The following is a 72,089-nucleotide window of genomic DNA, read 5'->3' as shown; positions in this document are numbered from 1 at the left end:
TACAGAATATGCTCTGAAGAGAAAGTTCAGGATATACAACTTAACATACTCAACCACCTTCACCAGACAAGGACCCTACACCAGAGAAGTAGATTACATCATGGATGGGCCACCCAAATACCCTCAGAGAACCTGCTTCAATACAGAAATAAAACCCTTACTGACTGCGCACCTCTTGTTGTCACCTACCACCTCACATTGGAACCCATATGGGGTATCCTCAAACTACTCCAATGGGGACCCCATCTTGAAAGAAATCTTTTCTGAACCCCCACTTCTAGCCTTAAAACTACCCCCGAGTCTCTCCAATTTCATCATCAGAAGCAAGCTCCCTACAAACCAGGACACACCAACTCAAAGCAGCACCAGACCCTGCCAGAACAACAGATGCAAAACCTGCAGACATATCTCCACTGCTACAATGATCAACACACCTTTCAAGATCCATGTGTCCCACACATGCCTGTCACATGCATGAACCTCATCCTGTGCACTAAATGCCCCAATAGCAACTATGGGGGTGAAACGAGATAACCACTACTCTCTTGAATGAACTCTCACAGGAAAATGATAAAAGACAAAAACACCAAATCACCTGTCAGTGAACACTTTTCACAAAGAGGCCAGTTATAGATTATCAATCAGCCTTCATCCTCAAAGGAAACCTGCACACACTTTCAAAAGACAAACCTGGAAGCTTAACTTTGCTAGACACTAAAAATCATGGACTAAATAGAGACACACTCAATTTATGGCTTATTACAATTTCTATAACTCACTTTCTTTCCTCCCTGTGACTCGAGGGGTGTTAATGGCCCACTTCACTTTGAATGGTCCCTTGAAATATATATTAACTACTAAACAATCTGCTCCATCTGGTATTTAGCTGTGAGGCTCTAAGTAAGTTTCCCAGACCTGAAGAAGAACTCTGTGTAAGCTTGAAAGCTTCTCTCTCACCAATAGAAGTTAGTCCAATAAAAAAATATTACCTCACCCACCTTGTGTCTCTAATGGAAACAAGTGAAAGTTTCACTGAATTATTTTATGCAAGCTTCTCATCTCAACAAGCTTTTATGCAAGCTTCTCATCTCAACAAGCTTTTATGTAAGCTTCTCATCTCCGGACAGGGTCTAATATTGAAGTAGGGTTTTGAAGTTCTGGTGTGGAAAAACTCATATGAACTCAACAAAAGAGCTAGCAACAGTCTACATCAGTGTTTCTCAAACTGGGGTCTGTGGACCCCTGGGGGTCCATGAGGGTACTCCATGGGGTCCACTGGCCCTCCTGATCAACTCCTCCATCTCCTTCCAGCGCCTCCTGCATGCCCGGGAACAGTTGTTCATCAGCATGCAGGAGGTACTGTGAGGGAAGGGAAGAAGTGGGGATGGGGCACACTCAGGGGAGGGAGTGGAAAGAGGTGGGGAAGAGGAGGGGCCGGGGTGGGAAGGGGTGGGGCCTGGGGCTGAGCAGGGGATTTGGGGGTCCATGAAAAATCTTAAATCAAAATGGGGGTCCTTGGGTTGCTAAAGTTTTGAGACCCACTGGGCTACATAATAATTTTCTCCAAGAGTCAAAGTTCTTCTATTTCCTGTAGAGGAAAGATAAACTGATTTATTTTAATGGCCTACTGGGCCAACTATTTTTGATTTTCACAGGGCTTGTTTACACTTGGAATGCTATAGCGGCACGGCTATATACTGTAGTGCTTCAGTGTAGACATTACTTATGCCCACAGAAAGGATTCTCCCACAGGTAATCCCCTCTCCAAGAGATGGTAGCTAGGTCGACGAAAGAATTCTTCTGTTGACCTAGCACTGTCTATGTGGGGACTTGGGTTGGCTTAACTATGGTGCTTAGGGTTGTGGATTTTTCACAACTCTGACCGATGTATTTAAACTGACCTAATTTTCTAATGTAGAAAAGGTCACACATAAGTACATGTTTGTCTACCGTATTTATAAGGCTCAGATACTATGCTCTGATGGGCATCTCCCACCTGTAATAGAAAGAATGGTATCTCTCCCTTTTAACTCCTTCAGTCTGTGTGAGAAATAGTTTGGTTTGTTTGTAGGGAGTGTGTATGAAGATCTTAATGAGAGAAAGAAAAGATGAAGTGAATTTCACATTTTAGCTCTGATTGTGGTGTCATCTTTTTCTCATTGGAGAGTAAATTTCATAGTCTAGGAACAGCTGTCAAAGTTCTGTCTTTTGTGCTCACAAGCCATCATCCCTTGCTGGCTGACAGCTTCATTGTTCCAGTGCAACACAGCTGCTGTAGCAGATCATGGGGACAGAGGAAGAGGTGATCGGTCGGGTACACTGAGCTGATCCCACGGAAGGCTTTGAACACCAGGACATGAGCTGGACTCTGTATTCAGTGGAAAGCCAGTACAAAATGGGGAGTATGAGGGTAATGTGTTCATGGTGACCTGGCTGGGTATGTGGGGCTTTATTCCTAAATATGAGTTGGAGATCACGGGACACCAATTGTCTGATAGGAAAGGGTACAATCCTCTGGCCAACCACAAATGGAAATAAGCATCTTTTTTTCTCTGTTAGCTATTTGTTAAATCAAGCCCCAGGCTTGGAATTCTCCTGGGACATACAATATGAGGTCAGGTTTTGTCAGGAGGACTTCCATTGTATCAAATTTGAACAGTTGCTGGCAATACATCTAATAGATTTTGGAGCATGTCTGCAGTGAATAAAGAACTGACAGAAACAATATTGTTTAAGTTGGTGTCTTCCTCAATTATATCCTCCTCTTCAGTACGCACCTCACTGTAGCTTTGAATAGTAGGCTATATCTATAGCTGTGAATAATCTGACGTTGTCTCAGTTGCTTTGCTGGGACTCAGCACTTGAGCTGAACATATTCTATTTATGCTCTGTGACTGAAGCAGCAAGTCTCCCTCATCAAGAGAACAAACACAAAGCTGAACTGAAATTACTCATGGCTTGCTGCATTTACATTCAGCAGGAGTGCCTATGCATGGAGACCGCTCATGCTGCTGAATCACCAATTGTGGTTTGTCTCGGCACAATAGTGAAAGGTGATGGATATGAATAATGCTAAAATCTATCCTGTGTGTAAATCTTATTCTCACGGATATGCAGACATGTGGGACCTTGCCATGTCAACAGTAATTCCACCCCCTACCTTTCTTCCCCTACAGTCAATTCTAAAGCAATTTGCATGTGAATCCCCATGGGTTCCCCTTGCAACACTGGGTCTGACCTGCTAAAAGCAGGTCTCCAAGCCTTTCAATCATCTTATTACACAAAACAGCTAAATAATCCTGCCTGCCTGAATATAAATGATTTGCAGACGGAAAGAAAGGGCAGATGGAGCGCCTTGTGCAGAGCTTCTGCTAGGCAGCCGTATTGGCTGCATTCTGAAATGGAGTGATGGATTTCACAGAAAGTGGAGAAGCCAGGGAAACACTCTCAACATCCTGAAATACGCAGAGGGCCCTAGAAATTACTCTAAATTCCCCAGTGAATGTAGTAGACAGCTAATGTGTCAAGACAGGGATTCCTGTATCTGTCTCAGGAGATTCCTCTACAGGACACTTTCCTAACACGTAGACACATCTTCGTTGGCACCCCTGATTGTTTGTTTGTTTTTAATTGAATCAATTTTTCACACTAATCATTAGACTTCTCATTATGTGTTGGACATTAGATAACACCGCTCAGCTTAATTACATTAAAATATGGATGCACAGACCTTGCCTGAAGGCTCAACTGGTAGCACAGCATGCTGTGGTGTGGGAGATTACATTTCAGACAGCAGACTTATCAGAAAGTTTCATGCTACAGGCTGTCGGGGGCTTGGGGCTTAATGCTTCTATTTTGCAGAGACTAGGATTCAGTCCACCATGTATCACTTGTATTCTACAGCAGATGGCTATAATAGGCCAATATCACAGCCTTTGTAACTGCTGTCTTGTTAGCTTTGGGGCTAGTCTATTCAAAGAAGAATATCTAGGCCCATCATTTAATCGTCTACTTACACTACAGCACTTGTAGTTACATAATGAGCAGGCTATTTTTTTTTAACATAGGGATTCTCATAATGAAGTATCAAACGCCACATCTGTAGCAAAAAAATTCAGTTAGATAATAAACCGTAACAAAGAGCAAACTAGATAAGAATGAGCTGATGTTTTTTTATACAGCATCCTTCACAAGTATTGTAGGGCATTTAATAATACAATTCAGTTAATACTATCCAATAGTTATAGTTGCTGCTGGCAGCTGCTTATGGGGCTTGAAGGCTGCCTGGAAATTCTTCTAAGTAGGGTAAACTCAGAGTTTATTGCACCTGTGCTCTCCAGTGTCTGCTGTTGCATAGGAAAATGTAAGTTGCTGGTCATGATCTGGACTGTAGCTATCTCAGAAGCTACCTTTCTGCTCACCGGTATTAAATTTGGAAGGAACTTTCTGGCTAGATAGCCATGTAGGTTGAGGGTGTTGGGACCACAGCATTTTTACGGCTTGGCTATATGGCTAATTGGAGCCTGCTAAGCTCGGGTATAAATCTACAGTTCTCCAGTGTGCCATGCCCTAACTGTCTGTGTAGACCCTGCTGCTGCACACTAAACGTTCCATTGAAACAGTAGGTCAAAGCGCGCGATGGAACTTTTAGTGCACAGAAACGGCTTATACAGACAGTGTGCAGCACACTGGAACACTAGCTTTATACCCCAGCTAGCTGTGCACTAACTTGTCTTATAGACCCTCCTCTAGTAGTAGGCTCTTGCCTCTGGACTTTAATCTACTGGAAATACATCTGAATCTCACCTGAGCATATTCAAAGTGAGAAACAAGATGCATGTTTGTCTGAGTTTTTCGCTAAAAGCAGGCACTAGAAAATCAGGAGATAGTTGAAGTGTCCCATCTCTCCCCTCTTGTATTCTAATTTCAGTACTAGTGCAATGTCTGTTTTAAACTGCACCAATTAAAAGGAAAGATGCTTTCTTTTGCAATAAGCACTGGACTGTGTTCAGTTACTGACTCTGCCACAGACCTCCTGTGGGACTTTGGAAATATCACTTTATCTCTCTGGAGCTCAGTTTCCCCTCTGTAAAGTAGAGGTGATAATACTTCCTTTGTCTGCCTTGTGTATTTTAGCTTGTAAACTGCTTGGGACAGGTATTGTCTTTCGTTATGTGTTTGTACAGTACCTCACACAATGGGACCCCAGTGTTTGTTGAGATATCTAGAAACCACAATAACAAAATAAATCAGTTAAAGGAAACCCAGTGGTTTTTATATTCCTTTTATGAGACTAAAATTTAGTGTTCAAAGCAGGCTTTGAACAGTAAACATTAAACAAATGGAAAGTCCTTCTCATTTATCTTCTCCCTGCCTCTAGTAACTAATCACTCCATTGTTTCAAAGGGATGGTGTTTCTCCCAGTTCTTTCTCATTTGAAGCCAACAGGGTTCAGTTGATTCAGACAAGTATAGTCTCAATATATTAGTTATTCTTTTTCCTGGTAACCTAATATGACACACACCAGAATGTTCTAAGACCTCTTCATTTGGCCACAAATAATCAAAGTAATGTACGACCAAGAAAGAAGGGTGTTATTTCCCCCCCCCCCTTATTCTTCTTGGAGGCTTTCCCTCTTGGTAGACCCATGACTGTTTTTATAGCCTGTGCTAGTGTAGGTCTAGACAAGGACCCACACTCTTAGGGGTGGGAACTCTGCACGCGCGCTCTCTCGCTCACACTCACACCAGCTACAACTTTCCTTGCCTGCTGCCCCTAGCGAGGTAGTGTGCAGCGCTCCTACTCTTGCAATGGGAATTATAAGCACAAGGCACTTTAAGTTTGGAATATTAGTCTCTACCGCCTTGGTGGCAGCAATTGAACACTTAGAACCAAGGGTTATGAAGGAATATTCTAAGTTCTTTTCTTTCCAAGGTTCCCCTGATTGAGCTCCATCTCTGGCTAGTTTATCGGTCTTTCCATTTTCGATCGAATAGGGTTTTGATTTGGAATGGGCTTTGACCTTCTTTACCAGGACTGGCCATCCTGAGGTAATGATTTTTAATGCCAGGTCACTGATGTATTTTAACAGTGCTGCATATGTAATTGGGGACCCATCAGAGGATGTGAACCCATTTGTTTCCCAACAGGGCAGGAACTCAATGAGAGAATTGCACACCCAAGCGGAGTCTGAAAACAGACCAATACTCTGGTATGATGTTTTAAGGGAGGCCTGTACACCGCTGCTAGCTCAGCATATAGGGCTGAATGAGGGGTACAGGAGTATTCTTTTTCCCAAAGCTCTCCTTTGGGAGGAATGACATAAATCCCAAAGCCGGTGCATGAATTCCCTTGAGGATCATGATAGCTTTATTCATCCACAAAGAAGTGGTGCCCTTTAAAGGAACCTTTTTCTTGGATTAGAGGCAGGAAGAAGACTCTTTCTACCATTCCCTTTGGACTCTGTTTGTTTGTGTTTGGACAGTCATGGGGCTCTCCTTGATATAGTAAAGCTGTGGGCAGCAAAGATGGCATCCTAACAGGTTTTACTGCAATATCCTTCCCCTGTTACAATAAAGCCCAATGGGCTATGCGGGCGTTGGAAACTTGCCCATCTTTAACCCGATTAGATAGCAGAAACTGAAGGGGTGTGTGAAATGAGTGTAATATGATTGGGCTGAGAGCAATTAGGAAAGCAAAATGCTGTATGGCCCAACTAGTGGCCAGTAAGTACTTCTCACAATAAAATTTAAGTGGCAACCCCCTACCACTAAAGATACTGTGGGTCTTCCACTTGGGTCTCTTCCCAAAGGACCAGGTTGTTCCTCTGTGTTCTCAGCTTCAGAACCATCTCTGCACTAGCTAGCTCTCTCTCTCCTTCTTGTCACTGGCCCCATGGGCTGATCAATTTCTGTTGGTTCCACTAACCCAATAGGGATAGGAACTGCTGCTGACTCATCTCCTGTCTCTCCTAGCTCCTTGGCCATAATCTGTGGGGGCTCCTCCTTATTTACAATCTCTGTCTGGACCCAGGTGCTTACGGTTGCAGGCACTCCTGTGGTCTTTCCCATACACCTTGCCTTACCCTTTCTGAGTGAATCACAACTGTCTTCTAACTTTATGATCAGACCCAATAACCAACCGCACTCTAGTTTATAACATTCCAAGAGTGTTTTTCTGTCCACTGTCAGCTTACTAAGGTCATACAACCTCTCACCCCCACCCCCAGGTCTTCTTGTGGTGCTTCATTTGTTCAAACCTTTCTTTGATAGGCGCTCGAGCAGTGTTAATGAGTGAGCAACAAAACTCCCTCTTGAATTTTTCTTCCATGCTTCCTATCCCCTCATCTCTGCCCTCATAACCAAACTGTCTCTTCTTCCGATGAATACATGTTTTCTTGATGACAGGCTCAATTCCTAAATTTTGTGCCATTTCTTTGGCAGCAGTGATGGCATCTTCAAATCTGCTGTCTCTCTAGGCCACAATGAAATCAAGGTATCTTCTCATCAAAGTAGAAGTGGTCATGATGTCCATCGACTGAGTTTCTAATGCCTTAGTTGCAATGTTTACTTGGAACAAGATACCATGCCAAACTACAACTGAGACCATAAATTTGAAGTCAGTGATCTGGTTTGCCAGGCTTTGTGTCTTGTGTCAGATTACGGCTTTAGCTTTATTTGACTGTGCCAGTTCCATCAGGGTGTTGTAAACTTCAATCACTTGGTACCTCACTGGCCTTACACTGTCAACGCGGCTCTCCCAGAGAATGTCAATTAGAGGCTTCATGGTCAGATTTGTAATATTGTCCTTGAGATTTTTCCACCTGATAGTTGATGCTGAAAACAGGACATATATCCTTTTCATTACTCCGAACACAGATACTGAATCTAAAGAAGATGACGCTGCATCTGACACAACCAGGTTGAGGGAATGGCAGCCACAAGGCACAAAGAAAACTCTTGGATTTAGTGCAAGGCTCCTTGCCTGGATGTCACTGTTTCTTCCCTTCATGTTCATGTCATTGTCGTAGCCTTGGCTGTGGCAGTCCTGAAGCTTTATTTTATTCTCATTCAAAACATTCATAAACAGTTCTGTTAGGCCTTTTCCAGTAGAGTCCTCCACAGACCAGAAACAGATAGTGTTCCTTTACTTGGATACAGCCATCCTTGTCATCAACAAATCTTACTGTAAATTACATCTTTTCACTGTTAATAATGTTGGGAGTGCAGTCCATTATTACGGTGTAGTACTTCTTCACTTTACTGAACTGCATCAATATGTTTTCAAGCATTTTCCTTGTCATACGGTCAATCAGTTCATTTTGAATTGTTTGCTTCAATGGTCCATAGCTTCTTTATGAACTACATGACGTAGGCGCTCACGCATGATATCGTCATATTTCCCAATGAGCTCTACCAAACTGAGGAAATTACCATTACATTCAGTGAACAACTTATCTGATGAGCCCTGGAAAGCCAAATTATTCTTTGTAAGGAAGAGTGTAACTGAGATCAGACGATTGAGCACATTCCTCCAATGCTGGGTTTTCTACATTAATAATGCGCTGGTTTTCTGCATCTATGCATTTATTCAGCTTGAGCTCCATTCGTTTGGAGCAGGCCATAAATGGCTGGGTGACTTCATTTTGCTTTAGAGCATCAGCTAAATTATGCTAGTAATTGTACCTGGAAAGTGCAAGCAATAATGTTCTTCTTTTTGCGGATACAGACTAACACGGCTGTTACTCTGAAACTAAGCAATAATTTGGCACACTTGTCAAATATTTTGCAACAAAAACAGAACACTTTGTCAATTGATTTTGAGTAAACTACCCAGCATGTCACTTCTACTCTTTTACTGGAAATGCCATATCCTCAATTTTGCCAGGCCTGTTCAAAATTGTACGATCAATAGCGACAGAGTTTAGGATTGTCGTCCATAAAGCAGCATCTGATGTATCAATTTGTGATGTGCAATTTTTCTCATTGGTGTTTGTCATCATGCAAGCCTAATTCTTCTTTATAATTTCTCTTTTCATGAAACCAGATTTTTCTTTGTCATTGCTCTTCTTTTCATGGTGAGCCACATTCTTCTTCTTTGTCTTTCTCAGAAAGTCTGGAAGGTTCCATGAGATTCTACAAAGGTCGAGAACATTCTAGGAGGTTAGTGAAAAATGAATCCCCATACAAAATACCTGAGACATTTTACTTCAAACATTCTATTTTCCCTTTTGTCACTAACAACAAAAACAGCACTCCAAGCCTGGCCACCCCAAATCCAGCACCCTAGGCAGTGGCCTGGGTGGCCTTCCCCTAAATCCAGCCTTGTATCCCACGCCCACTCTACCTACTGGGCAAAGATTATAAGGGAGGTCCTCTCTCCTCCTCCTTGGCTGGTTTGTGTGGAGTTAGGTGATCTTTGAGCAGGCTTACTGGATCAAGTCCTGCATATGTCTTAAGTGGAGGAGTGCCTATTCTCCCCTAGTTTGTGGATCATTCTGGGGCTTAGGTGGGAGTGGGGGGATGACAGAATCATCATAAAAGTTGGGAGAGGCACAAGGCCCTCCCCCATCCATAGCTCCAGCACCCCCAGCTAAGCCGCAGCTGGGCCAGGGATCCTGGGCCCTGTTACCTGCCTGGGGGGTGGGGTGGGGAAGGAGCAGCTCTCGGCCTGTGTTCCCACCTCCCGGGCCTCCCACCCAGGGCAGGTGGAGCGTCTGCTGCTCCCCACAGCTGTTCGCACAGCTTTTACCACAATTCAGCTTTGGTTTCCAGCCTGGGCTGGGGGCGGGGCCTCAGAGCCCCAGATGGGCCCTGGTAAAAACTGCCCAGGCAGTTGTGAGGAGCTGCAGACCCTCCATCTGCCCTTGGTAGGGGACCTGGGGAGTGGGGACAGAGGCCGGGGGCTGCTCTTGAGGCGCCCCCATCCCAGGCAGGGTCTACAGCTCCCCACAGCTGCCTGGGCTCCCCGGGCTGGATTCCAGCTTTCAGCCTAGCCAGAGGGGCAGGCCCGTGGTGAAAAATAGGTGGGCCAGGCCTGTTCACTTTCAAAAGCCATGGCTCCTTGGTCTCCCCTGTTCTGCCACCCCTGGGTGGGAAGTAAGTGTACAGATGCCTAAAGGGAGGCAGGAGCATGAGTGCTTACAGGTAGGAACATTGGTGCAGGAACTTTTACTGCAAAAACTGCCAAGTGAATTTAGGCACCAACAGGGTTGGACAGCAGACAAGTCAGGGGTTTTTGTGGTTTGCAGCAGTGCCTAAAAATGGGATTTAGGCACCTAAATCTGTGGCTTAGGTGCCTAAATAGCTTTGCAGAGCCGAGACAGCGTAACTATAGGATTAGACCCTCTCATCTTGAAAGATGCATTTAGAGACCTCCCTACCTTTTCTGAGGTAAGCACCCAAATCTAATCCCCTCCCCAGGTTCCAAAACATAGGACTGCAGTAGTAAGTACACAAGTTGTTTGTGGCTGTTTTTAATGTCCCCTTCCAGAGATGACCAACCCCTCTCTGAAATGCTGCTATATGCCAGTGTTCTGCAATATTCGATTTTCAGATCCTATTCCTTCATACAAGATGCTTGGACCCAATGCATTGCATGTTTTTTTTGTCCTTTAGAGCATGGAAAGACCATACTGAAACCAAAGGAGTCTTGGTGTCTTTCACTTTTGACATGGTCCTTTCTGTCAGAATTCTCAGTGCTAAAGGAAACACTTTTTTTCTTGACACTATTTTTGTCCTTGTGAACTTCTGGGGGCTTATCAATTTATTTCTCCTGATTTCCAAATTCTACTGGTAATCTTAAAGTATTTCACTGGAGGTTTCTAACTCTGTTAAATAATTAATCTCTGCTTCTAAAGAGTCCCCAGAGTACATATGCAGAGATCTAGCCTCCATAAGAACATGTAATCTGATTAATTGGTTGATAAATTGTTCACTCATTTCTGTCTAGCCTCTGGAAGTCATTTTTGAGAATTTAACTGATATTTTTTTGGTGACTTCTTCAGCAACAAAAGAGCTATCATTTCTTGTGCATAATGGCTAAAATTATCCTCTGTCCAACTACATTACTGTTAGGGTGACCAGACAGCAAGTGTGAAAAATCGGGAGGGGGGTGGGAGGTAATAGGGGCCTATGTAAGAGAGAGACCCAAAAATCAGGACTGTCCTTATAAAATCAGGACATCTGGTCACCCTAATTACTGTGGTATTCCTGAAGGGCTTGTCTTGTATGTTTTTTATGCTGTCCTGACTGAGGACACGTTTTTATTAGCCATAAAATAATTTGTCAGAGGGCATAGTCCAGCTGTTCCACCCTTCTCAATTTAGCATTTGTAGAAAACAAGGAAAAATTTTTGAACTGATTTAATTAAAAACTTAATAGTGGAGTTGCAACCTGTCTAGTTTGGTCCTTACACCAACACAAATCTAAAATGTTCAGTAAACAGAGCACCGTAATATTTTCACGTTTTCTCACTCATGCTTCTGAGCTTGTAACTTTTTGCTATGTTCCGTTTTATATTTGCATCCAGGTAGCCTCATAATATCTTTTGGGAGCTAAACGGGGATATTGGCCCCACTCATGCAAAGACATAAATACATGCATACTTTTATCCACGCAAGCACTCCCATTAACTTCAATGGGAGTAATGTGCAAAAGCTATGCTCACGCTTATGTCTTTATGGGATTGGAGCCATTGTTTGGCACCAACAGGCTTGTATGTAATTGAAGATGTGATCTTACACTTGTGTCTGAAAATAGAATTGTATTTATTGGTTTAGCTGAGATATGAATAAAATCAAACATGAATTTCTGGGCCTGACCTGTAGTCTCATGATCAGTTGTGTCATGCTAGGTAACTTTAAGATACCAATTCTTCCAGTCTACCAAAACTGCAAGAAAGAAAATTAATAGTCTCCTATCCGGGCCCTGAAATTATGAGATAAATGTTCTTTAATGATTGACTCATGGTAAAAAAATTACTTGCTCTCTGATTCTGCATCAACATAGGCTGATGAGAGAGATGTGTCTTTATGGTTGGGGGCTATTCATCCACTAGAGGCCCAAAAGCTCTGATTAATTGTACGAGTTTAGTAACTGTCTCCAGGAACACATCTGGCAAAAAATCAAAATGAAATAGTAGCTTAATTATAAAATCAAAAGGCCACATTCACCCCTGATGTAACTCCACTGAAACTGGATTCAGATTTCCTCTTTTCATGCTTTAACTGTGCCTCAGCATATGGGGGGGGGGAAATAGTTAATAATAATAGGGGTGATTCTTGATTGTGCAAGAAATTGCTGTAACAGAAGTACAAGATATCTTAAACTAATACCTTTTATAGAACAACACAAAAACACTTTTTGATTTACCCCCCTCAGATTGGCAAGCAGCGCTGGCATGGGTCCTGCTTCCCTTCCATTCCTCACAGCTCCCTTATGTATAGGCTAACACCTACAGTAGTGCTCATCCTATGGAATCCTTATGTTCCCTAAGTGCATGGTGTCTGGCCTTTTCACAGTGGGCACTGTGGGGAGAAAAGTGGGGCTCCCTCTGCCTTCTTGTTTCCCTTGTGGAATTGTGCAGGGGCTGGGCATAATCTGGTTTTAATGTTGGACCTGAAAAAACTCCACCAGTTCTGATCACAGCTGAACTTCAGGAAAGTTCAGACCCAGCCCTGGAAATGAGTGTTGTGGCTCAAGCCTCATGGGTAAAATATATCTGAAGGAAAAAGAGCATGCTGATAGACTTTAAATAGAAATCAATAATTCTAATTACTAGCAAACTGGATAAGGAGTTACGTTATTGGCTATCCAGGGAGAGGGGTTATCCAAGAAAGGAGTATCTTGTAATAGCCAATGTGCTTCCTAACTTCATTGTAAAAGAGGAAGGAATAAGGACCGAAGAAATCAATGCAATCTCAAGCTTATGGACAGATGTGGTCTTGAACTCTCCCCTCCCCCCCCGTTTCTAGACTTTGTTTGCGCTCTCCATTTGTTCTGTAAATAATCATTAATACTTCAATTATTCCTTTAGCATCTTGAAACCTCAGTGGTCTGCAGCAAGATTCAAAGCCGCCTCCTTCCACCTGAACCTTTATAGATAATATCCACAGAAAAGAAAACCCTGGAGGAATGTCACCTTTCAATCTAGGGCTTGATTCTTCTCGCAGTTTTATGCTGGTGTAGCTCCTTTGAGTTACTCCCAGGTTATGCCAGCATGGGTGAGAGGAGAAAAAGGACCCTAGTCTTCAAAGAGATGGCCGGACTGCTAACAAGAGCTACTTGAAACATCATAACCTCTCTCTAGGTGTACTGAAAATCATTCTGGGAGCCAGAAAAAGAATTGGCAAATTTAGTCCTTGTGGTAAATGAAAAATGGTTTGCTGTATTCAAGGAGATAAAGAATATGCTCTAAGGTTTTACCCTCTGGAATCATTCATTAATAGCTAACAAATCTCTTTCATTCTGATCTTCAATACAAACCTATTACAGTTCATTTAGCATCCATTAACCTTGGTGAAAAAAATGGAAATTCGCTCTATTTGTGTCTGTCCTATCCTGCTTTCTTTTATGAGGATATTGAAGAAATTGAAAGGAATAGGCATTTTTCTATTTCATTGACATCTTGCTAATTACAATATAATAGCAACCTGTAACATAATACCGATATGTGGGGGCAAAGGGAAAAGAAAAAGATAAGGTCCCGTATGTTTTCTGATTTTTTTTTTCTTCTCTGTTCTAAGATTTTTTTTCTTCATGACATTAATGAAGTCAGTTAAAAACCTGCTATCTTGTCCTTCCTCCTCTGGAGAAAAATGCTAATAGTTGTTATGTGACTGATGTTTATTTGGCCTAAGGAACTAAATGGAGGACTTGATCCTGTATGAAATGAGTGTGGCACTTCCATTGCCTTCCATAGAAGTTGTCTGAGCAGAATGCATGTAGGGTATGGCTATGGAAGCTGAATTACCCTCTCATCCATCGGGATGGATGACATGGAAACGGGGGGGGGGGAGTTTTTATGGTATATAAACTTCATTTGTGATCCATGGACAAGTATATTGTCATGTCTTCTGAAATGATGTGTGAAATAGAAAACCATAGTTATGTTCCGTACCATGTGGAGGTGGGGAAACCTGCAGAGGACAGAAAAAAGCGAGTTCCACTCATAAAGTTTTCCACTGCATTATTCTCTTTAGTGGCTATCTTCCCAGTTCTGCCAATAAGCCTCTTTCTCTTTCTCTCCATCTGAGGCCTAGTTCATGCAAAGACCACCTGGAGGCAATGCCAGGCTTTCCTACTGAGAATGACAGCACTAATACCTGACTGCTCACAGAAATGGAGGGGACAATCTGGCACCATGTTATAATTTTGAATGGACAGCCTTGGGCTGCAGCATGAACTCCCCATTCATGTTAATGGAGGACATTCACGTCTCCTTCCCAGAATTATTGTGCCTATCTGTGGGCTTGATAAGCGAGCAAGCTATGGGTATACATTTAGGAAGTAACATTCACAATCATGAGGGCTAAATGGGTGGGTGGTTGATGGCTTCTTTGTCTTGTAATGAAAGCCTGATTGCTGCAGAAATGAATGGTTTCTGGTGCAGAAGAAGAGTGCTGCTACAGGGAACTATCCAGTAATGACTTGTCCTTTTGCCTGGACCTAATGGGGTAGAACTGGGCTGTAGCTGGAGAGTAATATGGGGAAGCTCACATTCACAGATTACAAAGCCAGAAAGGACCATGGTGATCATCCAGTTTGAACTCTTTATAACTATATAGGATTTCCCTGAATTAATTCTTGTTGTGAATTAGAGCAGATCTTTCTTAGAAATGAAATCCAATCTTGATTTAAAAATTTCCACTGATGAGAATCCACCACAACCCTTGTTGTTTCAATGGTTGCCACCGCCCATAGTGCCTGTACTTGTCCTGTGGTTGTTCTGCATGGTTCTCAATCCAGCGCCTTTCACCAGTCCTACATTATACAAAAAAGCAGTTTTAATCCTCAAATATATTAACCCATCACACCTATTGTTTTCTAAAGGTCTCTAGTCCATTCAATGCCTACGCAGCTTATCTCCCTTACTGACCAGAAGTTACAATTGGCCTTTTGCAAGGCAACAATATATTTGATGTGCAATAAATAAAATGTAAAAAAATGATTAAATTAAGCAAAGTAATTTGAAAGAAAATGCTAACCAGTAATTCTACTCAGCATTGGAAGTAATACCCATAGCTTTTTGGATACAGATCCTGTTATATATAAAAAGACATACCCAAAGATTCCTGTTTAAACTTGCTCTGAGTCTTTCACTTGTCAAAAGATTTTATTGTTAGACTGATTAATTCAGCTTCATTTAGAGCAAAGAGATATACCATTCTTAATGTCAAGAACTTGCTCTCTGGAAGTCATAAATGCCACTCCTAAAACCCCTAGAAAAGGCTTTTTACTTCTTCAGGAAGATATCTGAGTGTGGTGTGTTTTGTTTGTTTGTTTTTCCTTCTGGAAAATCTACACTGAGATTTTTCACAATTTACAGTGTCTTCTACCAGAGGTAACATATACAACCTTTTAGTCTATCTTTGGAGGCACAGGGCCTGGGAGCTCACTGAGCCAGCCCATATCTAGTTTTGGATGGGATGGGCTTGTGAGATGTTATCTTCGGCACCGGCAGAGGACACTGTAAATTGAGAAAAATCTCAGTGTAGATTTCCCAGAAGGAAAAAAAAAAAACAACCACACTCTCAAATTTCTTCCTGGAAAATAAATAAATATATAATCCAGCTATGACAGTGATCTAGATAGGAATTCAGATCCAACATCCTCTTTCTCTAAAATGATGGAGATCTTGTGAGAATGATGTGGGTTTTTTTTTTGTTTTTTTTTTTTTTGCGCCTTCTCTTCCCCAAAGAACCCATTTGCTGTTGCTGCCTTCTGGGACATTGGCTACAAATCCTCTCCTGTGTTAGCTTGATCTCCCTTCACCTAAGGAGCAGTAGGTAATAGAGGAGTCTGAAGTATTACCAACCCCAATCATTCAATAATCATGAACAAACGCCTCCAAAATCAGGAGTGGCTTAAAAGTAATGAGATTCTAAAATTAATAAATGTTGGATTCTTTGCTTTTGAGCCTTTAGATATGTTTTCAAGCTTTTCTCAACAATGGTGAGAGCTAGAAACTTTTTTTAAACAAAAGCTGAGATTTTCACACAATCATGTGACCCCTGGAGCTGGGGCTTTAAGAAAAACATCAATATCATGGCACTTGAAATAAAATCATGAGTTGACAACACTTTGGCTTGGTCTAGTTTTGAACATTGTCACCATAGGTATGTCTTTCAGGGGTGTAAAAATCCATACCCCTGACTGATATAGCTATGCCAATGTAGACACCGCTATGTTGATGGAGGAGTGTTTCTGTTGATGTAACTAACGTGGGACGGTGGTATTCCTACACTAAGGTCTGATCTACACCTACATTTAGGTTGACCTAGTTATATCACACAGTTTAGCTATGTCTCTCAGACTGCTGAGAGACATAGTTAAGCTGACCTAAGCCCTGGTGTAGAAACTTCTAGGTCAACTGAAGAATTCTTCTGCTGACCTAGTTACTGCCTCTCAGAGAAGTGGATTTGCTACAATGATGAAAGAACCCCTTAAGTCGCTGTAGTAAGTGTCTACACTAGAAATGCTGTGCCATGGTAGCATTTCTAGTATAGACACATCCTGACAGAAAAAAACCCTCTGTTGGTGTAGGCTGTGTCTACGCTAATGGGCTACGTTGACATAACTCTGCCAATATAGTTTCTGTAGTACAGACATATCTTTATTCTTGCACTGCTGGTGCTGCCCATCCAAGGGCCCCTGTGTTGTTTCCTAGCAATTGTGAAAAGGCTCAGTATGTGGCCTAGTAGCAAGAAGCAGACTGTGTCACTTCCCTGAGGGCGTAGGGGGATTAGAGTAACTATACCACCCATTGAAAAACTGCATTGGAATTATGGCAGGGACAGGCTGACCTGAAGAGGCAATAAGGGGGAGTGGCCAGCCTGTGCTATCTTCTTTGAAGAGCCCAAGAAGATGGTGAATTTTAGGCCTGTGGGCCATCCTTCCAGAAGATAGGAACAGTAGATGGGGGCTCAGAAAGGAGGGAAAGTGCAGTGGCAGGACCTAATTTGCATGTTTTTAAATGCCAGAAATTGAAATTGACATTTTCTGGGATTGGAACTAGACAGAAAACCTGGAAAATGGCATTCTAGATGTCTCAAGGTTTGGGGTGTTTGGGATCCAGAATTCCAGTTCAGCCTTCTATCTCTTTCCTAAAACGGACCTAAACATAAGGGCGGATTCCACAACCTCCCTTAGAAGCCTATTCCAGAGTTTAACTTCTCTGATAGTTAGAAAGCTTTTCCTAATATCCAATCTAAATCTTCCTTGCTGCAGATTAAGTCAATTACTTTTTGGTCTACTTTCAGTGGACACTGAGAACAATTGATCAGTCTTTATAAACATATTTGAAGACTGTTATCAGGTTCTCCCTCAGTCTTCTTTTCTCAAGACTAAACATGTTAAAGATTGTTTTTAACCTTTCCTTATTGGTCAGGTTTCTAAAGCTTTTGTCATTTTTGTTGCTGTCCGCTGGACTGTCTCTCGAATTTGTCCACATTGTTCCTAAAGTGTGGTGCCCAGAACCAGACACAGGACTCCAACTCAGGCCTAACCAGTGCTGAGTAGAGTGGGATAGTTACCTCCCATATCTTACATACAATGGTCTTGTTAATATATCCAAAAATATTAGCCTTTGTCAAAAGTTTTTTTTTTTTTTTTTTTTTTTTTTGTTAGTAGGTGAAAGTGCTTGGATACTACAAGAATGAATGGCAGTATAAAACCCTGAGGGAGATAGAAAAGGTTTTTTATTTTAAATGAACAAACATGGGGAAAGTCTTTTAGAGCAAATATCTAAGCCTTTTGGGTCTGTGGTAGTAGAGCTGAAAGACGGGGCCTGACTAATGACAGTCTGTAAGTCTTCCCAGAATGAATTTGTACAAAGATCTAATGAAGACAAACAGTCTATTTAAGTGTAGCTGGAAAGTTCCCATTCAGTTAGCAGCTGGCATGAATGTTGTCAGTCAGAAGATATAAGCAAATGACAAATAACTGAATACATGAAAAACTGAGATGACAATGAGCTAAATTCTCATTAGCACTTCTTTTCTTCTCCTTTCTCTATTATAAACACATTGTTCAGTGTTGGTATTAGCTGCTCTGTGCTGGTAAATGCCAAAAGTCAACATTAAAATACCGTACAGATGGGGAGGCCATTCTCTGGCAGGCCAATCTTGTCTCAAGATTGTTGTGGGGAGTTTATCTTAAAGTATTCAGGCACATTACTTTATGTTCCAATGAAGCAACTTTCAGGGAAACAGGAAAAACAAGTTGTATACAAAATAGAGCAGTTGCTGTAAACTCTGAACCGATTGGTATTACTGTACTTGGTTTCAAGGAAAGCCTCTCCTTCCTAGTAAAACTCCAGGAAGGATAACTTTCAGCAGTAGCAATGACAAAATGCCCTTTCAAATTGGAACAGGCTGTTTTTTCCTCCATCTTTACAGACAGAACAGATTTATTTTGTGTTCATTAACAACTAATGAAAATTACAAATAACCATAAATTACACAGACGTTTAATAGTGCAAGCAGTAAAACAAATCTTTAAATTACAAGCAAAGACTTCTGTGATCTAATTACTGCAAAGTTTGGATTCAGCTTTGAGTCCAACACCAAAATTTAATCATTTTTTGGATCCCAGGATTTGCTTCTCATTCTAGAAATCAAGATACAATGTAAAGTTTGCATCGGGTTTGGGGTTCTGAACTTCCTCAAAACCTGCATGTTGGGATCCAGAGTTTTGGTTCTGGTTTATTTCTAATATTTAATTTGCAAGTAAACCACTTTGTCATATCTATTGTCTGCTTCCCCCACCCCCTCTGTTTTCAGCACCAAGCCTGCTTAGAAAAGCACCTGCCACCCTCTCTCACTTCCTTTTTTCATGTTTTTATATGTGATGGATTCAGATGGTCAAAGAAGGACAACTCCCAGGTTTAAAATGTTTTCACCTGTTTGAAGGTTTCCTAGCTTTTCACTCAAAGAAAGAGTCAGAACCACGCTAACCTAACTGCAGGTTGTTCTGTCCTTTAATGAAGAGAAACATTGTCGCAGAATCAGTATTTATTGTCCTGTTTTAATTAGAATCTAAATCCCAAACCAAGTTTTGATTTCTAAATCCAGAGCATCATTCAGGTGGAAGAAAATAAACCCCATCCCCTCTGTTCATGCTTTTGTGGTGTCTGCTTTTAGTGTCACCAGGTCTCAAAGTATTTCTCATGGGGTTTTTCTTGTGTATCATCAGCAGCTTGTCCTACTTAAGCATGTAGGAAAGCATCACATATATATTGTAAAAGGTTGCTTCTGCTGGGGGAAAATTTAAATTTAATTTAAATGACAAACTGTTTGATGTGTTTTTTTTGTGATTCTGAGTATTAGTTACTGAGGCTCCATGCAGCAAAGAGATTACCTTTGTTATCTCAGGTGTCTGACGAAGTGGGCATTCACCCACGAAAGCTTATGCTCCAATACATCTGTTAGTCTGAAAGGTGCCACAGGACTCTTTGTTGCTTTGTTACTGCTGTTTTCCTTTTTTTAAAATTGTACCAGTAAATCATTCAGTATCTTACAACTTCTCTAGAGTACTTTTGCACTGCCAAGCACCACTGCAGCCCTCTATCTGCATTTAATGCCTCACCTGTCCAAATGTGAAGCTGCTCACAAAGATACACAAGCATACACAGACAGGCTAGTTTGGTGGTTAGGATGCAAGTTTAGGACTTAAGAGACCCTGATTCAGTTCTCTGCTCCACCATAGACTTCCTATGTGACTGTGGGCAAGTCACCAAACTGCCAGACTTCCAAGGTATTTTGGACCTTGAAACTGAAAATAGACACTTTGGGTTTGTCTACCTGCCACCAGCAAAATGCACCCCGGAGATGTGATTTGTAAAAAGTTCTAATATGGGTTCATATAGACCAGGCAAGTTACTGTGAACTAGGGACCTTTTTAGAGTGTGCCTGCAGGGTCTACACAGGACAGTTAATGTGCAAAACCTTAGTGCACTTTACAAATCACACCCCAGTGGTGTGCTTTGCAGTGCCTTATAGCCAAGCCCTTAGTGGGACAGCTGCACCTTCAGGTGTCTAAATGCTTTGGAAATATGCCCCTTAGCCTTTCTGTGCCTCAATTTCTGACCTGTAAGTGGGGATAACGGCCCTTCCATACTTCCTAGGGTTGTCTTGCAGAGAAATAGATCCAAGTATGAGGTGCTTGGGTAGCCACCATCCCCATTTATGGGGGGCCATATCAATAAAAAAGGCACCATTGTGCTTACATTTGCTTAATAGTACCACGCCTTTCAACACGCTGCCACTCTGCAACACTGAGGGAGGCTTTCTCAAAAGGCTGCTTTTCCCATGGCCCCTTTGAACCTCATTGCTCCTCTACAAAATAGAAGGGTGTCCTGGGTTAACATGTCAGAGGATAACGCAACAGTGAATTTATCAGCATAGCTCCCCACTTAATCTAACAGTATTCCTTTCTCGCCCAGAAACCCTTAGCAAAGAGATATTATCCACAAACCTTCATTAAGTGCTTTTCTGCATCTTGCAGTCAAGCTTAAGTTAGACTATTTGGACTGACCTGAAGCAGAGCTCCATGTAAGCATCTCTCTCACCGATACAAGTTGGTCCAATAAACGATATTACCACACCCGCCTTGTCTCTCTGATATCCTGGGACCGACACAGCTACAACCACACTGCATGCAACTCTACATCAGACCTTGAACCTAATAGGGTGGGGGAGACAGTGCAGCCTACTGGGTGCAGGTCTGAATTGGGACCCAAAAGACTTTGCTCTATTCCTGGATCTTGCCCCTGGCCTGCTGGATGACTTTGTGCAAGTCACTTCAGAGCTCTGTGCCTTAGTTTCCCCATCTATAAAATGGGATAATGGATCCTCACCTCCTTTGTAAAGTGCTTTGAGAGCTACTCATGCCAATTACTCTATAAGAGCTAGGTTGTATTAAGTATTTATTAGATTATTTTTAAGGGCCAATGTTTTGGTGTCATTTTGAAACTAGGACCATGCTGAGCGTCCTCTATCTGAGAAATGTGCAAGTTAAGGCTCCTTTGAAGGATAGTAATGTTTCATAGTAAGAAGTATGCTAGCTGAAAGCTATGTAATATGTATTAATATTCCTGTTAACCCTTTGCTTACATTTCCCCTCCCAGATCTCACCAAGAGAGAAGACAGAAATGGTGGTCTATTATGGGTCAAAATTGTTGATGCCTGCTCATAATAGAGGGGCCAAACTATTTGCCAATGAGGTCTCTCAAAGTCAAAGAACAGAAGACCAGGGATGCTATTGGTTTGAAGTTGCAAACAGAACTGAGAAAGGAGAGTGACCAAGCAGATGAGAGGAATCCAAGGAGACGAAGTTTGAGGAGGAAAAAGATAAAGATACTAATGGAATGTTGGCACCAAGACAGGTGAAGATCTTGAAGGCATGAGGGACTACATTTGCTGTGTCACGGAGTTCCCGGGCGATGGTCTGGAACTGCTCCCCACAAAGCCTGTCAGGACTTTGGGGAGCCTCCTCTCCCTTGGAGCAGACTGTCTTTAGGGCAAGAAGCTCACACAGCTTCACCTTCCTGGGTCTGACCTTGAAGCATTCAGCATATGCCACTCCACGCACTTCCCACAGTGAGTCTGCCTAGGCGGGGTCCTGGGGAAGCCACAGGGTCCTGCACGCATTCCCACTTCGCAGTCAGACATGACTCTTAGCCAGCCAGAAAACAGAGGTTTATTAGATGACAGGAACATGGTCTAAAGCAGAGCTTGTAGGTATAGAGAACAGGACCTCTCAGCCGGGTCCATTCTGGAGCCCAGCAAGCAAGACAACCCCGTCTGCACTCACTCTCCGTCCCCAGCCAGCTCCCAACTGACACTCCCTCCAGCCCCTCCTTTCTGGCCTTTGTCTCTTTCCCGGGCCAGGATGTCACCAGATTTCTTTGTTCACTTTTAGCTATTCCCTTGCAGGGGAGAAAGGCCCCAGCCATTTGTTGCCAGGATACAGGGTGTCGGCTATTTATGCACACTGGAGACTTAAGAAATGCATAGGGGAAACTGAGGCACCCACACAGTATTCAGAGGAAACATTAAGAACAGTCCCACTTTGTCACACTGTGACAGGAATGTGAGGCCTCAGGAGTTCCCTGGGAAGATCATGAGCGACTGTGTGTAAATACGGTCTTGGTGTTGAGTGTCTTTGTGTGGCTTCCATAGGTGCAGTGGGCACTGGCACCTCAGTACAGGAGCACAGTACAGGATGTTACACAGAATCATAGAAATGTCTGACTGGAAGGGATCTCAAGAGATCACTTAGCCCATCCCATGGCATTTAGGCAGGATTAAGTATAGCTAGACCATTCCTGATGGGTGTTTTTCAAGCCTGTTCTTAATAGATTGCCTTGTCTTCTCTTGTTCCCTCCTGATTACAGCCGGAACTGGGAGAACATAAAGAAAAATGTATCATTTCCTCTCCTTTATAGTAATTGCCAATAGATTCTGTTAAACTTTCCTTTACAGTGATTTTGGTTTCTGCCGTATCTGATTAGTACTGTTGTGCTGTCTGTCTGTTAAATTGATTTTTCAGCATGTGACTTTGTCAAGACACTGGAAGCAGTTGTACTGCCAGTGATACGTAAACAAACCAATTTAATTACCTTGTAACAGAGCACCAAATGAAAGCTTAACACTTCTCACAGCACATATCACTATTCTAAAACCAGCAGCAAGTTCTCCATTTCACTGCATATTACACTGGAATCTAATGTTCTGTTCATTTCAGTGATGCCTGTGTTCATAAATTCAGGTGGAAGCAGACTGTTTTTAAATGCTGTGCAGGGGAATGCTAAGGATGGAACGAGGCCCCATCTTCTCTTTCCACTTCAGTTTTGGTTCCTCCATGGTCTGGCATATGTGGTGGTAGTGGTGGGTGTTATTTTCCATGAATTGTCAACATGTATTTTGACTTAAATGAGGAACAATCTCATGTTCCTTCATTTGCAAAGTACATATGTAATGTAACTCCAAGTCTGTCTACACTGCGAGCTAGGGCTGTGATTTCCACTGCTTGTGTACCTGTACTCATGCCAGTATAAATAGCAGTGTATAAATAGCATGGATAGCGGCAACAGAGTCATGGCTGAGCCATGCCCAATGGCTACAGTGGGTTTGTACATACCATACCTCTGCCATGCCGCCGCTGCTGCTCCTAGTGCTACCATGGCTACACTGAGAGCTAGCACGAGTATGTATACATGACCAGAAGTATCACATCCTTGCCTCATAGTGTAGACATACCCTAAGTAAATTACCACTGCTGATACTGGCAGCAGTTGTACTATCCTGCACCAAGAGTTCCTAGGCTGGTTGTGTATAATCAGCAGCAAGGCATGTTGTTTGTTAATACTAATCATGTTTATTACAGTAGTGCCTAAGGGCCAATCAAGATTTAGGGCCCCCCCTGTGGTAGGGACTGTACAAACACAGAATAAGATGGTGCCTGTCCGGGGAAGTTTACAATCTACATAGACAAGACAGACACAGGGTGGGGGAAGGGGTGAAAGACACAAGCAGAGTGAACAATGTGCTGGCAGCACATGTCATGTTAGCTGGGTGAGTTTAGTTAGGAGAGGATCAGCTAAATGGAAAGAAAAATGAAGGGAAGGGGGATGAGAGGGACGGGGCAGGGAGAAGACGGTAAGAGAGGCAGGTGTGGAATGAAGCTGAGGTGAAGGGAGTGGGAAGGTTGGAGCAAGTAGCCAGTCAGCACAAGGCACAGAAAGTCCAGTCAAAACTGAGAAAATTCTCTGAACATTCCTGCTTTGGCTGCTTTCGCTCCTAGCGGCTGGAGTCTGTCTGGCTTCTCTCTAAAAATTTCCCCTGGGCAACGTGGTGGGAGGGAGGGGTGGCATCATCTGGGTCCATCGAGTGGGGACCAGATCCAATTGGGGCCCCATTTTAACCCCCCACCCTAATCCAGTACAGCAGTCCCTGTTTTGGCTGCTTCTGGTCCTACCACCATGAAGTCGCTTCTATTCAAAGCTAGTAAAACACTGCACCCTTGCCTTCACAAATCTGGTATGGAAAGCAATAGACATCTTATTATTGATTTATATTGCAACAGCGTGAGCAGGCTCCAATCAGATCAGCATTGTACAAATACATTATAGGTGGGAATCCGTGCCTCTGAGAGTTTACCAGATAAATCAGGACAAGACTCAGCAAGTGGGAGTAACAAACAGATGCCAGGAATAAGGAAAAGAAGACAAGGAAGAAAGGGCTTAGGGTTAAGGCACTAGACCCTGCTAGCTGGATTCAATTCCGAGCTCTGTCACTGATCCTCTCTGAGGACTTCATCTCTGTGGCCCATGGGGGGGCATGAATCAGCGTTTGCATCATGCTCCCCGGCCTGGGCTGAGGAAGCTAATGATCTAACCAGCAAACCAAATTTGGTGATGAATCCCAGTCAGGTGCCACCTGAGGCACGTTGCGCATACACTAAGAAGAGGAAGGTGGCCCATCTGTAAAATGGGGATAACATGTCTTCTCCCATCCTTGGACTTATTTGTTTAGAGTGTAAACTCTTGGGGAACTGTTTCTTCCTGTGTGTAAGTACAACAGCTAACACGATGGTTCTGATTTGATAGGGGCTCTAGGTGCTACTGGAATGGCACTTTTGAATAACAGTTACTGACTGTACAATTTGTAGGTTTGAGGGCATTTCCTGTGTCAAGATTTTAACAAACAAGAGGCATTAATGATGCCAGCAGTCCCTGCTGGCCACCTGCATAGCCATTACCAGATAACATGAAACACATATAACTGATCCCATCATTATTGCATTTCAGCCAGCACCCTCTGGCTTGCCTCTAGCCTCCAAATGCATGTACCATCATCAGCCTGCACCTGCGGAATGGATGACTCAAGCAATGTCCATTACAGTTTGTGTAATCAGGGTATCATTTCGTATGCAAAAGAAGTGGGTGTGCAGTGTCTCCAAGCATTGCAGCAGGGCAGTATGTTTATAGGAATGTGGGCTCTTTCTCAAAAGTCCTGAGTTCTTGCAAACTCTGACAATACAAGGTGAAAATATGACTTAAAAGTCAACTGGAATTGAGGTTTGGCAGGAACGTGCAGACCCACAATTTGCAAACAGCCAAACGAAAAGAGGGTGCACAATCCGGAACACTTTCCTGTCATACCAAAGGGGATGTGATCAGCATAACTATACATATAAAGTTTTTGTTTACCTATTCTTAAGAATAATGATACACTGATCACTTTTCTTTTTAATTTCCTACTATTATGGGAACTCTAAATCTCTCTCTATAGCGTATGATGCATTATGAAGTGTTTTTTTTCCTCTGTGTGGTCTCATTTGATTACAATGCCAGGAGTGCCTGGCCACATTCCATACATAATTAATTGCAGCTTTGGTTTCAAATTGCAATGGGGCCAGTCTGCCTCTAAACATTGCACTTGTTCACATCTTTAGATAGCAGTCTGCCAGGCCAGCTGGTAAGCGAATGGAACTTTCACAGTGAGCCTAATGGACATGAATGGTTGAGTCATTGTCCTTGTCAGCTCCGTAGTTAATCTAGTGACAAACAAGTTCAGGCTGCTGCAGTTGACATTCTCTTTAGTGCCTGTGTTGTCCGGGTAAACACTGTGTGTAAGGAGATTTCATTTTGCCAGTGTTTTAGTTTCTTGCTGCTTCTGATGTGAAATGTTCTTTGCGGTAATGCACAAGTGTAATCTACAATTCACTGCGCTCATTTGCTTACTTTCATTGAAGAGGGAAGCTAGAGCTCTGACCATGTTAAGCTTTGTATGTGAAACTTCAGAATCCAGACTCAAGCCAAGATCCAATTTCCATAGTTAAATTCAGGCTTGAACTTAGTTCTTTAAAGTCATTGAGTATGAAATGTCACATGTTGGTCAGGATTCCTGAAAGATAGGCATGTCTACACTTAAAACACTATAGCAGCACAGTTGCCCTGCTGTAGTACTCCAGCGTAGACACTACCGTCGCTGGTGGGGGGTTCTCCCGTTGGTGTAGGAAATCCACTCCCTGAGAGATGGTTGTGATGGGTTACATCCCCTTTCTGGGGTGCCACCTGATGTACTGGGATTTCACTGAGCATCTCTTGCTCAACCAGTCAGGGTTCCCTCTCCAGCCTCTTGCAGCACACACACAGGTAAGGCCACACCCCGCTGCAGTCACAGACTGAAGTCAGCTGTGTGTGAGAGGGCTCCCCCAGCACTCACATGCACACCCCTTTTGGGAGACAAACCCAAAATAATACTGTCTTGCACTGTATAAACAAATCTACACAGTGCAAGCTCCTAAAAATCCATCCTCTTCCTCATTCTGAAGAGAGATATACATGACTTTTTGTCCCTCCCCCCCAGTTAGAAATTACAGAAACTGGGTTTTATTATATACAAGAAATACCTTTATTAACTACAAAAGGTGAATTTTAAGTGGTTAAAGAGATCGCAAACAGAACAAAGCAGATTACCTTAGTAAATAAATCAAAGCCGCAGACTGAGCTTCACACACTAGATAGGTAAGATACAAATTAACAAATTCTCACCCTGAGTGATAAACAGGCTGGCAGATTCTTAAGGCACAAGTTGCCTTGGCTTTTCCAGGTTTTCTTACACAGGTTAAAGATCTTAGCCTGGGACCATCACTTCTCACAGTTCAGTCTTTGTTCTTTGGGTGTTTTCAGGTGTGTTGTAGGGAGAGTGAGGACCCCTCATGTTGTCATTGTCCCTCTTTTATATCTCCCCCCCTCCCCCTTGCCGGAAAGCTATTTTGCTGTGACCTGGGTCAAACAGTTCCCATTGTGCAGAGCTATCTCTGAGAGGTTTCTATTGCGTGCAGTTCCTGGGGTAATCCTTATGCTTGTGTGCATTTCTTCAATAGGCCACTAACATTGTTTGGCCTCATCCAATGTAGCACATTTGAAATACAGAGATATGGTCAATATTCTTAGGTTCAGATACAAAAATGATACATGCATACAAATTGGATAAACACATTCAGTAAATTATAACCTTTCCAATGATATCTTACAAGACCCATCTTGCATAAGGTATATCTTAGTAATACCATATTCATATCATAACCATATTTCCATAAAGAACATGGAGTGTACTGTCACAGTGGTAATTAGGTCGACACAAGAATTCTTCCATTGACCTACCGCTGTCTACATGGGGATTTAGGTCATCTTAACAATGCTGCTTAGGGGGGTGGATTTTTCATATCCCTGAGCGATGTATTTATCCCAACCTAATTTTCTAGTGTAGACGAGGCTGCATGCAACAAGATATGCTCGGACAAGCTGTCATTTCATTCTTGTCAGCATCTGTCAGAGATATTTTGTTCCACAACCAGAATTTGTGTATGTGTGTACATCCTTTCTGATTTTCAACTACTTTTAGAAGATGTTTTTCCCTAAAAAATCTAATCCCTTGTGGGAAAATCCCATAGAAACAAATGATACAAACCTATACAATTGAATAGTAAGCTATATCCTAGCTATAGAATTCTCATCAATGGCTTTTTAAAAAAAAATTATAGAAAGACTATCATTCTGTATTAAATTCTACACTTTTTTTTAGAATAAATTGCTACAGCACTCAATAAAATTCCTATAGTACCCTGTTGGTTTTAATGTTACTAAGTTCTCTGGGAAGTCATCATATAGGATAGAACAACACTTTGGAGCTCTTGTGGTAAATAAGTAATAAACGAGTAGATAAGTGGAGATAGACCCAATAAATCACAGAGTAGTTGGAAACTGTCATGGGAAGAAGCAGCTCTCAAAGATATAGCACCATTTTCAGAATTGCTGTGGTTAAACCAAGTATTAAAAAGTCACTTACTGCTTCTATTCTTTTGTGAGTTGAAAAAGGACCTGCCAACTCTTAATTGGCACTCTTTTTATTGTGTTAAAATCAAATAGAGGAAAGGTGAGTTTATTAGGCAAAAACAACATCCAGCTATCTATGCACTGATGTATTTGTAGTTGTGGTATTTGTAAAATAAAACTGCATTTCTGATAGTGGATTTTCTTCTATAATGTGCATAGTAACAAGGGTACAAGCCAATGCTCCCTAGCTATGGCCCAAAACAACTCAACAAGAAACATGGGTGTCAAAGTAACTTGCTTTCATGCTGTGCCTGGTCCTTATACAAGAGCACAGTAGAGGCAGGGGAGAGCGTAAGGAGACTCCCTTCTCTCTTGCACTGTCTGTGTAAGGGCTAGTTAGAATTGTAGAAGTCCCTGAGCTTTGGTAGTTTTGGGACTTCAGACTGTTGATAGCACATGGTGCCCCAAAAGGAGCAGAGAAGAGCTGGGACATGGTCTTTCCTTCCTTCTTCAGCAGTCTGCAGAGTGGGAGCTGGGGTGGAGGGGGCATAGCCTGTGCTCCATAGGGGAGTGCTGGGTGATCTCTTTTCACACCTGGGAGGTCAGGGTGGCAATCTAAGCCCCCTCAAGCAGAATGGACTCTATATTGCCCTTTACTCTGGGCTGTCCCACTCATGTAATCATAGTCAAGAATCACTGAAAGAGCTGGTTTCTTCTAGCACTGGACAAGGGATGTTGATAGAATAAGGAAAGCAGCATTATCCCTAAAGCTATTGCCAAGGCTGGCTCCAGACTAGTGCTTGGGGTGGCAGATTCTAAGGGGCGGCATTCCGAACAATCCTAGGGTGGCACGGCTGCCCTCCCCCCCCCTTTTTTTTTTGGTTCGCTGCTCCGGCCACCCTGTAGGGGGCGGCGGCGCGGAGGAGGGGAGCGTCCTGTTGGGAGCGGGCTGCGCGCTCCGTCTGCCCCAGTCGGTGCCAGGTCTGCAGCAAGCCCGGCAGCCTGCGTCCTTCCTTCCCTGCCGACCTTCACTTCACCTGCAGGCAGGAGCGGCGTGGAGCCCTCCCGGCAGGCGGTGCGGCGGGAGGGGCCGAGTGGCGAGCGCCCTGGCTGAGGGAAGCCCTGGCTGCCCCCCTTCTCTCTCTCCCTCCTCCCCCCCTACCCCCCGCTAGCTGGGGCACGCACTCCGCTGCCTGGGGCACTGCTGGGGGAGGCAGCTGCGAGCCACCAAGTAAGTGGCACCGAAAATTTGCACTCTGGCTCCAGCTGCCCTCCACAGTTTTGTTTTTGTTTTTTTGCTTTGTCTCTCCGGCCGCGCTGCACGTTTTGTTTTGTTTTTTGCTTGGGGCGGCCAAAAAGCCAGAGCCGGCCCCAGCTATTGCATTGTGCTTTCTCTCACTGCGTAACTTCGGCCTCACATCTTCCTGAGTCCCTGTCTCCCACAGTGGGGTGCTAAAGATTGAAAGAATCAGCATCCCCACGGAACCTAGTGGGCATATTTTAAGCCCCTAGAAGGTAGGATTAGAATTTGAAGATGCTGGCATAGGGGTACATTTTTACTTTGCAGCAGAGGACTAAGAAGCAAAACTCTCGGTAATGGTAATAGAGAGGTGTGCTTCACTTCCTGCTCACCCTGCTGAAAATTTCCCCCGAGAGACACGCTTTTGTAGTCATAATTTATTTGATGTGTATTAGACCCTACATTATTTTACTTGCCTGATTAAAAATCTATGGAGAAAACAGAACTAGAGAGAGATTGAGTAACAGTTATATCCAGGGCGCCTTGTGATATGCCATCGGTATAGCAAAAGTGGAAAGAGCCCATCCCATCCTGTTGCAGTTACACTGTGTGATGTGCCATTAGTCTAGATGCATGGTGATCAAAGACCGTCAAAGTTAAATTTCCTGTCTATTAGTCTTTGAGTTATGTTACCTGTCTGCAAGGATAATGAGAAAACAAATCTAACCTTCAGCAGAGGCATGTGCTTGCCTTTACTTAGCCAGCCTACCAGCAATTTCCTTTCTGATTCAGCGCTGGTATATGCAATGTTTGTATTTGCCATTTAACTCCAGACATTCTCTTACAGTGCTAACCTCTAAGAAAGCACCTGTGCTATTTTGCTAGTATAGGGCCCTAGACTGCCATCTTAGTCATCTGAGTAGTCCCACAGAAGTCAGGCCCAGATTTGGCGGTATTCAGTCATCCCCCCCACTCCCCATCGCTTTCCCTGAGTGCAGAGCATTTCCAAAATGGTCTTTCTGCTGATACTTTTTTATAGTGCTCATGGAAGTGTGTGTTCGGAGCTCACCAATTCAACGTTCCACAGTAAGACCATGGAGGAAAGAACAGCTTTTGATTTACTCAGGCTCAGTGTAGGCAACAGCTACACCAAGTTCCACACAGAGCATGTCGAGGCCTGTCAATCCTGCCCTATGACACCTACAGTGTCATTGCTATTCCAAGGATTCTCGAGAGCAGAGGCTGTCAGTTAAACTGAATTGTTTGAACTCCTACTGGTAATTTACAGTTTGGAAGCCAATGTAAAATCTAACACTAATACCTGGAGGATGTTCATAATGACTGCATGAGCACTTTGGGCTGAGCAGCTCATGCTATTAAGGAAAGTGATCTGCTATTTTCAGAAACATTGTAATTATCTTTCCTACACTAAATAGCTATTTGAGTAGGTGTTGGATTCTGCATGAGTTTCCTGCACATAGTTCACAGCATTAGGGATCACCTTGGAAAGATTAGGATAAGACTCTGAGCTGACAGTATCTCCCTCCTCGTCTGATTTGTAATGGCCAGAGGACATTCTTACTAGCACGTGACATGGCTTCTGGCTTTTGATCCTTCACTTTATAGTACCGACTTTAGAATGGCTGGTCATGAGGCACAACAGAAAATGAAATGCATAAGTGCTGGCCACTGAGTGGTAGAAGGAGATATTGAGTAAAGGAAACATTAACATGTAGAAGGGTTAGATTAGTCTATTGTTGTTGGTTGGTTGGTTTTTGTATAGAGTTAGAAGTGGTTATAAAAGCTCTGAACAAAATTTTGAACTAACCATATAAAGTAGGCCAGGCTTTGAGAATTCTACTCTGCCTTGTACCTCAGTCCCTGTTGTAAGCCGGACTTCAACTGTTCCTCCAGCACAAAGCAGCCTGACTCCCAGTGGATCCGTTCCCTGAGAAGATCTTCCTGTGTAAGGGATCCTCATGTGGCATAGAACTGCCTTAGTGGTTAGCATCGGGGGCATAATAAGGGTAAACTGGTGTGACTTGGGCCCTTACACTCCAGTAAGCCCTGAATGCCCTAACAGCCCCTTAGCACTGCTGTTAGCTGGCAGAGAGCAGCTTTAGGATTTGGTAGCATTTTTCATCCACTTTGCAGAGATGTAAATGATGATGCAAGGCACTGGAGAAGCAGTCCCTCTGTTTGTTTGACCATGACAGAACCCCAGATATTACATCAGACTCCAAGGCCATCAACCTGGCCTTCCTTTTTGCCCATGTAACCTTATGCAAGCAATTTTTGTGTAATATGAGTTGGGCACACAAATGTCAGAGGTTTTATACACCCTAAACCCATTTTCAGTCAGTTTGCACCCTCTGTGTCCATATGTGCACGCACCTTGTCAGCAATGGTACAGAAACAGTGGGAGGCTTTGCTCTTTCGTTAGCTGCCAGCACTTTAACTAGCATGTTGTGTGTAGACCTGAGCTGAGAATGTTTACATGACACTCCGGGTTAAAGGCTGTCAGCCACCTGCCGCTCCTCCTCATTACTCCCACTGTTGGAACTGTCCCCCTATTAACAGCGATGGGGAATTTTCAGGAAAAAGAGGCTAGTGTAGGCACAGCCCTACTATCAATGCTTTACCGACGCAGACAGATTTACTCATGCTATAGCTACCCTTATAAATAGTGAGTTCTGGGCCTGGATGTGAGTGTGAATGAAAAACAATTTTACGTCTCGTATCCCCACTGATATTTACAAAAGGGCTGGTAGCTTTTACTCTGACTTTGATCTTTTTATTTTTTCAGAGAAAAATCCTATTTGTTCTGCTTAAATAGGAGACTTTGGCTAGGTCTCCTTACCAATGATCCAGGATTTCCGGTTGCATTTAATAATATTTCCTCCTTTGCAACAATGTCACTTCCAGGGAGAAGGAAAACACTACAGCATCAGGCTGCTTCCCAGATGTCTTAAAGAAGCCTGCCAAATTTCATGGGTTTATTGTACATGACACACACATTCTCCTCTGGGTTTGTCACATGGTCACACAATGATACTAGCATCAACCCAGGATTTCACTCCTTTATATTCTGCCACCTTGTAGAGCCCCATTTATCTTCCTCTAAGTCACTCTGTTGTATTTGTTCCTGAGATGATGCAATAGAAATGCTTTCCTAAATTACACTGAGGCCTGGACTACACTACAGCGCTCGGTCAATGGAAGGCAGCTTACGTTGACCTAACTATGGAAGAGTCCATGCTAAAATTTCGCTCCTGCTGATGTAACTGCCCCGCTATGCTGACTCATGAATTCCACTTCTATGAGAGGCATAGAGTCAATGTCAATGTGGTTAGGTCGATGCAGTGACAGTGTAGACACTGAGTTGCTTACGTCGACTGTTACTGACTTTCAGAAGCTATCCCACAATGCCTTACACTGACAGTGCAATCGATACAAGCGCTCCTGGTGAGGAGGCGCACCGCTGACACAAGGAGCAAAATATAGACATGCACAAGCAATGCAATTACTGCAGTGACTGTATGCCTACTGTAAGGTTAAGTTGATTTAATTTTGTAGTGTAGACATGCTCTCAATCTGCTTCTGAAGAGAAAGATCTCATCTCATCTACTCTGTGTAGGACCCTGTTCTATAGTGGTCTCCTCCTGACTAGCTTCAAATAGGGCTTGGTTTGATGGGCTGTGTTGTAACTGTGCTCCTGATCTGTGCTACACCATTAAGAATTCAGAAGGGGTGTAGTGCAGTTCGGGAAAATAGTTAAACAGCAACTCAGTCCCATCTAAACTGCAAGACTGAACCATGTTCAATGATGGAGTCATGTAATTCAGGAATGTTTTATTACCATTTGGAAAACACTTTTACACCTTTTATACAGACTCATTTAAGATTAGTTTGCCAAACTGTTGTTAGGTCTAGTTTTTTAATCATTCTTTCAGATCACTAGTGAGAGATGCTAAGGTTCTTACAATAGGTTCATGGGATTCCTCTCTTACTGACCTTTGCAGATCCATCAGTTACACAATAAGTCTACCTGCTTCCTAAAAAGCCAGAAGGACAGATATACAAAGAAAACTTAAACTGTCCCAAGTATTCAGAGAGGAAAAGATTCACAGGGCTACAGAGAAAGTAAATTAGGGACACCTATTTACCCTTTATTACAGTTTGTCGTTTCTCAACTCCATCCTCCCCTGGTCCCCTAGCAAAGGGGGCTTGTCAGTGGTGTGCCAGAGTAGGCCCCTTTACAGGCCAGCATGCTGGAGGTTGTAGTCTTTAAAGCCAGGCATTGCTAGCGTCATGTTTGTGATCAGGTGACTATAGGCTATAGCAAAGCCGCCTGGGGAAAGAGCCCAGGCTATATAAAAAGCTGCAGCTAGTTAACAACAGATCAGAGACTTAAGAGAAATCTGGAAGTTGGTTCGGTGTTGTGGGTTAGGAAAGGTGCTAGTAACAAGGTGGTAGCCAGAAGCGGCAAAAGGCCTAGGGAGAGGCCTGGAGAAAGCTAGGAAAGGAGACCGTGTAAGGACTGGGGAGAAACCCTGGGAGGAGACAGGTGGCATAAGGAATGGTGTACTGTAAAGAAAAGTGAAGCAGGGTTCTGATTGGCTGCTCAATGGATAGGGGCCCTGGGCTGAGCTCCCATGTTGCTCTGCTAGTGGTTACAAGACATTGCCTCCCCCACACCTGCACACACACACTTTCCCCCAACAAATGGGGAAACTTTCCACAGAAGTTGAGGTCTGTGGACCACAAAGCATTGTTTGCCTCTGGATAAGAGAGTTGGCAGAGAGGTTTTCAAGGCAGGGTTGTGACTCAGCAAGAATGGGGGTGGAAGGGCATTAACTTTCAGTTTGAATTTCCTTTGATTTGGAAGGGAAAGACACTTTTTGGTTTGCCTGAGGGCTAAACTTCAAATCAACTGTTTAGCCAGAGGGATCCTGCTAAATTATGAGAGGAAACTGTGATCAGAGAGCAACTGAGGTTATGGATGATCTAATGCTGGACTATATAACTGACACTGTCTCAGGGCCATCCCTGAGGGGGAACAGGGCCCAGGGCAAATCAGCCTGTATAGGGTCCCCCTTAACATTTTTTATGCAGATGAAATCGGGTTACAGTGAACTTAAATGGCAGCTGCTGGCTGCAGGCTAAATATTGATAGCGCCCAGCAATTATAATGTTATATTAAACTGTAATTCTTTTTTATAATTATAATGAAGTTCATATAATTTAAAAAAAAAATCACCCATCATGATCAGTGTCACACCGCTTACATTCTGAAATCCACCTTCCTGGACTGCCTTGCAGCAAACTCACTTCTCAGGTGCCCAGGGTCTCGCTACCCTCAATGGATTTTAAAAAAAATGTAATTACACATTCACAACACTGAGAGCCCATGTCTCGGGAACTGGGTGGCTCTTGGAGGACCTATATGTGCCCTGGTGCTGGGGGACCCCAGGACCCTCCAGCATGGAGGAAGGGCTCTAAGAGCTGTTTTCTCTGGGGGCTGAGAGGAGGAGAGGAGGCAGAAAATCAGATGGGATGGAGGACCCCAGTCCTGTTGGGTGGTGGAGAGATCAGAGTTGTGGAACTCCAGGTCCTGGTACTGTGGAGAGGGGGCCCCCAAGACTGGAGAGCTGAAAGGCAAGGAGGACCCAGAGGCAGGAGGGTGATAAGAGCTGGCCCTGGCCTGGAGGTGGCATTGGAGGACCCCACCCACTGCTGGGAGAGGGGAGAAAGGGCAGTGGAAGGGGGAGGTGTGGGGCGGGGCACCAGTGCTGGGCGACAGGCAAGGGACGATAGAGACTACTGGCTGGCACTCACCTGTGCTAGGAGGGTCCCGCCGGAAAAGGGAAGGGTCTGCCCGAGGCGGAAGGACAGGGTCAGGGTCAGCCTGCCCTGGCACTAGTGTGGGGGGGTGCTAGGACCCTGCAGTGGCAGGGGATGCCGGGAGCCGTCAGAGCGGAGTGGGTTGGGGCTGGGTTGGTCGCTGCTGCTGCAGAGACTGAGCCCGAGGCTGGGGGGCTGTGGGCAAGAAAAAGGAAAAAACACCCGGGCCGGAGTGCGGGGCATGGACTCGACCCCTGCTCCCAGCGCCAGGCCCCCATTAGCCCCCCGAGCTGCCCTGCCCCCCCCCACACACCCCTGAAGCGTGGGGCCTGGGACAGTTGCCCTGGTCCATCCTATGGACGGGACGGCTCTGCCCTGTCTCTTGCTCCTCACTGAAAGTAGCGAAAAGCTTCTATACAAGCTTTCACCTTCAAAACTACCTTTATTATTCAGGTATAATTCCTTCATCTGTTCTTTCTGTTTTATACATGGCTCTGTTACTTAAACTTAAGATTTGGGGGAGTGGGGTGGGGAGGGGGAAGGTCTTGCATTAAATAGCTGCCTGCTTGTTCCTAGGAACATGTCACATTATGTAAAATATTGAAAATGGAATCTTTTGAAGCTGGAACAGAGTCTACTGTGGGGTGCTTTATGCACTCAGTTTGATTCTGTACCTCTTTGTTATTTACTATACATGACTTACATAAAGATACTACAACGGAATTTCTCAGTTTTTTCAGATGATTCAAAATCAGGAGAAGCAGCAAGCAATCAGAAGCAAGGCAACTGGATAACAAAGGACTGTAATAATGGTCATTTAAATGGCACCACTCCGATGGGAGAGATCATTAGGTTTTGCCAAATTATCTAGGGCCAGTGACATTTTACCAGGCTGTTAGACCAGCTCCAAGATGGTGACTGTGGGCAGAGTCTATTTATCTAATATAATCTATTTTAGGTCTTTCTGAGATGCCCATCACCATAGTATCTATGTACACTACAACAACCATCTTCTCCAGTTGGAATTCAAAAAGGATTTTTAGTACTTATAATTCTGTGTAAAAACAAGCAAACACATTCTAAACATCTATTACTGACCTAATTGGTTGGGGCCTGGCTTCCATTTTGGAATAGTTATGTGATGGTCCCAACGCTTCAATGGACTTTGGATAAGTCCTTCACAATGGAAAGTGCTCTCGCTATCAAACATAGACTAAAATTCAGTGGTGGTAAAGAATGAGCCACTTGGCAGCAAATTCTGAGACAAGAATTCTGTTAAATTGGAAAAGGTCCAATGTTGTCAGTTTTACTTCTGTAAGTCAGTGGGGTTGCACAAGTTGAGAATCAATCTTGAGGTTTTAATTAAAATCACATACTTAAGATTTCTGCTGGCAGCCAGAATACTACACAACAGTGACATCATTGATGTTTACAACTCCATGGGGCAACAACCAAGATCAGGGCTCATAGCTAGCTTTCATGATGGTTTGTCAGTCAGAAATACTCTGCAAGTAAGATTAAATGTGTACTCGTGATTAGTACTCAGCTGCTATGTTTCTATATTTGCATAAAGTAGGATTAGAAATATTCTTTAAAAGATAACCTAGGATTTGTACAAAGGCAGACTATGCTTTATTGTAACTTGAGAAAAAGATTAAAAGCAGCAAACACATTGGGGCAAAATTCTTCTCTTGGTTCTACCCATGCAATTCTACCCAAATCAACGGGTTTTGATAGGTACAAATGAGAGCAAATCTGGTCCACTGTATATACTGCATATTACATTACCCGTACACATAGGAAACCAAAATAATGTTTCCACTGTCTAGTTACAGTAAATTTCTGGAACGTGACATAGATTTCTGCCAAGGGAAATCCGTATGTCCAACAATTACATTGTAAGAAACCAGTCATTCTAAAAGTATTCAGGAACTAGAATAGCTTTGAATTTTGTTGTTTCAGGAACAAGGAAAAAAGAATTCAGTAACATAACTGAGAGTAGATTTTGTTGTGCTCTTGATGCACAAATGCATAATTCTCCAGTTCATCACACCTGCTATACCCCAGAAGCCCTTAATGCTTCTTCCTCTGTTCAAAGTAACTTAAAAATAACCTGAAAAAGGGCTTGTACCCACAGTTGCTGCTCTATAATGCATGAAGAAGTCTAGATGGGTGTCTTGGTTTGGGGAGGGCATTACATTTTATCCTGCTTGCCTTTTACTTTAAGAATCTGGGTCCTGTCTAGCCTGGAAGAGGCTCTTTGGTCTCTGGAGAATTATAGAAATATGTGCCAGGAGGTGAAAGTTGAGCAAGGGAAAGGGATGTTGTGCAGGCTGTGAAAGACTTCAGTGTTGACTTAATTACTCATTTATGTGGAGGGAAGGGGTTGGGTAATGGGAGTGACAAAAGGAACATAAGAACAGCCATACTGGGTCAGACCAAAGGTTCATCTAGCCCGGTATCCTGGCTTCCAACAATGGCCAATGCCAGGTGTCCGAGAGGGAATGAACAGAACAGGTAATCATTGAGTGATCCATCCCCTGACAATGAAATTGAAACTGATGGGGTTGGGGTGGCAGGGGAGAGGGCAAGATGAATAGTGGTGGGAGGAAGGAGAACTAAGTAGGCCTGATTCTCCTGGTATTAGGACTGCTATGCGGCACTTGGTTTAGCTGACCACCAAAAGGTCTCCCCTGCATAGGGGAAGCTTTATGTAGTATGGACTGATCATTATAAATCAATGAAGCCCTCAAGATCTCATTTATGCTGGGGATTGGCCCAATGGTAATATAATCCAGAACTGGAGAAATACAAATGTGCCCTTTGCTCCACTGCACCAAACTCTCCTTGGCTACAGCTGAGGCTCTGACCCAGTGCGTTTAAGCCTATATTCGCATAATTTCTGTGTTGATAAGTAGACAAACAGTCACTTATTGTCATTCCCCCAAAACATCTGTCTCAGCCCCTGGCAAGGACTTTTAAGAATTAATTGCACTTTGAATCTTTCACTGGGATTGCATGTGGCAGCCAACATACTGTCACTGTTTTAATCAAAAGACTTCCCAAGGTCTCTTCCTTGGCTTCGGAACATTTGATGATGGGGCCAATGTTGCCCTAGCAGGGCATAATGACAAACTTGATGTGACAAGTTCACATACTGTTTGAAACTGCTGTAGGTAACTAATATTAGGGTTACCAGATTTCGAGTTCCCAAAAAGAGGACACTGGGGGGAGGGAAAACTGGAAGGGGGGGTACAGTTTGGGGTGTTGGCAGCGGTACTCCCTGGAGGAGTCGCTCTCTGTCATGGCAGCAGGTTGGCTGGTACAAGCCCCAGCATGCAGTGACACCTGACAGTCAGCCCTTCCCTGCAGGACCCCCTCTCCAGGGCTGGGAGCCAAGGCCTGAGTGGGTGGGATCTGGCAGCCATAGGTGCTGGAACTAGGGGTGCTGGAAGTGCTGCCGCACCCCTGGTTTGAAGTGGTTTCCATTATATACAGGGTTTACAGTTTCAATGGCTCTCAGCACCCCCATTATAAAAATTATTCCAGTGCCCCTGCCAGCAGCTGTTGCTGCAGGGGAATGGACCAGTCAGCTGTGGATGCAGGGGTGGGACCAATTGGGAAGTGGACCAATCAGGGCTCTTTCTGAGCTGCAACGTCCGTTCTGCAATAATCCTGGACACTTCCTGTTATTTGAAAAATCCGCCCGGAAAGAGAATGGAGCCTCAAAAAAGAGGCAATGTCTGGGAAAACCCAGATGTATGGTAACCCTACCTAATATTATTGTATTTATGCTTGTTTTGATAAGAATGACAGCAGGGCCTAGACAGATCTTCTGGTAGAGAGTTGCAAAATATTTACTCTCGTTTTAACACCTCCACCAATTGCCCTATGTAAGCTTCCAGCTGAATGAATGCCTAGGGAGCATGTACATGTGTGTATCTTCATGCTCCATAGGGTTAAACACCAAGCCAACAGCCAGATGGTGCAAGATGAGAACAAACTTCCTATACAAAATTGGAAAAAGTGCTGAATGGAACCGCCAGTTTGCATTTGTTTCCCCAAACTCCAGAAAGCAGCAGGTGGACCTCCCATTCATGGGGACAGCAAGCAAAATTGTTTTGTCTCAACCAATTGCCATGGTCCCTAAGGGATTGGGCAACAGACAGTTCAATTCAAAACCACTTTATTGGCATGACTATTGCGTAAACAGTGCCAAAAGGGAACAGCACCACTGGGGCTTTTTCAAGAGATGCAACACATCAGAACATGTTTTTGATGTTGAAAAATCAGCAACAGTCTTTTTGTTTGTTTCAAATTATTCTGGAAAGATTAGAACCAGGGTTGTCTTTAATCTGGGTGTTCTAAATCCTAGAATTTGAGGTTCAGATAAATGGTTCTGTTTTGGCCATACAACACTGTGACAAATTATGCAGACATGGCATCAAGGCAAACTCACTAATATGTTAATTGAAAAACAGTTAAATATGAAAAGAAACAATAAGATACTTTATCCTGTCTACAAAAGGTCTAGAAAATGGGGATTAGCTTCAGGGCATGCAGGCACAAAGCCCTAAAGAGCCCCTTCTAAAATTGAAAAGAAGGCAAAATCCTTGTAAGCAATTTGTTAATTTGCAAATAATTGGCTTAGTGGAAGAATATTCAGCTAGCCATTATCAGTGGGCACCTTTTAGAATGAAAAGACAAAGGGTGAAGTCCTGTTTCCTATCAGTCTAGTAAGAATATGAGATTAAACCAGTGTACCAGAAATAGTACATAATCTATAAATAACAGACTGTTCTGTATTTCTCCAAAGATTTTAATGTTAGATGTGTGCTGGAAAATTTTAAGCTGATAAAGAATAAAGGCCAGACTATTTTAAGCTCTCTTATCCAGTTAGCTGGCTATTTTATAGATGGGTCAGAGCAGCTGGGCTGGTATGCAATACATTCATCGGCTACTGTAGAGCTGTGTAATAAAGCATGGAAACAGCAGTCTTGGAAAAAAGTCAGTCAAATCAACATCTTACACATTTGTAGTATGAGAGCCCCACTGGGACCACAGGAAGTAGAAATACCTGCCCCACCTTCCAGACACTTCTGTTCATGCTGATTTTAGAGGTGCCAATCCCTGTTCTAAAAAAGTGTAAAATGATACAGATTAGACTGAACAGTGAAGTGCTGAGGAAAAAGAAGGCAAACTGTGCAGTGCTATACAGGACCCTTCTGCCAGATCCTAACCTACTCTGTTAGCACATAAAAAAGAACATAAGGCACAAGCTTCCCCCTCCCCCTGAAGTGTTAATGGCAATGCTGGTTGGCTGATTCCACCAAAGCTCAAACAAGCTCATTGGTTTTTGCACCGTGAGTTTGTAAAAGGAGCGTCTTCTGTTGGTTGGAACATTTGCCAGGAGATCTGGGTTTTATCCTCTGCACTGTTCTTGAGACACTCTTTTACTGTGAACAAGTCCCTTTGTGCCTCAGTTTCCAGATCCTAAAAAGGCACTAATTAGTGCTGTGGTAAACCAACAAGTTTTGTATGAAATGTGTAGAGAAAATATTTACAATTTCAGTATTGCTTTCCATTGAAAAATGGTGCTTTTTTGGAAACAGATACCTTTGAAACTTCACTGTGGTTTTTAATGAGAATGGACCTTTATCTAAGTAAAATGTGGAATTTTGGAAATGGAGGTTTGTGCCCCCAGACAGGACCATTCTCAAATTAAAAAAATAGACATAATCTTACCTAGAAATGCACCAATTTCCATTCCACAAACACTGCAAAATTAGCTGTTTTGTAAAATCAAAATGAAATTTGAACTACACATACTACACATACCCCTATTCACTACAAAACTGGCAAACGACTCTAACCAAAGTACTAACCCACCTCATAGGGATGCTGTGAGGTTTTGGGGTCCTTGGCTGGAAGGCTTGGTTTAAGTGCAAAGTATTCTTGCAATCAACAATGAACAGACCACAGCATTGCTGAACCAGTTAATTCTTAATACTCTACAAAAACGACCCAGTGAATATGGTAAAATGCAAGAGTGCTGTGAACAACACTGCTGCACTCTGAGATCACTGCAAAATTTAATTCTTCCTCTTGTTGAGCCAAGGCTTGAACATTACAGGGACAGAAGAAAGTGAAATGTGGTGCTGGGGAAGGAGCATGGATTGACCCCTTTTTGTGAATCCTTTAACCTGTTGCATCCAAAGCCCCTACATTGGAGACATGAAGCCAGATTCTGGCCCCTTTGTGGCACTTTACTGGCATACAGAGGTTATGAAGGAGGTAGAGTATTGTGTGGGAGAATTCCTGCTGTCCCGGGAGAGCATGCCTGACCTTGCATGCCCCCTCCTAGCAGAGAGCTAGGGGTAAAAAGGGGAGTGGCTGGAATGCTGTGAACTCCTGTAACTCCGGGCTGGTGAGCAGCCCTTAGACATCTGGGTGAGGCTGCCGGAAACAAGAGGTGTGTCAGATGCTTTTAACTTATGTAGGGGTCCAAACTGGCTTCTGGAGCAGTTTGGAATTTGGGAGATGCAGCACAGAATTTGACCCATCCTCTCCAGGGAGAACAGCTGCATACCGCTCCTTTGGAAGCTTGCCAACTCTGCTGCTTCAGTCAGCCACAGAGTATAGTTGTACTATCGGAGAACTTCCTCATGTATGTAAATAAAGATATATTGAATTGCTTCCCTCTCCTCCATGCTGCACATGTAGCTTATATTAGAGTAGATTGCTACAGCCAGGCTTGAACATATGCTGATGGTAACAGCACTGCACTGGCAAGTGGTTGGATTAGCTCTAATTCAGTAAGGGCCAGATTGTAGTTGACTTTTGCAAAAGTGAGCAACTGGGGCCGGAGAGCACAAAGAGCCTTCCTCTCTCTCTGCTTCTCTCCGTTCTCCCCCACTTCCCAGTCCTAGGCAGGAGATGGCCACAACTGCAGTTCTTGTGCTGTTTGAATGCAGGCACTGTTTCTATGCTAGTACCCCTGTGGCACAAGCCATCCCTTAAGGAGCTGTGTAGAGGCACCCCATGGCTCTGCCTCACCCTGTTAAGATGGCTGGCAACATTGGGAGTGCATACAGTGCAGTGAGGGGGTCACTCTTCCTGGGTGGACTCCTCCCTGAGGCACAGTGTCTGCGAGGGCACTGCAGCTCTGAATCACACCTCACCCAGGGCCATAGGTGCCAACTCCATCAGTGCTCCAGCCCTGGAGAACCCGCAGAAAAAAAATTAGCGGGTGCTTAGCGCCCACTGGCAACCAGCTTACTCCCAGCACCTCCTGTCTGCCAGTGGCCGATCAACTCCTCCCCGTCCCTCCCAGTGCTCCCGCCCTCCACGATCAGCTGTTCCACAATGTGCAGGAGGTGATGGAGGGAGGAGTGGGGATGGGGAGTGCTCAGAGGAGGGAGTGGAACTGGGCAGGAAGAAGTGGGGCGGGGCCTGGGATACAGTGGGGGTGGGAAGAGGCGGGGCAAAGCTGGGGGTTGAGCACCACCAGGGCCCGGAGGAAGCTGGCACCTGTGCCCAGGGCAGTAACTAACAGGCACAAGCTGGCCTCACTTCTCCAGTTCTCATTTTGAACTCTTTCTGTGCTATAGATAATTCCTTCTCATCCAGCTGCTTCCAGCCTCTGTGAGCCTAAGCCAAGGTATAAGGACCTGAACTTGGATCCCATGTGACACAGCTCAGGATCAACCCCCAAATCACCTTTTTCTAGAGTGTCAGACAACCTGAGGGAGAAGCCTGGGTTGAGCTGTTAAAAATGTGTGGGTTTTCTTTAACTTGAGCATCAGACTGAGTGAAGAAAAACCCAGGGATGTTAATTAAACTTTTCCCCAGGCCTGTAAACTTAGCTCTAATGTAAGCCTTCAATGCCTTTTCCCTGTCATGGAGTTCATGAAAGTAAGGCTGATTGAAGAGACAAGTTGCCATTATTTGGCAATCTCCTTTCATCTAAATATTATGATACGTCGTTACAGGCAATCTCCTTTGCAAGGTATAACTGTGATAATGTACCATTAAGCAGTGTGAGATTGCTCTAGTCTGAACTTGGAACACAGCCATGAACTTTATGATGCCTTCAGCATTAAGCCAGTTGCAGAGCAGGGGATGTAGCCATGGCAGCACAGGTAAACAGAGAAGGGCAGAATTAACAGTCTGATGTCAGAAGAGCAAAATCAAAGATTAAACAAAATAGTAAGAGGCTCATTATCTGCTTATTTACCCCAAAACGTTCACCTTTAAAGTCAGCATGCTATTGACTTTTCACTCCATAGCAGCTGCTGCTGCTGCCAACCTCATTAAATATATACTGGCCTGCTGTGGAGTGACAGAGCTGACTTCTGCTCTAATCCTGATCGGTATTCCCATTTCTCACCTGTTCCCTGTCCATTCTAGGTGCCTTCCATCTTTCTCCTCTAAACTGCTTTTTAGTACTGGTGCTAGGGAGGATTAAATAGCATATGTGACCAAGCATGATTTTATCTTATATACAGGCATTAGATAGACTCAGGACAGAACTCTTTTTAGATCATAAGAAAATTAACTATTTAGGAAATGGAACTGTCTCCAACCATTCTGGCCCTAGGTAAGAGCCCTGGTAGTAACTGCTAGAGACTCTGCTCTTTCAGGACCTGGTCCTGTGAGCATAGAAGCCCTGCTATCCAAAAACAAGGTCAGACTACACCGCTTGCCTTTTCATGAGCTTCTGAGTTCTCTCTTCCTTCTCAGTGTCTGAAGACCTCCTACCCTAGTTGGGAGCCTAAGTTTGACCTCAAGTAGCTAAATCAAGGTAAAAGATGTTATCCTGTGTAGTAGGAAAAGGGGTGGTACTGAGGGAATATTATATTTAACTCTATTATGCTTCCCCCCTCCCCCCCGCTTTTTTTTTTCTCCTGAACTTCAGGTCAACTCTTTGCTGAAGCACAGGCCAGAGTTCTGACTTTTCAGAAAGCATTACATAGTTAGACTTCAGGGCTATTGTATGTAAAACCCTGAATGCCTCAGTTATTAAAGGTTCCTAGTCAATTTCTAAGAGAGACTACCATAGTTCGTATGTGTAAACAGTTAATACACACCAAAACATTGTAAATAGTATTTGGAATACTTTATGACTCATCTTTAAACAAAAGTTATTAGTTAGTAAATCTGTTGGTTCTTCTACAAACACTCCCACGTTGTTGTTACATACATGTAAATGCAAGGTTCCAACCTAAAATTTATATTATTTTTATTTTAGTACGTACTAAAGTACATAATCTTCTTTCAGAGAGGACTTCTCAGTCTGAGTATGGACATAATATGTAGTGATCTGGCACCTGGACTCTTCAGAGCTTGCAAAAAAGGCAGCATCTCTGTCCTTTTCCAAATGCTTCGGAGCCAGAAGCGTAAGAATCCTTCCTTACAGCTAGCAGCCTTTGGGTTAATAGTTGACTACTGCCCTCAGTTGCTGATGAAACAGAAATCTGTGACCTGTATCCAAAGTGGTACAGATAGTGGAATGCAGCTATTACAACAAATGTGTCTCTTGGTCCTGCATCTATCAGTCACTGAGCCTGTGAGGCTGTCTATGTGTTCCTATAGGTATAATCTTCCCCTAGAGTGGCTCTGCTCTCAGATGGTGAACATGTATTAGGCAAAATTGCTTCAGCTATTGCTACTGGGTATCAGGGGCACAATATGCAGGGAGGGCCCAGCAGACATGTTGAGTGGAAAGCACCTACTACAGAACATCTCTGTTATGTTTGGTATGTATAAGAAGGGAGGAATAAAAGGTATGTGTGGCGGAACACAAATAGCCTAGGCATGTTTATGACTGTAAGGTGACAAACCAGCAAGGTAGTAGAACATACCAAGTAGATGATAGAGCTCTTGTGATAGACTTCTTTCTCTAATCTTCTTTACTATCTCTTGTTCCCTCCTATGCCTTTTATTAATCAGTAAGCTACAGTAATCCCTACTTTATTCTACTAGAACCTTTGACTATACTGACCCTTCATTTGTAATAGTATGTATGTTCCTGGCATTGTATTTGAACCATGGCTGACTTCCCCCACCCCTTCTTTGATGCGGCATGTTATTTATTACTAACTACTCCATATAGTAGCACAAAAAGAGCAATGGGTCTTTGCTGACCAAACAAAGTGAGTCCCTGACTGGTAGCGCTTTCAGTCCAAGTTAAGATGAGAACTACAGGAGGCAGGAATACATTTATACCCTGCATAGAAATGGACTGAACAGTCATCTTGGTGTTGTGTTTAGTGAAACTGCTTCAGTTCAGAGAATGAACAGGGCAAGCAGGTTAGATCAGTAGCTGACTAATGATGGGCTAAAGCTAGGTGAACTATAAATGAGATCAAAGAACATTTATGCTGACTATGGGGGAAACTTTGCCTGGGCCTGAAGTCTATCAAACCAGGCTAGTCTTCCAAGGGATGCAGTGGAATGGGCTCTAGCTTCACTTGAGTTATGTAGATGAATAGCGTAGCCCATAAGGGATAGCCCTGAATTCGTACTGGGGTGCACTAAGTAATCTGGGTTGTTTTTAATTCTAGTTGAAGGGCCCTTCTCTGTGCAACTCGTCCATGTGCACACATTTCATTCCTGTTTAGTAGGTAGAACTTGGGCTTGTTCTACCCTCCCCTGGTTCTATATATAGCTTCCTCTGAATGAAACTTTACGAGTTGGGGAGATGTTCACAGTGTCCCTTGCTGATCCAGGAAAGGCTTCTGTGAGGGATATAGCACCTTTATCCCAAATGCAAGGTAGAAAATTAATGTATGTTTGTCTTTATTTCTTTAGTTTTATGTATGTTGTTTTTTCAATGGGTTATTACAAGCAACAAAAGGCTCAGCTATCTAGAGGGCTTGTGTGTTTGTTCACAAGTTCTTTGTTGCTCTTCCCTGCAGCTCAACGTAGAACATAATGCTGTGGTCCAAAATGCAAAGCTAAGCGAGAGAATTAACAAATCTCCTCAGTTTGGAAATTAAGCCTGGTCTATGCTTAAAAAGTAGATCAACCTAGCTGCATCATTTGGCTGTGAAAAAATTTACGCCCTGCATGGTGTAGTTAGGGAAGAATTCTTCCCTCAGAGAGGTGGATTAACTAAGCAGATAGAAAAGCCCCTTTGTCAAAATAGGATGTGTCTACTGTCATGGCAGACATACCCTTAGCCCTGGTCTACACTAAGAAGTTAGGTTGAATTTAGCCATGTTAGGTCGATTTTTAATAAGCAATGCATCTACACAACCAACCCCATTCCGTCAGCCTAAAGGGCTCTTAAAATCAACTGCTGTACTCCTCCCCGGCAAGGTTGATTTTAGCACTCCCCGGCAAGGGGAGGAGTGCTAAAATCAACCTTGATGGGCTGAATTTGGGGTAGTGCAGACCCAATTCATGGTATTGGCTTCCGGGAGCTATCCCAGAGTGCTCCAATGTGACCACTCTGGTCAGCACTTTCAACTCCGATGCACTAGCCAGGTACACAGGAAAAGCCCTGAGAAATTTTGAATTTCATTTCCTGTTTGGTCAGCGTGGCGAGCTCAGCAGCACAGGTGACCATGAGTCCCAGAATTGCAAACGAGTCCAGCATGGACCAAATGGGAGACTCTGGATCTGATTTCTGTGTGGGGAGAAGAATCTGTGCAGGCCGAACTCCAATCAAAAAGAAGAAATGCTAATTATATATGCCAAAATCACACAGGGCATGGTGGAGAGAGGCTACAACAGGGACACACAGCAGTGCCGTGTGAAAGTCAAGGAGCTCAGGCAAGCCTACCAAAAGACAAAGGGGGCAAACGGTCACTCTGGGTCAGAGCCCCATACACGCCGCTTCTATGATCAGCTGCATGGCATTCTAGGTGGGGACCCTACCACTACCCCACCACTGTGGACCCCTGCAAAGGGGAATCTCACGCAACAGGGAGGAGGATTTTGTGGATGAGGAAGAGGAGGGGAATGCACAGCAGGCAAGCGGAGAATCTGTTCTCCCTGGCAGCCAGGAACTTTTCATTGCCCTGGAGCCAATACCCGCCCAAGGCAGGTTCCCGGACCCTGAATCCAGAGAAGTCACCTCTGGTGAGTGCATATTTGTAACTACGCTACAGGGTTTAAAAGCAATTGTGTTTAATGTTTGACTTGCCCTGAAGACTTGGGATGCATTTGCGCCCAGTACAGCTATTGGAAAAGTCTGTTAACGTGTCTAGGGATGGAGCCGAAATCCTCCAGGGACATCTCCATTAAGGTCTCCTGGAGGTACTCTGAAAGCCTTTGTAGAAGGCTTCTGAGGAGGGCTGCTTTATTTTGTCCTCCATGGTAGAACACTTTACCACGCCAAGCCAGTAGCAAGTAGTCTGGAATCATTGCAGCATAAAGCATGGTAGCGAATGGTCCTGGGTTTTGGTCGCATTCAAGCAACATTCAGTCTATATCTTTCTGTGTTGGTCTCAGAAGAGTGATATCATTCATGGTCACCTGGTTAAAATAGGGGAATTTATGTAAGAGAACAGTAAACGGACCCCGTTCCTGCTGGGCTGTTTGCACTTGGCTAAAAGGGATCATCCCTGAGAATAGTCACATGGTGGGGGGAGAGGTGAAGGGATCATCCCAGAGAATAGCCACATGGTGGGGTGGGGGGAGGGGTGTGCTGCACATCCATCCAAAAACTGCAGCCCCTCCTTTTAAATGGCAAACCCAACTGGCATTGCTTGCTATGGGAAAGGAGGGTGCTGCAGTTTGAAACCATTCCCACGTGTTATGAAGGCAGAAGAAACCAACCCCGCATACCCTTTGGCTTTCCATGGCTGCCTGGAAACCGAATTCTGTTGCCCAGCTATGTGTGATGTGTTATCATACCAGTAGGCGCTCAATATAAAAGGCAAAATGCTTAGTGGGGACGTACGCAGTTGACCATATAAAATTGCTTTCTTAAGATCGACGTCTATAAAATCAACCTAATTTCATAGTGTAGACATACCCTTAGAAAGAGCCTGTCTACTATGCCCTAAAAAAAGGGAAATGAAACTCTGCAACTGCATAGTTATTAAATTTACTTTTTTTTAAACGTGTGCCCTTTTTGTTATGTATTAATTGTGCTTGGAGTCAACACACCAGGAAAAATTGTGAAAAGCAGCAATATTCTAATATGAAGCATCCAACATTATTTCTACAAGTGAGTCTTCCCAGCCTGGCTCCAGGTGAGCATGACTTTGTTTGGTTTTACGACTAAATAACAGAGGCCTTAGAAATAATTTAATTCATTGTGCTCTATGTAAATGGGGCTAGATTAAATGACTAACCCAACTTATATGCACAGATTCAAGATGGGGGAGAACGACAATATCAGATTGATAACTGCTACCTATCAAGCAATTCTTTCGCTTTCATTTCTTTTAGAACACACACAGACAGATTCATTAGTATTACACCACTTAATCAGTCTTTATCCTGCCTTTTCAAGTCATCATTCAACCAGAGCGATGACTTTTTTTGTGTGTGTGTGTGTGCGCAACAATCTGTCTTTTCCTGAGGGATTAGGCTAGTGTTGTAAAGACAGAAAAGGCATAGCTACTAATTGTAGGCAAACCTATGGGGATCACCATGCAATTATAAGAGGTGTCATGGGATTCTGTACATCTGTGCCCTAGTCTCTTTATACCTGTGACTTTCCATGCTGTGTTGTTATTTGTTTGGGGGCTACCAACCTGCTCATTTGGAAAAGCCTTGCAACAGAAAGGGAGAGAGTAATCTTAATGCATCTGCAACCTGTGTTGAGGAATAGGAAGATTTCTCCGATATCTAGTTTAAAATCACTACTGCTAACTAATGCGTCCATATACGTGCTGAGGATTCGTTGGTGGAAGTACATACGGATTATTTTTGAAGCCCCCATCTTCAAATAGTTGATCTGGGCCAGTGTACAAAAATTATGTAAAATACAATTTCAACCAAGACTACACCAGGGCAGAAACAACCAGCAACAGAACTGGATTAGTTTTTTACTCCATCTGAAAGGAAAAACCGATAACCATTGGTGTCTCGCTTTGGTCATAAGAGAACCAACCTGACAAGAAAGGCCTTGCTCTGTCTTACATTATGTGCTGACATCAGTAGATATTGCTAAAAAAGGAGATTCAGGGACACCATTTATGAACCCAAGAGCTTAATTCATATCAGACCTGATTCTCATCTCCATTATACAAGTTCTATTCCTATGGAACTCCACTAAAATAAACATCCCAACAATCTTGAAGTCTCATTCAGATTTGGATTTGAACTTTATAGTTAGATCCTCTTTCAAGTATATTCATCACTAGGGCCATCTGCCAACCAAAAAAGATATTAATAACAAATAGAAATTCCAGTTTTCTCCAGAAAGAGAGAACTGTCTCTTCACTATAAACTATATACATTACCCCCATTGGAAAGTTGTTTCAGAATAAACTGAGATTGCCACATAACAGCAGATTTAGAAAGTGTATGACAGGCACCAAAACCTATTTTCATCATACTCAAAAATAAAGGCATTAGAACTCCTTGCACCTTGATCTGGAGATCAAATACAGACTTTCCAGGCTAGATTTTGATGGAAACCAAAGGAAGGTTGCCTGTAAACAGGCTTCTTTCCAAGGCATTTGATTTTGTGGGAACCATATTCGAAGCCCTAAAAGCCTGGAATTCAAAGCGCCAAGTGCAAATGAACTTCAGAGTTTTGATGTTGAATTCAAGTCTCTGTGACTGGAGTTTCAAATCTAGTCTGAAAAGATTGACACCGAAGTGTTCACAGGTTATTTTTTTTTTGTACCTTGCTAACATTTCCCTTGTTAGGCAATGTAAATGTCATAGCACTTGCCATTAAATCCATTATCTGAAGACACAATCTTGTTTATGATGATGACAGACCAACACTTGTAAGAAAATGTATCAGCCAGGAGCTGATAATTTTTCATCTTGAAATCACTTACGTTAATTTAGCTAGACTTTGAATGTACCCAGCTAACACCATGGTTTAACGGACTGAATACCTGACTGGAAGCTTTAGTTCTCTTCCCATTTCTGTCACTTGTTCTTGGTGTAGCTATGGACAAGTCACTACAGTGATGTTTGTTTCCCTACCTGTAAAATGGAGGCAGAGGGGAAATAATATTTGTCTAACTTTTTTAGAGCTGTTGTGCAGATCAAAGCTTTGCATGAAGCAAGTTACTTAAAGATATGAAGTTGTGTGTTTCTAAGTATGATTTACACTGAATTCTCTATGGTTTCTTCACATCCTTGTTTGAATGATTGCTGCAGTCTGATGCAACACAGGACATGCCCACTGAGCTGTGATGTGGGGGTTGAACCCCCTTTCTTTTACCCAGCCCTTGTTCACTAAATGTCCTAGATATCCTGGCACATGAAACCAGACACCCAAACATTCTGGGGGTTTGGATAGTGCTCTCGCTTTGGTCTCCCTGGCCTCAGGTTTTCTCAAGCAAGTGTTTTCTCCCTGAGTAATTCAATCTGCCATGCATGAATGATGTGGTCACACGCTTATTAATATGACAGTAACATCCAAAGAATCCAGTCAGGACCAGGACTCCAAGGTGCTAGGTGCTGTACAAATGCATAGGAAAATATGGCCTCTGCCCTGAAGAATTCACATGGTAATAAAATCTCTAGCACCACATTTTGCATATGCACATACACTATAATATACACACACGTGTGTGTGTGTATACACAGTTGGATATGTGGCATACTAACTCTTGATAGCCAATAACACCCCATCCCCCCAACTTTAGTTGCGTCTGTGAGTGAAAGAACCAAGCACTTTCTGTAGTCAAGATTAAGGAAACCGGTATAAGTGCTTCTGTATATGTATTTCCACTTCTAGGTTCTTTTGATTAGTATTTAATTTCACATCTGAACCCAGGCTCAACTGATTTCATGGAGAAGGGGAGCAATCAAAATCTTACATTAAAAGAAGAGAGAGATTCTTTGAACTGAAGGAGAGTTGAGAGAGGGAGTGGGGTGAATTCTAAGCATATTGGTCTTTTATCCGTGAGTGTAGAGAATACACTAACTAGAGCGGGTTTTGTAATAAAAAGAAAATATTCAAAGTCACACTTTTGAGCAAGCTTTGTTCTAAAGTAATCCCCTTTTGACAAACTTCTATCCCCCGCCCCAATGTGCATAAATATTTAAAGTTTCTCACATGAAATGTTAATGGGGGGTGAGAAGGAGACCATCTCAGTTTTATTCTTCTGTCAATGAGAAGAGAAAAAGGAGAGTTTTAAATCTATTCAATGAAACCAGTTACAACTGAGGCACAATGTCTCATAAATATATCATGCATTTTTCTTTAAAAATGCCATTTGAATTTGTTGTTCATGGTGGCTCACCACAATAGCACTACGCTGAGCTAGGTTTCACCCAACCTTAATAATGCCATTTGTCCCAAAGTATTGCTCAAATACCGTCCATAGTCCATCAATGGCTGGGGCAGACAATCCTTGACATACTTCTTCATAAGCTCTGACCAGCAACTTCTTCCCCGCAGACTTGTGCATGGTTTATATTCTCATCCTTGTAATATAATTGGATACTTGGTTACTTTCTCAACTTCTTTATAAGCTATACATAACTCCAGAGCAGAGTGCAGTGCTGACTGAGGCCAGGAAGAGGAGGAGGGATTGATAAAATCCAATTTTTGCATGTTTCCTTTGAGCCTTAACTGTAATGCATAGTGGATTTAAAAGGCACTTGCCTGAGGGTTGGCCCATCCTGGTACAATGCAGTTGAGCTTTAGTTCAATAAAAGGTGCATAACTGGGCTGCTGTCTCTCTACCTCAGGGGTCGGCAACCTATGGCATGCGTGCTGAAGGCGGCCCGTGAGCTGATTTTCAGTGGCACTCACACTGCCCTGGTCCTGGCCACCAGTCTGGGGGGCTCTGCATTTGAATTTAATTTTAAATGAAGCTTCTTAAACATTTTAAAAACCTAATTTACTTTACATACAACAATAGTTTAGTTATATATTATAGACTTGGAGAACTTCTAAAAAAACATTAAAATGTATTACTGGCACGTGAAACCTTAAATTCGAGTGAATAAATGAAGACTTGGCACACCACTTCTGAAAGGTTGCCGACCCCTTCTCTACCTTATCATATCAGTACCTAGAAACATGTCAGTTTTACCCCTCCCAATCCATTGTTCATCCTAAAGATTTTAAATTCTTTCCTTTTTTTTTTTTTTTTTTAAATGGTCACAGTAGATGACCATCAGCATTTTATATTGTGGATGAAATCCTGGCCCCAGTGATGTTACTGAAACCAGCATTTCACCCCTGGTCTCTAAATGGAATCTTTCTGTTTTACTTCTGAGGAATCATTAAATTCAATTTAAAAAATCTTGAAGTAAACTCTAACACAGTCAGGAAAGAACTGCGACAATGTAGCCTAAAACAAGCTTGTCTAAGCACCAAATTTAGCACCCAAGTATTTGAAAGTAGGGCTGGTCAGGAATTTTTTTAAAGAACTGAAACATTTTGTGGAAATGCATTGGTGTCAATTGGAAAGTTTTTCAGGTCCAGGATGGAATTGCTGGTCAAAACCAGAGACACTTGCTCTCTGGTTTGGTGGTTAGGGCAGGGATTCCCAAAGGTCGGCTGCAACACAGTCCTGGGTGGTCTGCCATCATGGATGGAGTTTCAGGGGGGCAAGCAGCGATGACAGGAGCTTTGTGCATCCATATCAGTTTCCCCACGTGGGCTAAGGGCGGGGGGTGAAAGGGCGCTGCTGCACCCTCCAGGCTCAGGTATGTGTAGTCCTCTGTGTCTGCGAACACATAGGTACCAGTGGCCACAGTGACTGTATAGGATGGCATGGCCCAGTTCATTGTTGTCTTGCTTGTTGTTCAGTTTTATACAAAATTGTGTTTCCCCTGTTTGAACACCGCATTTTGCTCTCAACAGTTTTTTTTTTAAAGTGTAGTTTTAGTAAACTCTTTGGTTTCAAAGATCTTGAAGCATTTCTTTGAATATATATTGCTAGGGATTTCTATCATTACAATTGTTTACATTAAAATAAAAAGGAAATGTGCATTGTTTGTTTAGTGTTAGTTTATATGTATGTAATTACAATTATTAATTTCCCTCAAGAAGTGTTAATAGTGGGCCACAGTGCCTATTGCAGCTGCACAAATGGGCCTCAGGGAAAAAAGTTTGGGAACCCCTAGGTTAGAGCACTCAGTTGGGCTGTGGGAGACCCAGGTTCAAATTTGTGCTTCAAATTGTGTAGATAATTGAACTTGGGTCTCTTGCATCCCAGTTGAGTAGTCTAACCCCTAGGCAATTGGCTATTTTGCGGGGAAGGGAAGTCTTGTAGTTTTTTTCGTCTCCTCACCCCCCCCCCCAATATTTTTTTGGAACGGTTTCATTTTTCGCGAAACAACATTCTTATTTTTCATCCATCTCTCTTTGGAACTAACAGCTTTACTTTCTCTCTCATTACAAGCTTATTTCCCTCAGCACAGACAGGCAGTAAGTCCCGAACAAGCTGCTGTCGGATACTGTGAGGTGGTCTACATTACGCTCTTTTTATGGGGGGGACGGGGAGAAATCTCCCTCAGTTGCTACCTGTGCAGCAGCACCCGGGGTATAGGAAGCATTGGGAGTGCTAATGTAGTCAAGCCCCCATGCCTCCAGCTTGTTAACATCAAGCTGCTGTATATCGTTCAGAGCTCAAAAGCAGAACGTAGACCGAGTAAAACTTTCCAAAAGCACCTATGTCCCAATTTCAAAATTGATGTAGAAGCACCTATGTCCCAATTTCAAAATTGATGCAATTAGGGCCAACTTTTAAAAGGTGTTTGGTGCCTATCTGTATTTTTAGGCACCTTAACTCCCAATACCTTTAAATATCTTTCTCTTAGGAACTAAAAGTCAATGAGACTTGGGCTCCAAAGTTATGGAGGTGCCTTTCAAAATTTTACCCAAAGTTTAAATGTTACCTGTCCCCTCAGCCACTGAGATGCCAGTTTGCTTAAAACTTCCTATACAGAACAAATAGAATTGAACTTTCTCAGCTTTCCCGTAGAAGTACTTCACCTCCACAGACTGACTGACTGGCATTTTAAAGACTTTTCAAGATAAGTTTGACTATTGAACTACATTTATTTCCTACCTTGGTTGCTTTCATATAGCTAGTCCTTACTGCTGTAGATTTCAGCTAACTAAAGGGAAATCAGATATAGTTTTAAATCCCTTCATGAATTCCCATGATAACACTTTGTCACAGAAATAACTTGATCTGAAGTGACAGGCAAATGGAATCCTAAATGATATTTTTCAAACCCACGCAATGAACAACTAAAGACTGAACAATTAACCATAAAATGTCTATTTCCCTTCCTCTGAACCATATACGTTCAACTATGTCCCTTCCCACCAAAAGAGATGCTCAGGGTGTTGGACATTAATCAAAGAACAGATTCTAAAAATGAACACAACACAACTAATTAGAACCTGGTCTCCTTAAAACGCTAAACAAGACAAACGGGCTTTCGATACAAGAAGGAAAGGTTTGGAGTTGCGTGGACCATCAGTTATAATTAAAAAATACTTCAGGAGAAGTCTTTTTAAGTGGTCTTTGTTAAGGAAATTAAAGTATTATGAACCTAATTTTTGTTTTACACTGAAAGAATGCCACTTGCTTCCGTGTTGCTGGAATCAGAATTTGGTGCTTTTGAGCCCAGGCACTGAACACATTGCCTCAGAGTAGAGCTGTGTGATTTTTTTTTTCTTTCTGACAAATAATTTATTTACTGAAAAATGCAGCTTCAGCTGACCCAAAACTATGTGTAAATTTGACACACTTCCCCCACCCCCCTTGCCTCTCAGTCAGGATTAAGACATGGTAGTGGTGCTGTCCCCCTTTATAACCTTTAGCTAAGTGATTACCTGGGTTGTGAGAGACCTGGGTTCACTTCCACTCTTTGCCTGATGTGGGGCAGGGATTTGAGCTTGGGTCTCCTACCTCTCAGGAGGGTGCCCAATGTACTCGGCTGTAGAATTTTCTGAGGCGTGGGGAAGGTCTATCACACTCTCCTGTTGAAGCTGTTCTACTGTGCATAAATAATAAATAGTTACTGGAGCAGGGACTTTGTTCTCCCACATACCAGGTGTGTGCCTAACCACCAGGCTATAGAGTCCTTCTCTTGCCTCTCCCAATGACTAGTGGAGTATTTTATAGAGAGTGGCACAGTTTCAACAGGAGGGATTGAAAGCAAAACCCACCCGAGAATATCCCACTGATATTGCACACTGAGTCCTGGAAGGGGACAGACACAGGTTCAAATCCTTTTTCCACATCAGGGATAGTGTGGATTGAACCTGGGTCTCTTGCATCTGGTGAGTGCCCTAATCACTAAACTAAAGACTTTAAGGGAGGTCTGCACTGCTGCCTCTTCCGGTCATTTTGAGAGTCCTGCTCTTTAAAAATGCCTGGAAGCAAAACAATTTGGGTTGAACATGTTTCATCCAACTTGAAACAGAAGTTTTTTGGGAATTTTCTGATTTGAGTCAGGTCAAACCAATTTTTTTTTTTTAATTTTTGGACCTGCCATTGAACTGAAAAATCAGTTATTCGCTCAGAGGCATTCTCGGCCTGTCTTGATGCTAGAGAGACACCATCACCAGACTTCCCAGACACTGGTGGAGCACACTATCATAACTGGACTAACACAAAGTTCCTTATAGGAAAGACCAGAATCTCTTTGGGCACAGATCTGTCAGAAATATAGCTGCTAGTCAGTAGAAACTGCACATGATGTAAAATAGAGTCAGTGGGATTATTCTGAAAGGCATTTCTAAAACATGTAGGAGCTGATTCTCCTGTTGTGGACACGTGTGCGGAGCAGATAGAAAGTGTTATATCCGAATGGTAGCTAGAGCTGACTGGAACACTTTTGACTAAATGGCCAGACAAGATGCAGAGCAGAGGAAAATCATGCCCTAAATTAAGCAAGATTTTCAGGACCAGATTCTCAGCTGGTGTGAATGGCATAGTTCTAATGAAATTGGTGGCGCTACAGACTTACACCAGCCGAGGATTTGGATCCATGATTCTTATGTCTCTGCTCAGTCGATTCTTTCCTCTTCAATTCTTGAGTCTTTGGGCTCAGATTGGTGACTGGCTCACATTTTCTAACCATTTTAGTGCTTTTTAAAGTTGGGTTTTACAAATGATCTGCAGTTTTGCCTAACATTCCATGCATCTCTGTATCCCATCTACTTTCAGTTTGTTGCCCCAGGATAACTTAAACAATGAGAACTGTTTATTTCAAAAGGCTTTTCAGGTGCAAGAAGCTGATTTTAAGTCAATGTGACTTTTTGTATGAAGACAGCCTATTTCTGCTATCTTTGAAAACAAGCTAAAATGGCACCATGACAAATATATTTCAGGAGATGGGGAAAATAATTCCCATCTCCTGAAAAATGCTGCTCAAAGCAATACTTGCATTGTACTGCTTGGTGCATTATACAAGAGATTTTGCACATGCTCCTACATCACTTTAAGACTAGAAACATCAGAGCATAATTAATTTTAACAGAAAGATGGCCTTATTTTCTGTGCAACTTCCACTCTAACAGATTACCCTTCTACCTATGTGTGGTAGACAGGATCTATGCACAAAAGGCTTTTGTTGGTTTGGTATTAGTAACTCTCTAAATATTTTGAAGCTCACATCTAGGAAATTTTTAGCAAGGAAGCATCTATTTAATATTTTTCAGCGATCCACAGTCAGAGGTTATAGGCAGAAGTGACCAACCAATCATCTAGGGTGACCTTCTGCATGTCACAGGCCACCAATGCCACCCAGTCACCCACATACTAAACCAAATAACCAAAATTAGACCAAAGTATTACAGTCCAGAGGAGACTGGATGATTGTCTCAGAGGCTGAGAATAGGAGGGACTGAGATGCACCAGTCCTTGAGGCCCCTGTGATAACAGGAAAATGATTGTGAGATAAACCCTGGCAAATGATCCATACCCACACGCCATAGAAGAAAGTGAAAAATGCCCAAGGTCACTGTCAATCTGACCTGAGGGAAAATTCCAGCCCAATACAACATATGGTGATCTGTTTTACTCTGAGCAGGTGAGCAAGAACCAGCCAGCCAAGCACCTGAGAGAAAGAATGCTTGGTGCCAGCTCAGACCTCTCACACATCTCGCCCAATGACCCATAAAATCATACAAATGTAGGGCTGGAAGGGACCTCGAGGAGTCATTAAATCCAGCCCCTTATGCTGTGGCAGGACCAAGTAACCCTATGCTATCCCTGACAGGCATTTGTCCAACCTTTTCTTAAAAACCTCCAATGATTGTGAAATCCCTATCTCCTTTGGAAGCTTATAATTAGAAATAAAATCCTATTTAACCTAAATCTTCCTTGCTACAACTTAAGCCCACTAATTCTTGTCGTAACTTCAGTGGACATAAGAATGGCCATAGTGGGTCAGACCGTCTAGCTCAGTAACCTGTCTTCTGACAGTAGCCAATGCCAGGTGCTTTAGAAGGCATGAACAGAACAGGGAAAATATCAAGTGATCCATCTCCCATTTTCCAGCCCCAGCATTTGGTAGTCAGTGGTTTAGGAACACCCAGAGCATGGGGTTGCATCCCTGACTACCTTGGCTAATAGCCATTGATGGACCTACCCTCCATGAACTTACCTTTTTTGAACCCAGTTAGAATCATAAAATCATAGACTTTAAGGTCAGAAGGGATCATTATTATTGTCTAGTCTGACCTCCTGCACAACGCAGGCCACAGAATCTCACCCACCCACTCCTGTATCAAACCCCTAACCTATGTCTGAGCTAATGAAGTCCTCAAATTGTGGTTTAAAGACTTCAAGGTGCAGAGAATCCTCCAGCAAGTGACCCGTGTCCCACGCTGCAGAGGAAGGTGAAAACCCCCCAGGGCCTCTTCCAACCCAAAATTCCTTCCCAACCCCAAATATGGTAATCATCTAAACCCTGAGCATGTGGACAAGACTCACCAGCCAGACACCCAGGAAGGAACTCTCTGTAGTAACTCAGATCCCACCTCATCTAACATCCCATCACAGGCCATTGGGCATATTTACCACTAATAGTCAAAGATCAATTAATTGCCAAAATTAGGCTATCCCATCACACCATCCCCTCCATAAACTTATCAAGCTTAGTCTTGAAGCCAGATATGTCTTTTGCCCCCACTGCTCCCCTTGGAAGACTGTTCCAGAACTTCACTCTTCTGATGATCAGAAACCTTCATCTAATTTCAAGTCTAAACTTCCTGATGGCCAGTTTATATCCATTTGTTCTTGTGTCCACATTGGTATTGATCTTAAATAATTCCTCTCCCTCCCTGGTATTTATTCCTCTGATATATTTATAGAGATCAATTATATCTCCCCTCAGCCTTCTTTTGGTTAGGCTAAACAAGCCGAGCTCTTTGACTTTCCTTTCATAAGACAAGTTTTCCATTTCTTGGATCATCCTAGCAGCCCTTCTCTGTACCTGTTCCAGTTTGAATTCATCCTTCTTAAACATGGGAGACCAGAACTGCACACAGTATTCCAGATGAGGTCTCACCAGTGCCTTGTATAACAGTACTAACACCTCCTTATCTCTACTGGAAATACCTCGCCTAATGAATCCCAAGGCCGCATTAGCTTTTTTTCACGGCCATATCACATTGGCGGCTCATAGTCATCCTGTGATCAACCAATACTCCGAGGTCCTTCTCCTCCTGTGTTACTTCCAACTGATGCGTCCCCAGTTTATAACAAAAATTCTTGTTATTAATCCACAAATGCATGACCTTGCACTTTTCACTATTAAATTTCATCCTATTACTATTACTCCAGTTTACAAGGTCATCCAGATCTTCCTGTATGATATCCTGGTCCTTCTCTGTATTGGCAATACCTCCCAGCTTTGTGTCATCCTCAAACTTTATTAGCACAATCCCACTTTTTGTGCCAAGGTCAGTAATAAAAAGATTAATAAGATTGGTCCCAAAACCGATCCCTGAGGAATTCCACTGGTAACCTCCCTCCAGCCTGGCAGTTCACCTTTTAGTATGACTCGCTGTCATCTCCCCTTTAACCAGTTCCTTATCCACCCTTTCAATTTTCATATTTAGCCCCATCTTTTCCAATTTAGCTAATAATTCCCCATGCGTAACCATACCAAATGCCTTACTGAAATCGAGGTAAATTAGATCCACTGCATTTCCTTTGTCTAAGAAATCTGTTACCTTCTCAAAGAAGGAGATCAGGTTGGTTTGGCATGATCTACCTTTTGTAAAACCATGTTGTATTTTGTCCCAATTACCATTGACCTCAATGTCCTTAACTACTTTCTCCTTCAAAATTTTTTGATGCAAATAGCTGATATACAAAGAAATAGTTATGATTAATAATTTGTTAGCAGTCTACAAGGTGAAATATGTTTGCTTAAGCCATTCATTTAATAATATCAAAGAAATAGAACTGGCAGAATGCTTTTAAAATGTTAACATAGGGCCAGATCCCCATCTGGGTCAAATCACTGTAGCAACTCCATTAACTTCCATGGAGCTACCCCAGTTAATACCAGCAATGGATTTGGCCCTTTATTCGGTGACTAGTATTTGACCCCAGTTATAGAGCTAATAATCCATTAAATAACTTATTTAGCAAAAATGGCTTACATTGACTGAAATAACGTAATCAAATGGTATTTGACTAGCTCTGAATAATACATTAGTACAAATCAAAGTCTGTTCACAGATAATTCACAAGCTTAAAAAGGGGCTGAAATATTCAAAGAGTAGTCCACTGAGCTCTGATTTTTAAGCCTTCAAATGTTTGCTGAGCAATAAGCATTGAGAAGCCAATGTAGATTTTACCTAGGAATGTACCAGCTAGTTTGAACCTCTACCTTAACTATGTAAATCTGCCCCCGCTTTTATATTTGTGTAAGTGCCCCTACAGCTCTTATGCCAAACAGACTTCTGTCCGAGATTGTTCTCAGGATCTCAGATTCCAGCAATCTCTGCTGTGCCAGCTTCCGATTCAACACCAGAATCATGTATTGGCTGCTAAGGTCTGTCACCGCAGCAAAAGAAGACCTGTGCCAGTAGGTCTGACTCTGCATCAGCTGACTTGGGCTTGTGGGGCTTGCACTGCTGGGCTAAAAATAGCCCTGTAGATGTTTGGGCTTGAGCTGGAGCCTGGGCTCTGAAACCCGGCAAGTGGGGAGGGTCTCGAAGCCCAGCCTCCAGCCCGAGCCTGAATGTCTACACTGCTGTTTTTAGCCCCTAGTGCAAGCCCGAGCCAGCTGACCTGGGTTCTGAGACTCTCTACCATAGGGCTTTTTGGCTGGAATAAGACCTGCAACCCAGCTGAGGCTGGCCTGGGTCAGCTGACTTGGACTCGCAAGGCTTCAGGGCTGTGTAGGTGTTTGGGTTTGGGCTGGATCCTCCTCCCTCACAAGATCCCAAAGCTCAGGCTCCAACCTGAGCCCAAACGTCTACACAACAATTTTACAGCCCCAGAGCCCAAACCCAAGTCAACTGACCCAGGCCAGCCTCAGCTGTTCAATTGCTGTGTAGACATACCCTGAGAAGCCTCAACCATGGGAGGGCTAATGAGGGAATTATTTTAGATTTAGAGCTTTAACTCATATGGCCGAGGGAGAGGGTGATTAAGTGCCTTTGTGTATAACTGGCTTTTCTCCCATGTAGGGGTCAGATTAAATTATAGTTTAGTTGTATTTTAATCCTTAATATTCTGTCTCAATTTCCTACTAATTTGGCATAACTGAGTATACTACTAGGTTTTTGCTGAACAGGGGGCTTGTACATTATTAGTATTTATTTGTATCACCATAGCTCTTAGGCGTTGTAGTCATGGGCCAGGACTCTGCGGTACTCAGTGCTGTACAAAGGCAGGCCCTGAATAAAAATTAACCTGTGTCAGTGGAGGAGGCAGCACCCTGTTTGTTTTCCTAGCCTTTCACTTTAAAGTTCAACATATTTGCTCTAAAAAGGACAATTTATAAAATACTGTTTGTAAAGTAACCAACCTAAAAAAACACCCTGAAGCAAGTAAGAGAGCGAAAAATAATCAAAGAAAGAGTAACAAAGGTGAAGTTTGGAGGTTGGGGTGTGTGAAGAAATGCCTTCTATGTCCACGACCAAATTCTGTTTTCAGTTACATCCGTGTCTTGCACTGAAGTTAATGTAATTGAGGGCAGAACTGGACCCCTGAGTCTGTTTACTTTGAGGCTACTTCTCAGCAATAGCATCAACTGGGTATCCTCTCAGGCCTGGTGTGCGCTTTTCATTTTTTCCTCCTCTTGCTGCCCCAAGAATTAATCTTAGAAACACCCTTCCTATGTATTGTACCATTCTCAACTATATATTGGCTTAGGTGAAGTGTTAGTGTAGTTTCTGATGGAATAAACTGGAAGCAACTTTAAAGAGCAATTGTGGGGGATCCCCAAATTAACCAATAGAGTGGAAGTGAACCACAAAATTGAGATGTTTCTCTAATATCCTGGGACTGACACAGCTACAAGAACACTGCATATAACATTGAGATATCAGATTTGCTTTTATCAAGACATCATAAATTACATAGGTAGTATTTGAATCTTGAACATAAGAATGGCTGTACTGAGTAAGACCAAAGATCCAGCTAGCCCAGTATCCTGTCTTCCAACAATGGCCAACGCCAGGTGCCCCAGAGGGAATGAACAGAACAGGTAATCCTCAAGTGATCCATCACCTGCCGCCCATTCCCATCTTCTGGCAAACAGAGGCTCTAGGGACACCATCCCTGCCCACCCTGGCTAATAGCCATCGATGGACCTATCCTCCATGAACTTATCTAGTTCTTTTTTTAACCCTGTTTTGCCTCAGGCAAAAAACGGTTAACTTAGTTTTCTTTCCACATTGTTTCTTTTCTTTCACCACAAATATTCTTGCAGGTCTCCACTTGGAGGATGTCATTCATAGTTCATGTAATGATTAAAGATCTCTCTGATTTCAAATTTCACTAACATTAAAATGTTTTCCAGTTCTTTACCAGCTTTTCTGATGAGAAGAGAGAACTAAATATATATAAGATACTAGAATTTATTGTGGATTAGTAGTGGATCAATGTATAATTAACCTATAAACCCCAATGCTGCAGGATAGGATAGTCTGGTGACAAATAGCAGAATAAAATTGGAAAAAGGATTAGGCATTTATAAGAAAAATAGTAGCATCTTCAGTTACACCGGGATAAATACAAAGGATTATATACTCATGTTTCAGGGCATAAATGTTAAACAACTGGGGACAGGAAGAAGATATAATTTGGGTATTTGAGGGATCTACACGTCCTTTGAAGCATCTGATATTGGCCAGTTTTGGAGATAGGATACCATATTAGATAGACAATCAGTTCTTTCTAGCACCAATTCCTGTGCTCCTACGATTACTCATTAGAAGTGTATACACCTCTACCCCAATATAACATGACCCGATATAACACAAATTCGGCTATAACGCGGTAAAGCAGTGCTCCAAGGGGGTGGGGCTGCGCACTCCGGCGGATCAAAGCAAGTTCAATATAACGCGGTTTCACCTATAACGTGGTAAGATTTTTTTGGCTCCCAAGGACAGAGTTATATCAGGGTAGAGGTGTATTTGCTGTCATATCACTGGTAAAAACTGGTTAGTTCACTGGTAAAAGACCTTTAGCTATCAAAGTTCCATGGTGCTTGAGATGATGATCTCTCCCCACTGATAATCACTCTGCTTGTAAGATTTTCCTTTAGGTGAAACACTAGCCAATGGATTTCTATTGAAGAAATCCTCTTATGAAGGGATGCAGTGAGTACTGTTAATTAGTGTGGCTTTAAAAAAATGTTGTTCAGCAATAAAACAAAACAGGTACAGCTATGTGGGGACTCTTACTGATGAGAATATTGTTTTGCTTCTCTGCCACACTTTCACCATTAGCTTTGAGATCCAGTGGCTGAGTCTGTGTGTGTGTGTGCGTGCACACACACTTAGCCATTCAAAAGTCACAAAAGTGCACTAACCTTCCTTTCATGAGAACCAGTTGCAGTGAGTAATTGGGCTCCCATATTATTATTACACTAATATTTAACACTTACAAATCACTTTCCAAATACTAATACTAACAACTTCCCTGAGAAATGGGCAAACACCACAAAATATTTTCTGTGACTATTAACTTGAATATAAAAATGAATTTGTCAACTGTATTCTCACTGCTTTTGTGTTTAGTTCCTGTGAACATTTGAGTAGTCAAGTTTTACTGTATGTTTGTGGAAAGCAATTTTTGAGTGTGTGCACCTCGTTATTCAAGCCACTTGTGGTATGCTTTATGAAATGAGTGTGTGACACAGCAGGAAGATAGGTCTTCTCAAACCTCTACCCAGAGACCTACAAGAGAGGCAAGAAAATGGACCAATGATCTGACTGTACCTTTCTCAACTAAGGCTGCATGCACATCTACTCTTGTGAATGTGACCAGGCATAATTAAAGTCTGCACCAAGTTGATAAAGCTTCTTGGCAAGGAAAAGGTATTAACATTTTCTAGAATTCTTTATCCTGCTATTTAGTCCTTAACTCTCCCAGAAAGATTCAGACAGAGAGGAGTAAAGAGAAGGAAGTGCCATCTTCCTAGAAGGAAGAAACTTCAGTGTAGTCTATAGCCCTCTGCATTGAATCTTCTCTCTTTCTTCTCTGAGTGGGAGAACTTATTGGAACATCAAAAAGCCTTGCTACTATCTCCTGGATGGCACTTTCTCTAACTGCTTACTTCACACATCCCTCTGTATATTATTTGCCTACATTTTCTTCTAATCTAATTTCTTCATATTAAGATTTCCCTTCCCTTTCTACTCTCCATGTTGCCACTTCTCCTCCCTTGGTTCTGATTCTCCTTTTCCTTACCTTACTCTGCCCCTGCCCTCATAAGGCTCCACAGGAGCTAAAGCTTATAAAAGTGGCTAATGAAAAGAAATTACCCAAGTAAGCTGTTTTCACACTGTCAGCAGGATGATTGACATCTGAACAGTATTCAGATGAATCATAGATAGCATACCTTATTGATATTAATATTGTACATAGAAATGTTTCTGAGTATCTTCTATATGTATATAATATTTATGCTGACCCTATCTGACCCTTCTCTGCTAGGGGCTAAGCTGAGCTCACAAAGCGCTCACCAAGGTGTGAAGTATCTTCAGCTTTCATTGATTTGAATGGGGATTGAGGCTGCTAAGAACCTTATAGAATAAAATCTCTACTCATTTCACAGCATCAGACAGTCATCGGGTGGTAACAACTTCTGCTCTTTATTGGATTTCTCTGGATTCAAATCAGTGACCTAGTGCACGGTGAAAAGCTCTCCATTCCCATTCCCTTCAAATAGGTAGTTTATCTGAGCTAAATTTTCTACCATTAAAATATGCTCAGTAAGTATACTTAGAGCTAGATCTAAAATATGTGCTAGTTGTGAAATACTCTGATTTACATGTGCTGAAAAGATTATAACAGCATCCCCTGACATAGTGATAGTTCACTGTCTCTGCATTTTTTATATAAACCTCTTTTTGAAAGGATATAGGTTAAATAACTAGACCTAATCTATGTTCTTATGTTCTTAATCCAAATTTGCCACAATATTTTTTAAACCACGATTGCTTTGATCTGATACACAAATCACTTTTGAGTTTTCCCTCATACATATATTTATACTTGTCATTCCTAATTTAAATGAATATATTAAATAAGAGGTCATTTTGTAATCTCCCAGAAATTTACCTCATTTCCATATGTGTGGGAATGTCACGCAAGGAAATGCATTCATACAACTACTTATGGTTTTCCTACAGATACACCTCCCAACTGTAGAACAATCTGTATCCAATGGAGAGGGCATTAACTTCTAAGGGTTCAGCTGCATGTTTCAGGAGCAGACTTTGAAGTACTGTGTTTTAGCTCACTTGAAGGAGTGTGAGGAAACAGGATGAAGTATGCTAGAAATAAGTAGAGAGATTAAAAGGGGGATATTTGTGAGCATCCCAAATACCTGTCTAGTCATGGGCACTCAAATGCAACAGGGTTACTGTACAGGGGATGCAGAGGTTGTGGGCTAATTCATAGAGGTCAGAATGGACCACTAAATCATCTATTCCGACCTCCTGAGTTTCACATGCCACTAATTTTCAACCAGTTTTTTTTAAAAAAAAAAGGGCCCAGGGGAGGCTGTGACAGGCTATGCTGATGAGGAAGGGGCCAGAGCTGCTCTGTGAGCAGAGCTAGCCCTGCCTCCATCCCTGCCAATCATGTGGAGTAGAAAGAGGCCTTTTAAAAAGGAGGAAACTGCAGTGGGGGAAGCTCATCCTGAGCGAAAACAACTGGGAAGTCCCCAACCCCAGATCCGGTGCACGGCATAAGCAGACCGAACAATTGCTTAGGGCCCTGAGTAGCTCAAGGGGGCCCTCTGTTTGCTTTTTATTATAAGAACTTGCCTGTTTTAGTATTGGAGGGAGGGGCAAAATATTCCTGCTTAGGGCCCCCAACGGGCTAGCACCAGCTCTGCGTCCCCCAACCCTATGAGGAATGCAGGGAACTCGCATGATAAACCTGACAGTGAAAATGAAAATGAACTTGCAACCCACAGTTTGAGAACTGCTGATGTAGTATATAGAGCAGTATAAATAAGTCAGTCTGTACAAAATCTTACTTTCAAATGCCTTTGCTAGTGCTTTTTACATAGCCTGTTGTAAAAAAAGGCAAATATCTAGATGAGTTGATGTACCGCATGGAAGACCTCTGCATACCCCCAGAGGTATGTGTCCCCCTGGCTGAGAACCACAATGCTGGAGGACTAGTTTCCCCACAGAATAGCTCCCCCTGAGAAGATCTGTCATTGTTACAAAGTGATATGCCAAAGGTCACACAAGGAGTCTGATTCCCAGCTTGGGCACAATCTTAACCACAAACCATTCCAGTCATTGAACTCTGTATGTATACTACAAGATCCCTGAAGCTGCCCATCCATTTGGTCCTGGTTTATGGCCCCCTTTAGTGTCATGATGACCCACATCCTAAGCTAAGGAGATATGGACTAGACTCCCTTTGGAGCCTCCAAATGCCACTCTGAAGCCATGCTAAGGGATCATTGCAGAGTGACAACTTGCTCCTTTCTCCATGTGAGGCCCTTTCTAAAGCTCCCAGCCCTTCTTGTCTCAAAGAGCAAGAGACCAGACATAGGAATCCAAAACTTAGTTCTCACTTCTTAGTGTGGAGGGCAAGGCTATCAGGCTGGCCTTTGAGATTACTTCATGTTTACCTCATGATGAGCTGCCATTACAAGGAAGAGTACTACTCAAAATGGAGGTACCCGGTAGTTTTGAGTGTTCCCCATGTTTGGATGTACTTACTCCAAGCCTAACTCTGCTAATCACAAAGTACAGTAGAATCTTCATGATCTAGCTCAGGGGTAGACAACCTTTCAGAAGTGGTGTGCCGAGTCTTCATTTATTCACTCTGATTTAAGGTTTCGCGTGCCAGTAATACATTTTAATGTTTTTAGAAGGTCTCTTTCTATAAGTCTATAATATATAACTAAACTATTGTTGTATGTAAAGTAAATAAAGTTTTTAAAATGTTTAAGAAGCTTCATTTAAAATTAAATTAAAATGCAAAGTTCCCCAGACCGGTGGTCAGGACCCGGGCAGTGTGAGTGCCACTGAAAATCAGCTCGCGTGCCATAGGTTGCCTACCCCTGAGCTCCTTGCATCCACTCTCCAAACATCCTAATCTAATCAACACCCAGCTGTCTTCCTGTACTAAGGACTCCCAGTGTAGAGAGTCAAACACTTTGGATAGTCAGGATTGTACTGCAGTTAGAATGAGAAGAACAAATGCAGTACTTAACAGCCAAAGTCTATGGTCCATAGTGGAGCAGGCCTGCCATAAGCATTGTACTCCTAGTAGAATTTAACCATTAGTTATGCCTCATAAACATGAAAATATTTCTAATTACTTCTTTATAACAAAAGCTTCACAGTAACAAGTCTTGGCACAAGAATTCTGGATTGTTTTTGTACAGTAGAAGTTTTTATTGGATATTGGGTCTGTAGCATGTAGTGCAAATATGATTTTTTTTTCCCCTTGGAGATGATTTGGACCGTTTTGTATGCTGTCTGCATTACTTGAATGAGCAGATGGACAATTTTGTCCATTTTTAATTGATGTTAATTTAGCCAAGGTTTGATTGTCTGCCAATACTGGCCACCTGTGGCTCATGCTTGCCAGTTCTCTTGTTACTGAGCCAGACATTTTGTTCCTGGGATTATTCCCATTGGAAAGTCCATCCCAAAGTACATCTGACGAGTAAATATTACATACTATTGGATCCCAAAAAGCAAGAAACTGCTGAACATGGAGTTTGGCTTGTTTTGGTCTTGTTAGGGTTATTTCTCAGTGCTTTTATTGGCATAGCTGCCAAAGACTTTAGCACACAAACAACTAACTGAAAATCATCTGATTTTTTTTTCCATTCAGGAAGCTCTGCAGAGTACAGCCAGTTCTGAGGATGGCTCTCTGTTTTGCCTATTGTTCTTCATTTTGTTTAATGTTAGTAATTAGTAATGTTACAGTCCAATAACATTTATGCAAGGCAAAAGCGCTAAGTTATATGCCCTGATCCAAAGCCAGGGGGAGATACTGTCTACAAAGGATGTTGCATTGGGCCCAGTTCCAATCTTGTTCACCCCAGTCTAACGTCACTGGGCCAGAGCTTCAGGTTTCACCTTGTCCATCCCTTGCCCCAATCCTGGGACCACTCTGTGCTGATTCTACTCCCCCCTCCAAACGCAAGACAGAGCAGCCACCAGTCTGCTCCAGGGAGTAATCTGCTCCTCTCTGTGCTGCTGGAGATTGCCAGGGCCTAGAGACACCCAACCAAGCCTTCACTTCCCCAAGCCACACCCACTATGCTGGCTGTGGGGAGTTAGTGTAGGAACTGAGATGGCAGCTCTGTCTGTTGTGCTGATCCTCCAGAGTCCTGCCAAGCTGGCATTAGGGCACTCTGTGCAGCAGGTGAAGCAATGCAAAAGTGTGCTCATGCAGAAGAGACTTTGGTCCCACACCTAATATTTGTGAATAATTTTTAGCAAGCCTGACTTGATCCTGTATAAAATCCATCATGAAGTGAACAAAGGGTTCCCCAAGAAATTTTAATCAAAGTAATACCCATTTTCTACATTTGAAAGTTTCATCGGCATAACTCTTTCATTTAGGGGTATGAGTGTTTTGGTTTTTTATCATAAATAGTTACACTGGTAAAAGTCCTATACCACTGTAAAATGTGATACCAGTATAAAGGTGACTGAGGCCTGGCCTACACTGGAAAAATTTGCCGGTATAGCTGTATCAGGAGTGTGGGAAAAATCCCACTCCAACCAACATAGTTATGCTGTCAAAAGCCCTAGTTAGATACAGTTATAAAGTCCTTTTGTTGGTATGGCCTATTTTTATTCAGGGAACTGGTATAAGCCATACTGGCAAAACCACCTTCTTGCTGGTATAAGCTGCAACTCCGTTAGGTGGGTTTGCCGGAATAGCTATACTTTCTAGTGTATGCTTCCAAGGCCTTATACCAGTAGAATCATTCCCCTTCCTGTACAGTATAGCTATACCAATATAATTGCACCCACACTAGGGGCACCCCGTTAGCTCTATACTGGTATAATTAAAGCAGTCCAACATTCTAGTGTAGACAAGGCTTCAGCGCTAAAAGTTAAAGTTTAAAGTTTTCTAGCTTGATCGAAGTAGAACCAAATAATTCAGACCCATCTACGAGTTTGTAAACCTCCTTTGACTAATTTCCTTGTGCATTTCCTATGAGGAACCTGGGGACATTAGAAAGGAGTACATCTTGATCAGCTGTAAATTCCCTTGTCAATGGGCTCATCAGTAAGATCACCCAGGAAACAAGCTAGGGATGTTCAGCTGTGGCTTGACCTCTTTCATTACAGAATCTCAGTTATATATTAACGGTCATGCAGGCCCATTGTAACCTGAAAAGATTCTTTGATTAGTCAATCTTTCTTCCACTTACCCTGGGAGAGGGAATTAGCTTGGCACAATAGAACAGAGAGCCTGAAATGGGTCAGTTATTTACAGTGTATTCAACCTACTTTTGTATCTGAAGACCGCTGATGAGTTCTCCATTTGTTGTTGGTTTTTATGTGATTTAAAATAAGAGCCAGGGGAAGCTGCCTATGGGCAAGGCCAAGGGTTTTAGTTATCAGATATTTAGATTTTAATGGCACAAACTGAACTCTAAAGGTATTTCTCCCACCTGCCTCCTCTCCCCAACTTCCAAACTGCCTCACTGACTGAAAGACATGGTGCTGGGTCACCAGCAATCCTTTGTGACAGGGGAGAGGAAAGAACAAATCTTCTATTTGCAATGTGGTAGTGAATTTGTCTTTCCAATTTAAAAAGAGGACTTGGAACTACCATTATTGAAGATATCTGTCCTGATTCTGATCTCATTTACATCAGTTTTACACTTGTGTAACCCCGTTATAAATTGGGATAACTTCAGTGACATAAATGAGAGGAGAATGAGGCCCGTTATTTTTCATCAGGTCAACCTTTCCTTGGAGTGATTGCAGTTTTTGTGCAATTCAGCATAGTTCTGTAGCTCGTTCTTATCTATTCCAATTAATCTGCTCAGAATCTTTGTTCCAGTTTACCTAAGTGTTGGATGCTGAAGACAGGACACTATCACTTGTGATCTATAGCTTGAGATGACCATTATAATTTGTTATCTTTCAGGTGCTCTCTTCATGGGGTTCAAGCAAAGAGAGAATATGAGCAGATGCACACACACAAACATATATATATATTACTTCTGTTTTATAATGGCCCAATCCTGAATCTAATTAATACAGGTATCTGGGATTCATAATCCTCGGAAGGCTGCCTAATTGGCTATATTCCAGGATGTCTGATTCTGGAGAGGATTGACTCAGTGTTCAAAGGAGGCAGAGATGACCCATCGCTCAGAGAGACAGAGCTTGCTGGGATGGAGGAACACAAAAATGGTATAACACCTCTGACTTTGGTGTACTTCAGGAGTAACTCCACCAATGTAACTGAGACCAAAATCAGGCCCTCTTTATTAAAGTTAAAATGACCCCACTATGGGGGTGGGGGGGAGACTAAAAATAGGCCAGATTCTGCCCTTAATTACACTTGGGTGAATCTGGATTAACGCTATTGAATTCCAAGGAATTTGACCCAAATTAACTAGCTAATTTATTTTGATTATTACAATAAATAAATAAATACATAAATAAAAAACCTTACCTTACATGGAAGCTAAATCATTAAGAATAAATATGTTACAAGGCAGTAAAATGCCTGGGTGGATTAATGATCTGGTTTTAGATGTCCTTGTGAGGACTCCGTTTAATCCTTTTGGTGCTGTCCGTCAGGTCAGCACACAGTATAGCCAACACCAAACATCCAAAAATCTTGAGTCAGGCTCACCAAAAATCATGAGATTGGCTTTAAAAACCACAAGATTATGTAAAAATAATAGATTTGGAGTTCTTTTTTTCTTCTGCTTTTTGAGGCTTTAGGGTGCACTGGAGTCACATATTGAAGTTTTCTCCACAGCCGCTAGGGCTAGAAACTTACCTTTTCTTGAAGAATGAAGGCTGAGATCATCACACCTCCACTTGACTCCAGGAGCTGGGGCTTTAAGGAAAAGAATAATTATCATGAGACCCATGAAAAAAATCATGAGATTTGGCAATACATAGCATTGCTTTCTCTGATCACTATATACTACCTTAGAATCCCACTCAGCCCTAAAATGCCAGTGGAATGTCTGTTGCATCTTAAATGTCACATAATAAAAAAAATGATGAAGCCCGATAAAAGGAATGTTTCTGAAGGCAAAAATCAGACATGGCGTGGGGGGGAGAGGCGGGGGAAATTGTCATGTCACAAAACAGTAGCTCACAGAATGTTCCACTGAGACAAGGTGAGTGAGGTGATATCTTTTGACAGACCAATTTCTGTTGGTGAGAGAGAGACAAGTTTTCGAACTTACATAGAACTCTTCTGCAGGTCTGGGGGATCTTCCACTGTTGTCATGTGACATTTTACTGTAGTCTTTACTAGGGTAATTTATTTGTTCTAAAGGTAGCAAGAATTCCTGTTCCTGCAATTGGCTTAACTAGCATGGTCCCCTGAGCCTGTGAAAAGCCTTAAGGGCTCTATGGAGGCTTGGATCTGTGCTAGTGGGCCTAAGTGAAGTATAGTAATCATTAATCCTTGTCATTCTTCACCTTATTGTCTCCCTAGTGTGTGTGTGGTTTCCCCCCGCCACTTCCAATCCCTCCTCATGTTATATCTAAGGCAATATCTACACTATGGACCTTACAGCTGTACCACTGCAGCTGCATCACTGTAAGGTGTCCCCTGTAGCCGCTCTATGCCAATGGGCGGCGGTAGCTATATTGGCAGGAGAGTTATCCCACTGACCTAGTGCTGTCCACACCAGTGCTTTTGACAGTGAAACTTATGTCGGTCAGGGAGGTGTTTTTTTCACACCCCTGACCAACAAAAGTGCTAGTGTAGACAAAGCTTTAGATTATAAATTCTTCAGGAGAGGCACCCAGGGTGAAATCCTGGTCCCAGTGAAGTCAAGGGGAGTGTTGGTATTAACTTCAGTGTGGCCAGAACTTCACCGCATATCTTTTTGTTTGCTCTGAAAGCACCCTTGGGTGCTGTAAAATAAGACATTAAGTTTTTATTAGTAATTAATTTTATATAATCTCCTATAAAATGTT

This window comes from Malaclemys terrapin, chromosome 2 (assembly GCF_027887155.1).
Source record: "Malaclemys terrapin pileata isolate rMalTer1 chromosome 2, rMalTer1.hap1, whole genome shotgun sequence".
Classification (NCBI taxonomy): domain Eukaryota; kingdom Metazoa; phylum Chordata; order Testudines; family Emydidae; genus Malaclemys; species Malaclemys terrapin.
The sequence above is the reverse complement of the archived record's forward strand: the minus strand, read 5'-3'. Positions refer to the sequence as shown.